Source organism: Polypterus senegalus, chromosome 9 (assembly GCF_016835505.1).
Source record: "Polypterus senegalus isolate Bchr_013 chromosome 9, ASM1683550v1, whole genome shotgun sequence".
Lineage (NCBI taxonomy): Eukaryota > Metazoa > Chordata > Cladistia > Polypteriformes > Polypteridae > Polypterus > Polypterus senegalus.
Genome location: NC_053162.1, coordinates 169,306,297 through 169,378,385, shown reverse-complemented (window position 1 = coordinate 169,378,385; position 72,089 = coordinate 169,306,297). Strand labels below are relative to the sequence as shown.

Genomic DNA, 72,089 nt, shown 5'->3' with positions numbered 1-72,089 from the left:
ATGTTGAGAGTTCTTTTTCTCAAGTCCAAAAAAATACTGGGTTGGTGCATCCATGTCAGTTATCTGTTGGAATCACGCCCTCACTAGAGCCCCCCGAGCCCTTGTTTCCAATAAGTGGGCAAGGCCCTTCTTTTTAACCCCAAGAGTTTCCAACAATTTGACATCTGGACCCTGCTGTAGAAGCTGCTGAATCTGAATGATTTCAGTTTCTAACATTGCCATGTCAGACTGTAGTGACTTAGTGACATTTCTGGTGTATTCCTGACATAATAAACGAATGTGGGTCTTCCCAACCTCCCACCACTGTTGTAAACTGGTGAACTCCTTCTTCATGAGTCTCCAACTTGCCCAAAAAAATTTAAATAAGTCTTTAAAACTTTGGTCTTGAAGGAGGCGTATTAAAATGCCAGTAGGCACTACGGGGCTTATAATCAGTTAGGATCACAGAACAAGACACCAAACTGTGATCTGAGAACCCTGCAGGGGTAATGTGACAGTTTTTAAATAAACCGATATGGTGCTTGAAACAATAAAGACGATCAAGCCTCACCATTGAAATAATCCCCCCATTCATCCTCCCCCATGTATATTGTCTGGTGCCTCCATTTTTATTTCGCCACACATCTTCCAGTCCCATCTCGCTCACAACTCTCTCTAATTCCTGGGCTGAGCGTGTGTGCGGCTCCAGCCCGTTATTTCTGTCTTTTGGAGTATCAAGGGTGCAATTAAAATCCCCACCTAGAACTAGGACTTCATTTGTACAACATTGTGTCAGCACACCCTCCAACTTCTTAAAAAAAGCGATTTTCTCATTCCCATCGTTGGTATACATTAATAAAAGTAAAAGAACTGCCTTGAAGTTTGACGCGCACTTTGAGCAGCCTCCCCTTCACTATTTCTTCAACATCACAAAGAACTACGTGAACATTCTTAGAAAACAAAATGGCTACTCCAGCACTAATATTTGTACCATTACTGTAATAAATGTCCCCTTTCCAATCCCTACTCCACTCCCATTGATTTGCGTGGTCTATATGGGTTTCCTGTACAAAGGTAACTTTTAAGTCTTTTTGCTTTATAAATTCAAAAAAGCTAGCCTCTTATTATTATTTCTTCCACCATTAATATTTAAGCTTCCTACATTAAAGCAAGCCATGTTAAATGAAAATATAAAAATAGTCAAGATAAACCACAGATCCCAGTATATACAGGATCTTGGAAATGGTGCAGTTGCCCTCTCCATTACTGCTTATTTAGTTTGAACTGTTTCTTCAGTCTGCTTGACAGATTCTTTAATCTGAGAAGCTCTTTATCAGTAAACAGGGCAGATGAGGATTTTTCCTTTCTTAGGCTTTGTATTGAAGAGATAAAAAGTTGCACATCAGGAAAGTAATCGGTCACATCTACACCCCTTCTGCCCTCAGTTTCCGTCACAAATGTTCTGATACTTTGTGCACTGTACCCCCCTCTACCTTTACATTCTTGTAGGTCAGACACAGTTGAACTATCCGACATTTCCCCCTCCGCCTCCTCTTCTCCCTCACTCAGCCCAGCCGCGTTTTCACTGTCTGCCTCGGCTAGGGCCGCGTACCTGGTGGGGCTGCAGCGGGACCCTCGCCTTCCTCAGCAGCACAAGCCGTAACATTACTGCGTTTTCGCGCGATTCCTTCCTCCTCCCCGGCTTGTCTTTTTTTAGCAGGTCGTTTAAACCCATCGTGTGGCTCAGGTGCGTTATCGTCGCCTTCCTCCATTTCAATCTCTCCCCACACAGAATCTTCTGCTGCATTTTCATTCCCGATGTCCCCCATCGATGCTGGTCTGTGCATTTCCCCATCGAAGCAACTCATCCCCCTTACTTAAAAGGTTCAGAAACATTTACACTTTCCTCTGGTGTCTTTGTGTTTTCATTACCATCAAGCAGTAAAGGCCGATGTTGTAAATCGTCATTAGTGATATCCAGGTTATCACGAACAACTGCTCTGTTCACTTTCACTGGACAGTTTTTAACCAAATGCTCCTCACTTCCACACCCAAAACATTTCATTTCATCCGAACTCAGAAAAATCACATAATCGAAACCATCAATCTTAAACCTCATAGCAACATTTAAACTTTCATCCATTTTGTTGAGCACCATGTAAACTTGTCTCCTAAAAGACATTACATGTTTTAACTCCGGCGACTTGCACCCCAAAGGAATATTGCGGATTTTTGATACTAAACGACCATGACGAACTAATTCTTTTTCTATCGTCTCATTCCTCAAAAATGGGGGGACAATCGATAACGTTACTTTACGTGCTGGCGCCGCCAACGGAGACACCTGCACGAACGAGCCATCGATCACTACACCCTTCTCTACAATTGTCTGCACCAGATCGACAGAATTCAAAAATATTACGATTGCGCCGTTCATTCGTGAGGCGGACTTAATGTTCTCACAACCGATCATATTTCCTACCGCCAATACCGCACTTTCTAAAGGGAAAAAAACATCACAGAGAAGTTTTATCCCATGGCGGCGGCTCAATCGTTCTAAATTCGCAGCCATTATGGCTGATGTGACCAGATGCCACTTCACTCAAAAGAAACGGAGAAACTTTCAAACAATTCACCAAGAAAGTGAAAATGGGGAAAAAAAGTTAAACAAAAACCACTCACCAGCACTCGCGCCAGAAACAACCACCCGACATGCACTGCGATAATGAAACAGGAAGGAAGCAGATAGATAGACAGATAGATATGAAAGGCACTATATGATAGATAGATAGATAGATAGATAGATAGATAGATAGAAAATTTAAAAAGGAAAATGTCTGTCTTGGCAGAGCCAGTCCAAGTGAGGCTTTAAAGGAGCCCCCATAGTGTTTCTTGACACACTTTTGCTGAATAATTTGTTGCCTGAAAGTCCTTAGTGTGTCACAGAGAGAGGATGTGCAGTATTGTTCACAATGGCACTCAGTATTGTTTTAGTTCTCTCCTTCACTACGACCTCCAGGGAGTCCAGAGTGCATCCCATAACCGAGATTGCCCTTTTAATTATCTTGTTCATTCGGTGGGCCTCTCTTGAAGTGATATTACCAACCCAAAACACCACAGTATAGAAAATTGCATTGACCATCACAGAGTTCTAGAATGTGTGATGGATGTCACTACCCACATTAAAAGAGTGCAGTCTCCTTAGAAAAAAGCACCTACTCTGCCCTTTCTTCTGCAGTTCCTCTGTGTTCCAAAAACCAGTCTAACCTCTCATTGATGTGAACCCCCATGGACTTATAGGAGTGGACCACCTCCATATCCACTCCTTGAATAGAGACCAGACATAAAGGCTCTTTGGTGCGGTGAATGTCATTGACCTGTTCTTTGGTTTTGCTGATGTTGACTTGCAGACAATTCTCTTTGCATCAAGAAACAAAATTGTCCACCTGACTCCTCTCCTTTGTCTCACTCACCTCCCTTATCAATATATTACATAAGTGCTGACTCATCTGGGAAAATAATGAATGATTGAGGAAAAGGAAAACCAGAACAGAAGGAAAAAAGATGAAAAACAGAAAAGATTACTGAGAATAGGAGGGCAACAGAAGATGAAAGGAATACAGGTAAAGGGGAAAACTATAGAATGAAAAGAGGAGTACATGGAAATAAGGGATAAGAAGAACATAAAAGAAAGCCAAAAAATGAGGGAAGGAAGTGACAGTAAAAGCCAAAGAAGGAATACGTACCAAAAAAACAGGGAAGAAAGGAGGGCTGAAGGAGAAATGGAGAGCTGGGGTGGGGGACACGAGGGGGGAGGGTGGGATATTTTTCAACCTTCTCCAGAGAGCCAATAAATGAATAAAAAAAAAACAGCAGAATGCAAGCATTTGGACAGAGCTCTTGGATTGCAAATGAAAGCACGGCAGTAAATTTCACGTTTTGACGTCTGGATTGGCGCAGGTTGAATGAGCTGCAGGGATTTTTGTGCCCCTTCCTCGGTTATCTAGGAGACTGGTGAGAGTTTAATGACGCCGGGCGTACTTTGGCGCTGTCTGTATAGTCCTCAACAGTGGGACTGAAAGCTCTGAAACCCAATGTACTGGTTTGTGAGAGCAGAACTTCTTGTAAATGACAGTTTTGACACCTTTAAAAGCCATGCCTCACTTTATTACTTGGAGGGGTGACAGGACATAAACACAGAAGAGGGAGAAAGAGACAAAATGAGAAACACAAATGCTTCACAGGACTGTACTAACTGGGCATCAATACAAGAGTCTTAGTTCACTGTAAGAATCACAAACACTCAAATGTGATAACACATGAAAGGTGCTATATAAAATAGATATTACTGACATTTCATTTTCCTAGCAGTAAGCTTCTGGCCTGAGCACCCCAGAGCCAAGCTTAATGACAGACAGAAAGTTTTCAAGTCAAACTTTATAGCTTATAAAATTATATGATGAGGCCACTGGTGAAAACAGCCTCATGCCAATACCAGGGACCCCAGTGCTGACTATCTGTGCAGAGTTTGCAAATCCTCTGTGTGTCTGCAGAGGCTCTTACTAAGAACTCATATTTTCTCATCCTTACCAAAGGACATCCATTTTAAGTTAATTAACAATGCTGCATAGACCTGACACGTGTGAACACATTTCAGATTGGCTCCTACTTTGCCCCTGATACTGCCAGAATAGATGCCAGCATTTCAAGACCCTGCAATGGAAAAGTGGGTTATTTAAAAAGAATGGATGAAAGGACCCAGAGCAGGGGCATGGGAAAGCTAAAACCTATCCCAGCAAGCATTGGGCACAAGGCACTTTGGACAGGATGTCAGCCCATCACAGTGTGAACGACACACACGGTCAGTTTAGCCCTGCCAATCCAACTAACCTACATGTCTTTGGACTGTGGGCAGAAACCCCTATGGACACAGGGAGAACATGCAAACTCTACTCAGGGATCACCCTGGGCTTGAACCCCGGCCTTCCGGTGACAAAGCAGCAGCCCTACCACTGTGCCACTTGGATGGAAGGATTTTACATACTCTACCAACATTTACAAAGTTAACAGCAGATGGTTAAAGTGGCACCCATCTTAGCATTTCATTGAAGGGCTCAGTCACCCTGAGGAATTGCCCTAAAATGCAAAACTCATTGATCTGGTGTTATCACCATTACTGCACTTGACTCTCATTTAAAATAAGGCTGTGTATTTATTTTTATTATTATTACTAGCTGTGCTTCCCATCTAAGATGGGCTGAAAGCTAAATAATCAATGTAGACCACAGTGCTAATGTTTGCAGTGCATGTTGTGTAATTTGTAATACATGTAGAAATAAAATGCATTGCATTTGTCATTCCAACAAATGGCGCATGACAGACATTTCTGTAATGAAGTGCATTACAAAACTGTTTATGATCTTTTGGAATGACAAATGCAATGTATATGTTATATGTTACAGTATGCCATTTGGTAAGGGATTTGTTAAAGCAGTATTAATGTTAGAATGGCAAATGCAATGCTTCTTACTACTATAAATGTTTGTGGTGTGCCATCTGCTGCAATGACAAAGACGTAGCAACCTGACAGACACACAGACACTTTTTTCTTTTATCAAAGTGGATTTTTATAGCTTTTTTCTATTCTGGAATCTCATACTCCATGTCCCCAAGGCTTTTGCATTACTATCAGACAACGGATGCCAACACAGCTCTGTTCAACTGAAGCCTTTGCCCATGCTGTGATTTCCCCATTCATGAACTGCTGGACTTGGTCTTGCAGTGGCCATCCTGAAGGTATCACTAACACACCAATATCTGCCCACACCCAAGCATAGAAAACACATATTGTACAACCCAAGGTAAGAAAAAATGCCTTAGTAAACAGACTAAAATGTTCATGCAGAGCTAACACAACTGCAAAGGTTTCTCTAATAACCAATTACCATTTAAACATGAATAATTAAGGATGAGCTATGAGAGTTTGCCATTGGGACACTGAAGGAATGGCTTCTGAAAGTGTGAATAATAAATTATAAAGCAGTCACTTCAAGCAGTAATAGTCATTAGCATCACTAGTCATGTCATGTCTGTATTTTTAAATCAACTTAATGGTACCATGATAAAAAAGCATCACTTTCTATCACAAATAAGAACGTTTTTGGGGATTCCAAACTTTTCAGTGCTAATATACAGTATTTATTGTTATGCCCACACATCAGTGGATTATCCCCCAGGCTCTTCTGAGGGTGCTGGCACTAACCTTATCCACTTTAATTCTTTCCACAGTGCCAAGAAGACGGTCGTTAAGGGCAAAGGACTCCACCCCTTCTGCTACATACCCCTCAGTTCCTGGAAGGAGGAGTCACTGCAGGGCGGAGCTCCTTCCCATAGTGACTATTGCGGGCCTCTTTAGTCAAAGGCTTTTGTTTGTTTTGGCGCATTTTACCTTTTACACCTGCAATTCCTTCCATTGACCACAATATATAAATATATACACTGTGTGCACAATTATTAGGCAAGTGAGTATTTTGACCATATCATCATTTTTATGCATATATTCCAACTCCAAGCTGTATTAACTTGAATGCTTATTGGATTTAAGCACGTCAGGTGATGTGTATTTGTGTAATGAGGGAGGGTGTGGCCTAAGGAGATCAGCACCCTATATCAAGGTGTGCAGAATTATTAGGCAGCTAGTTTTCCTCAGGCAAAATGGGCCAAAAAAGAGATTTAACTGACTCTGAAAAGTCAAAAATTGTAAAAAGTCTTTCAGAGGGATGCAGCACTTTTGGAATTGCTAAGATATTGGTGTGTGATCACAGAACCATCAAACATTTTGTTGCAAATAGTCAACAGGGTCGCAAGAAACGTGTTGAGAACAAAAGACGCAAATTAGCTGCCAAAGATTTGAGAAGAATCAAACGTGAAGCTACCAGGAACCCATTATCCTCCAGTACTTTCATATTCCAGAGCTGCAACCTACCTGGAGTGCCCAGAAGTACAAGGTGTTCAGTGCTCAAAGACATGGCCAAGGTAAGGAGGGCTGAAACCCAACCACCACTGAACAAGAAACATAAGTTGAAACGTCAAAACTGGGCCAAGAAATATCTGAAGACAGATTTTTTTCAAAGGTTTTATGGACCGATGAGAGGAGAGTGACTCTTGATGGACCAGATGGATGGACCTGTGGATCAGTAATGGGCACAGAGCTCCACTCCAACGTGGAGATGGGGTACTGGTATGAGCTGGTATTTTTAAAGATGAGCTAGTTGGACTTTTTTGCATTGAAGATGAACTCAAAATCAACTCCCAAACCTACTGCCAGTTTTTCGAAGACACTTTCTTCAAACAGTGATACAGGACAAAGACCATGATTTTTATGCAGGCCAATGCTCCATCACTTGCATCGAAGTTCTCCACTGCGTGGCCAGCCAGTAAAGGCCTTAAAGATGAAGGAATAATGACATGGCCCCCCTTCCTCATCTGACCTAAACCCTATCGAGGACTTGTGGGCACTTCTTAAACGCTAGATTTACGGGGGAGAAAAACAATACACCTCTCTGAAGAGTGTCTGGGAGGCTGTAGTCACTGCTCGACAAAAAGCTGATCGTCAACAGATCAAGAAACTGACAGACTCCATGAATGGAAAGGCTTATGACTGTTATTGGAAAGAAGGGTGGCTATATTGGTCATTGATTGATTGATTGATTTTTTGAAATGTCAGAGATGTTTATTTGTAAATTTTGAGGTGTTTGTTTATTATTCTCACTATAACAGATGAAAATAAACAAGTGAGATGGGAAAATTTTCATTTTTCCTTTAGTTGCATAATAAATCTGCACACTAATAGTTGCCTAATAATTGTGCGCACATATGTATTCCCCTGATGATGTTCACACTCACATTTCCGTTGTGAAACATTCAGGTTTCAGGTTTATTAACATTTTGGATTGACTGATAGCACTGTCTTTGTTCCATATTAAAATTAATCCTCAAAAATACAACTTGCCTAATAATTCTGCACACAGTGTATTGTCACGCGCATGCACTACCCACCGGACCAGGGGTTGGTACAGTGTACTAATGCCTTCTCTTACCCTCCATTTGCAGAACAGAAGATTGACATAATTTCTGTGTCTGTCTACCTGGATCCTCCCTTTCCAGCTACTTGAACTCTTAACCCAGAAATCGGCTATCTTGTTTTAGTTCCTATTCCGAGCTCCAATCTGAAAAGACGACTCTGCATTTAATGTGCATTTTGTTTGTTTTTCAAATCCAATTATACAGACCCCCACTCGTATCTCTTTGTTTGTGTTCTATTTTACAATACTGTATACTGTTTATATATATTTTTTTACAAAGAAAATCGCGAAATTTGTTTTGCCCTGTGTACGACGCACGTTGTGATTGTATAGGAAGCGTTTAGAGAGAGAGAGCGCAGGCGAGAAAGAGTGCGAGTGCGTGAGCAAACAAGCAAGAGAGAGCGCAAGCGAGAGAGAGTGCGGGTGTGCGAGTGAGAGAGAGTGCGTGAGTGTGCGAGCAAGCGAGCGAGAGAGAGAGAGAGAGCATGAGCAAGAGAGCGAGCGAGAGAGAGAGAGCATGAGCAAGAGAGCGAGCGAGCCCAAGCAGAAGAAGTAAACATTACAGAATTACATTTCCTCGTGTATAAAGCACAACTGATTTTCAAATGCTAATTTTCGGGAAAAAATTTGTGCATGGTACCCGTGTAAATATGGTATATATATATATATATATATATATATATATATATTTGTAACATAAATTGTATTGTGAATTCTATTAACCATGTTGAGCAACATTAATGTATGAAATGAGCTCTATAAATAAATGTTATTAATATTAATACATCTAAATTATAAATATAATAAACTAGGAGGCTTCTCTTGCCAACCCATTTCCCCCGCCCTCTTAAACAGTGATACAATGGGAAACAAATGTATTTTTTTAACTCCTCTTTGCTCGAGCAGCTGCTTGCATGCTGCTGCTGCCCTCACATGTGATCTGCAATTCGCTCGCCAACCCTAACCCCACCTCCACACCCACTGCCAGCGGAAGGCACCATTGTGAAAGGGGGGGCTGAGCGCACCCCAAGGAGACATGGCCGCTCCTCCGAAACCCCTCTTAAACGGTTATACATTGTTAAACAAGTAATAGTTGTTTTTTTCACCTCCTCTTTGCTTGAGAAGCTGCTGGCTTGCTGCTGCTGCGTGCCGCGTGATTTACATTTTGTGCGGAGCTTCGAACGTTTAAAAGCCTGTAAAGCACATGAATATTCAATCTGTTTTCGCTGTTCCTTTATTTCCCCGAGTAATATTTTCAGTTTGTTTGCACTAATGCGATCTTTACTCTCATGTTTTGAGACTTTTGAATTTTCCTACTTCCATTATCTATTACCCTGCTCTGCCTGTGTATCACGGGATTTGCGTCTGAAGGTTGTAAGCATGACGTGACTTGTCCATCTCGCAGGAGGTGAAAGTGTCTCTGTCTCTCTCTTTCTTTTCAATAGATCACATCTCGTCCCCGGGAAAAAGTCTTGTCTCGTCACAAGTTTTTTTTTTAATAATAGAGAGATGATACATTAGTATTATTATTATTGTAAAATAAGAATTGTTTCTATGATCAGACATTCATTTTTATTTATTAGTTTTGCTTTGCGCAACTGACGTCACTCCTTCATGAATCCAGTTTCAGTCCATACTTATTCTACATGCTCTCCCAGTGTCTGCTTGGATTTAAATCCCACATGCCTAAAGACAACAATGTTAAGTTAACTGGAGACTTCTTAATTTTTCCCACCATGAGGGTGGCTGTATATAAGTGGGGTTCCAGTAATGAACTGGTACCCTGGCTCCTGCATTGCTCCTGATGCTAGTCTTGTCCTGTCTTGTTAAGTCTGAATAACATGAAATTGTTTTCAGAGTGTCATGTCACATTTCATGTTCAGAAATGGTCTAACGGTCCAAGCCAAGTGAGAATGGTGTCATTTAGGATGTTTTCAGCTCTGTGTCAGCTCTCGTTCCTTCCTTTTGTCCATATACTTAATTCCTCTCAGCAACTGAAGAGTGCCCCTTAGCTGTATGCAGTGTGAAGCTAGAATAAAAGTCCATGAGAAGTGGTCAGGAGAAATAAAAAAATTTCAGGGAATTATAACCCCTGTTGACTGAGTTCTGTCACCCTGGCATCAGAATGGAAGGCACTAGAGGTTTGATCAGTGAGACAATGAGCATTTTGTTCACGATCTCTGACAGTGACAGCTGCACTTTTCATCTCAACGCGTTCCACCAAAGCCAGTCCTGAGATCCTAGCAGAGTAAATTCAGGCTGAAATTGGACCATGAGGACAGGCAGGAGTGAAGTTAGTACAATGGCCATCAGATGGCATTGAAAGAAGACCCCTTGGGTGTGAAGCAACACAACCCTGAGGGACATGGTGCTCTACTGCAGATCATCAGCATGTGGAGCTCCACCAGGAAGGCAAATCATCTGAGAAATCATAGATGCAGGGGTCTCCACAAAGTTTTTAAACTATCATTTTTAAAAATGATTGTCCGTGTTAGAGATATTTCAAATGTATTCCTTCTCAGCATTGTGTGGCAGAGTCATGCAGGGTTTGGCATTACTGCTTTACAGGTGCAGCACCCTGGGATCAAATCCCATGCAAGTTTTTGTCCATGTTGTGTCTGTTGCTCTGGTTTTCCTTCCAAAATCCTCAAAGCATGTACATTATGTTAACTGATGACTCTAAATTGACCCCAATGTCTGTGAATGTGGTCCTTCCAGGAATGCTTCCTGCCTAGTGCCTCATGGTGCATCAGTACTAATATATGTCTTAAGCAGAACCTTTTATATTGAAGACATCTCAGATAACATCATGGAGATGAGTGTGAGCGCTTACATTGATATAGCACCTTTTAGACTGAAAACGTCTGAGATAACATCATGGAGATAAGCAGCAATATTTATATCTCTGATAGAACCTATTACACTGAAGACATCTCAGATGTCAACCTGGTGATCAGAAGTAATATCTACACTGATATAGCTCCTTTCATCTACTCTCTCTATATATAAAATCCTAAGCCTATTAGTGCAAAAATTTTGTGCAACGATTTTATGTGACGTTTTTATGTCGCTTTAAATCTGACTTATTTTAAAACCTACATATATATGTTTGGAATCATTATTTTCAGAATTTATTAAACTTTAATGTGATGTTGTTAGATTTTCAGATTCTTATTCTGTTTATAAATTATAAATTAAAAAACATCAAGAACTCACATCCCGTGAGATGAGACTTTGTGCCAAGAGATTTAACCACGGCCTGGGCCGGAAATAAAAGACAAAGAGTAGGACAGCTGCTGTACAGGCTTGTAAATGTTTGAAGTGCCGCATGCACTGAACAAATTATAACCTTCATTCAACTTAAAATAATTAAGGTAATGATTCACACTTAATATTTTCAATCTGAGCCAATATAATTCTTTTTATCTTATTGAACCCACAATTTTTATGTTGAGGCAAATCATTTAGAGTGATTGGGTGCAATTCACTTGTTTTCTACTGAAGTAAATCTAATTTTTAAGTTGTTAAAATTTAAAATGACTTATTGGTCGTAACCTGTTTTATGCTATTAGAAATATTATGAACATAACACATTCCAATGCTGTACTTTTTACATTTATTTAAAAATCTACTGCAAATACACAAGCATTTTGCAGTTTAAATCTTAAATATACAATAAAAAATTCATAAACGTTTCTACAACTTTCTTGAAAGTATGTTTTATTACGAGTTCTTGTTACTTAAAATTAACAGTTGAGAAACAGGGTTACTTACCAGAAATCCTCCGTTATAAAAGTCTGCTGCTGAAAATGGCCAAACCTGCATAGCCACGTCCACTCCACTCGGGAAAGTGTTCTTCTTTTTTGGCAGTTGGAAAGCCAGCACGCTGGAAAGTTCAACCGGAAGAATATACAAATGGCCCTTCCACGCAGCACACGAACAACCTAAAATATTAGGTTAATTGAAACAGGATTTTAATGTTTATTCCCTCCACGCCCACATTACAATTTTTTTTACTTTGATTGAGATCTGAAACCAAATATTTCAAGCTGCAATACTAAATGACTAATCTTAAATTGCTTGAAAGAGAAAAGTTAAGTTGAATGAACAATATCAAAGTTATACTTTTTCAGTGTGAGATACAGATCTACAGATCACGCAGCATGGCAGCAAACCAGCAGTTGATCGAGCAAAGAGGAGGTAAAAAAAACTGTATTTGTTTCCCATTGTATCACCATTTAAGAGGGGGTTTCAAAGGAGCAACCACGTCTCCTTGGGGTGCGTTCAGCCCCCCTCTTCACAACGTGAGCATCAGAGATGTGAAGTGGCTGGCATGTAGCGCAGGTAAAGGGGGTTGGTGAGCGAAGCGACCAGGGGGTTAGCCCCCAGTACTGCATATATCTCAAATGACATAATACAGTCTCTATAAAAACCTCCACCACCTTAGAAGATTTCAAATTTTCACTGGTTGTAGTTTGGCTTTTTTCACATTGGTTACTGAAAAAAGACTCTTTTGACAGATCTCTGCAAAGTGGTCTAAATTAAATACAATTTTTAAAACCAAAATCATTGGTCACATATATATTCACACCACTCTAAGTCAATATTCTGTAGATGCACCTTCGACGACCATGACAGCCTTAAGTCTGTGTGCTCAGGTCTCTTTCTGTCAGCTTTCCACCTCTTTATTGCTTTATTGCAGTTGCCTATTTATGTGATTTCCGCTCGTATTGTAAGTATCAATCAATCAATCAATCAATCAATCAATCAACATTTATTTATATAGCACATTTTCATACAAAAAAATGTAGCTCAAAGTGCTTTACAAAATGAATAGAAAAATAGAAGACACAATAAAAAATAAACATAAGTCAACATTAATTAACATAGAATAAGTAAGGTCCAATGGCCAGGGTGGACAGAAAAAACAAAAAAAAAAACTCCAAAGGCTGGAGAAAAAAAATAAAATCTGTAGGGGTTCCAGACCAAGAGATCACCAAATCCCCTCTGGGCAATCTACCTAACATAAATCAAACAGTCAAAAGTACGGAAGTGGAATATCCATGTGATCTCAAATAGTGGCCATGCTAAAAAGTCTTATTACATTAAAAGAATTGGCTGCTCCATAAACATCTGGGTCCAGTGTGGCACATAATCCTCTTGTCGAACAGCAAGATTTTCCATATAAAACTTGGGCTGATGAAATATTTTGAGAAAGTGATGAACAGTCAGTGAAGTGTTTTGATATTTAAGACAGATGTGTCCTTGAATAGCTGAGGCCAAGATTAAAGATTTATGTGGGTTCGTAACTCAGAAACGTCATCAATGGCATGTGGTTTGAAGATTTCCTATTAGACCTTTGGGGAACTCTCATGGAAGTCATTCATGGATGTTGTTGAGAATTAGGCCACTACAGAGCACCAAACTACATCCAGCTGGTTCACAACACGCTTCAAGCATATGAAGCCATGAAGTACGACATGTCGTTTAAAGATTAATTTTCTGCTTTCACGCTTCGACTTCTTCCCTGCTCTTCTTGGTCCAGTCAATGATGAACACGATGAGAGGACTTCACGTCATGGAAAAGCAGTATCAGGACATGTGCAATTCATCATTGCTGGCCAACTATTGTTGGTCATTTAAATGAGAAGTATCTGATGCTGAGTACAAATAAAAAATAAAATGAAAATCAAAAGAAAAACATTTTCATCTCATTTAAATGAATGCAGTTTATCAGAAACATTACACAAATGAACATACTAAGTCCTATAAAAGTTAACTTCATATTTTTCTAAATTCGTACCAGTTACAGTCAATCTGAAATTAGATTGGTGTTCAGCTCTGTTGTGGGATACAAAATCTGTATATTTTGGTTTATATTTCCATTATATCTTGTTCAAAACAAGACACCAGATGAACTACGTTCATGACAAATCAAAGCATGTCTTCTTCCCAGTTATATCTCACGTGCTGGTGGCTCAATTACTTTATAACCTGAGAAAGAATGGACATCTAATTATTTTACAGCCTCAGAAAGGAAGACATAGTGACACCTCAGAGAACATAAAAAAGTTTTATTGTTTTTCGGAAAACGGACAGTGAATTAATTCTTCATAGTGACAGCCAGACAATCAGAATATTTAACAATCACAATCTTGCAAAACCCCCCATAGAATTTTAGAATAAATATGCCTCATCTGAGGAGCAATATAGTGAGTAAGGAAGTAAGGAAGGTGGGAGAAAGAAGAAGGACAAACATGTCAGAAGAGGGCGCCGGCAACGTGAATCTGTTTCCATCTGGTCGTCAGAAAAAGCATAAAGAGCAACTACGAGTGCAAGATCACAAGCAGCCTACAACATTCATCCTTTTCATCTTTACTTTTTCGTAAGCTTTTCTAAAGACTATATATCCAGACTTTTCTATCAGTCCTATTTTCTATTATTCTTTGTTCCAGTGGTATTATTATTATTATTCCTGTAATAAATACCACACTGCTTTTAACTTTCTATGCTTTGTCTTCATGTCTAGAGTGATTGAAGTAATAAGGTAGATTTCTCTGAGCATCTGGTGCAGCTGGAGGTTTGCCATTACATCCGTGCTGTGAGGTTTATGAAGGCTGAGGGTGTGAGCTCCACCCAATAGTAGGGAACAGTACGTACGTTAAGGTATTTTTGGCTGATAAATGGCCTATAGTCAAGGATGCTGAACCTTTGTATGTTTAAATGTATTCTTGTCTTGTCAGATATCATTAAAACATTGTATGTTGTTCATGCTGATAATAAGTAAGTCTCCTGAAGTGCTGAGAGAGTGACAGGCTGTGTTATTTTAAGATACTTGTGTGGTTGAAAGTACTAGAGGTTAACCAGCTGTGTGTGTGTGTGTGTCATTCATAGGGCACTGCTGAGTTTCTGTGTGTATGCGTATAGCTACGTATGTGTGTGTTAATCTTGAAGTGCAACAGTAGACCAACCCGATAACAAACTTGATGAGTACACTTACTCTTGAAGAAAACAGGTAAAGGGTAAGTAGAGGGAGATACTACGATAATACAAGCTCGAAGCTCTCTATCATGATCACCAGACATGTTCCAGAAAGCAAAACTTTTGAAAATATATGTTGTCCACTGTTATGAAAGAACCTTGGGGCAATTGAGAAAATTCAAGGTACTGCATGAAGATAAATATTTACACAAATATATCATCGCTCATGTCTGAAAAGCTTAACTTGCAATGTTAACATCCAAACTCAGCATTATACAGACCAGTGCTTCCCAAACTCGGCCCTTGGGATCCCCTGTTGCTGCAGGTTTTTGTTCCCACCAGCTTCTGTTTTTAATTGGACTCCTGGGCAGCTATATACAGTATATTAAAATGTACCAAGCAGTTATATGGGAATATTTTTTTTTTTCTTTGATTTTCATTTTACTTTTCCAGGTGTTCTAATTGTTTAATAAATCCATTATTTACTAATTAGTGGGTCTGATGCTAAAGTAGTCTCAGCCTTTGATTATTCAGTGTTGTTTGCCAGCATGTCTGCTCTGTTCATTTTTAATTGTCATTAATAAGGTACAACGAAGGGGAAAAAACTGCACTGAGAAAGAGCAAAATATAATGAAATCAAGAAAAGAGAGTTAAGCATTTAAAGCAATAATAAAAGCAGAAATATTTCTAAATGTCTTATAAATGAAAAAATCCTGCTGCTGTGTTTTTCTGAATGTAGAATAAAAGAAAAATAATACCAGCTAATTAAATGAGATCAGTGCTATCAGGTGTTGTCACTGATTAGGAATCTGGTTGGAACAAAAACCTGCAGCCACAGGGGGTCCCCAGGACAAGATTGGGAAGCACTTATAAAGATTATAAAGGTAAGTAAACCACTTTGGATAAAAGCATCTGCTAAGCCAATAAATGTATATGTAAGTTACTGGGTTTATATTAATATAGTACCTTTCAAAACTTTAACATCACTAACACTACCAGGTACAATGCAGCAACTTTCCAGCACCCCATGAAGGTAAGAAACAATGCCTAGTAGTTAAGTGCCTCAGACATCATAGAAATCTCAGCTGTAATGTTGGTATTAACAAAGCCTGCTTAGTCCTGAACAGATTTGTTGGGATTGCTGGAACCTAATCCTAGCTACAAGAGGTCACATGTTTTCTCTAGGTCTGCTGGATTTGTTCCTCTTTGTTATTATTTCATCCATCTACCTAGCCCACTTATTCCAACAAACATTGAGCACAAGGCAGGAACAGCACCTGGACATGGCATCAGTCCATCACAGGGAACACACTCACACACATTAGGCCAATTTAACATCACCATTCCACCTAACATGCATAGCTTTGAACTGTAGGAGAAAACCCAGAGAGACATGGTGAGAACATGCAGGGAGGACCCTGGTCGTGAACCCTGGTTTCCTTACTGCAAAGCAGCAGCGCTACCACTGTGCCACCATGCCACCCACATTAATAAAGCATCTTGCATAAATAAGAAAGTAAAGTTCCAGCATTTGCCCTGATAGACTGCCACTAACTGTGAACATTTCCCAAAGTACAAGTACCCAGCACCTATGATCCTGCCAGGGACAGCTGCCAGCTGAGCTGCTTTAAATCTCCAACTTCAGGCTGTGCAAATGGAAATTGTCCAAGCATCATTTGAAGTGTTCCACAGAGACATTTGATTAAAGCAATAGAGCTCTACATGCTTCGGAGGGTGGCATGAAAACAGTGAACATAGACCTCAGCAAGGCCAGAGTAACAAAAAAAATAAATAAAAAATAGGATTTCTCAGAATTTTCCCATTAGAACACTGATGGTCTAACTTACTCTGATAGTGATAAAACAGGACAAAGAAAAAGAAGAAACCCACCACATCCTGAGATGACGGAAGACACCTGCATGTACTTGTCTTTTGTGAACCACATCTGAGCTGACAATAAAATGTCATTCAAGGCAGCTCAGGATTTGCAAATATCTCTGTGTTTACTGCAGGGCTGTCACTAATGAGTAGCCTTTCAATGAAATCTCAGTCTAATCCAGCCCTGGTGCCCCTCACACCTTACCCAAAGTGAAAGACTAAGGATCAAAAATAACTTTACATTTCATGGAAATCAGCCATCGCAGAATCCAGACGACAAGTGGGAGGAGCTGGCCAGGTAGTGACCTGCCACTTATAACAGGCTTGACGGTGCCAGTGGGAGGCAGATCTCGGGAGCAGGCAGATGGATGGCAGAGGAGCACTGTGGAGATCCAGTATGGCAGCTCAGCACCAGGCAGCGTCCACTCTGCAGGTCTTTGGGCTTTTGAATTCAGTTCTTAGAAAATGGAAGTGCTGGGCAGTTAATGATGAAGGAAATGAAATGGAGGAAAACACTTTAACTTTTGTGGTTCTTATATGTGGCTATCTATCAACTGGAAAAAGAGAATAAAAAGACTATATGTCTGTAAATATATATATATATATATATATATACACACAGTAGTAAATGTATTTTTATGCATAATCATAAAATCATCAATAACATGAAAGAAGGAGGAGCAAAGGGATACAGAAAGAAAGAAAGAAAGAAAGAAAGAAAGAAAGAGTAGGAAAATGCACTACAGGACATCAAAAAAGCAGTTTAAAAGGCAGACCAGGAAAGGTGCTTGATTGTCTTCTTCAGATGTGACAAACTTGTTTCTTTCTTCTCTTTAGGAAAAGGCAATTTTCATTTTCCTCTGCACATCCTTTGGTAAGAAATGTAATCATATACTTGATTGATTATTTGGATCCCCCCCTGCCCTGAACCGCACACCCCATGCCTATTACACCAAAGGAGAAGTGAAAGGTGCTCTTGATTCATTGCTACTTGTTCCCACTGCTTTTTCACACATTATATAGAATTAAGATCAGAAATGTCAAAATGGCTCCAAGCAAGCAAAGAGAGGCCTACTTTCAGAATTTTAATTGTGAGGAATAAAAATGATTATTCTAGTAATCTACACGCACGGTCTCACAGGTCACTGTCTTCTTTTGCAGCTCTCTCGCTTGGCCTTCAGACGATGCCACAAGCACAGCTGAACAACGGTAAGAAGACATTTTTTAAATTTCAATAAAATTCAACAGTTGCCCATCCTGGTCAATTATGTCTTTGCCTGCCTGGAGCGGCGCTTCTCAAAGTGAGTTCCTCAAGAGGGTTGTCTTCAGTCTGAGCAGAGTGGTGCTTAAATCATTCTTGACCCACACTAGTGCAGGAAGTGATTTTGCAATTTAAACATGCCTACTGGTCATTCACATAAAACCGTGCCTATCAACATATGCCATTGTATTCAGTTTGTCACGCCATCATAAACAGAGCCATTGCTGCTTGTTGTTTTCATGTATGATGCGATGCTTACACTGCTGTAAGAAACATCAACATCATTTTAGAAGATGGTCTATTAATGGCTTACTGTAATCCATCTTTTAGTCACTGCTTACTGTGAAGGTCTCATCACAGAGCGACTAATAACGTCATCACCGTGATGTCCCTACATTGATGGATTAAAGGCCAGAAGTCCACATGACCGTCATCATCAAGTTCTTCCATGTGAACCCTGAATACAATGAGGACTGATTGAGGTCATTGATGTTGATGTTGGATGTCGTGGCCTGGAACCCCTGCAGATTTTATTTTTTCTCCAGCCGTCTTGATTTTTTTTTTTTTCTGTCCTCCCTGGCCATCGGACCTTACTTTTATTCTATGTTAATTAGTGTTCCTTAATTCTATTTTCTTATTTATTTTGTCTTTTTTCACTTTCTTCATCATGTAAAGCACTTTGAGCTCCATCATCTGTATGAAAATGTGCTATAGAAAGAAATGTTGTTCTTGTTGTTGTTGTAATTAATGCACCAGAGGAGGTCCTATTCTAAAGTAATCTAGTGCTGGTGCCGAGGGCCAAAATGGATCCTTTGCTCTTTACATGACTCTTGTAGGTGGCTCACCATGTGCCATTGCAACAGTGGAAGGAATTCTGCTTGTGACTTTGCCAGGCTTGCCATTTTTATAGGTGCCCCTGATGCTGGATAGCAGCTCATACATCTGGTGACTTTACCCTGGCTGATGACACATTGGTCCTTAAGTGCAGGGGTTGCCAACTCCGGTCCTGGAAGACCACCATGACTTCAGGTTTTCATTCTAACCCTTTTCTTAATAAGTGTCCTGTTTTTGCTGCTAATTAACTTCTTTTGAAGTAATTTGAACTGACTTGCTCTTGAAGACTCAGACCCCTTAATTGTTTCTTTTTCCTTAATTACCAGCCAAATGAGATATAAAATGAGCCAAAACAATTGGTGTCCCTCATACAGTATCTGAAAATAAAGAAAGATGAAGGTCTCAGGATTGTCAATTTTAACAGAGCTCTTAGAAAGAGAAAATCAACAGTTTCAGACCTCATTAAGCAACTGGTTAGAGTGAAATTGGTTGGAGTTTGAGGCCCTGACTAAGTTGGTCTTCTCTTGGCTCACTCACCTCACATTTCATTTTTGTTTGGGTGCCATTTAAGGAAAGAAATGAAGCAACTCAGAGGAACGATGAACAAATTCAGGGGAACAAATCTAAAAAAAGCAGTTCAATTAAAATTAATTCACAAGAAGTTAATTAGCAGCACAAACAGGTCACTCATTAAAGAAAGGGTTAGAATGAAAATCTGCAGCTACGGTGGACCTCCAGGACCGGAGTTGGCGACCCCTGCTTTAGAGGTCTTATTAAACCCAAATGAAAGCTTATTAAGAACTTGTCACACAGCAGTAAGTGACTAATAAATGTACCATAGGGAGCCACTGGTGCTTTGTAAGTCTTTTCTTCAGATCCTACTACACAATAGTAGCTGCCTAATAGATGTACTAGGGCTAGCCCCCCGGCCTAAAGTGTTATATTTATTTGTTAATGTAATTCTTAAGGTCACACAAATCCATCAAGGTCTTGTTGCAGAGCAGTAACAGACTAATGGATGCCGTGTGGGTGCCAACTTTTTTAAAGTGACGTTGGTTCTTCATATGTGGTTCAGGTCTTGTTATACGGTAAGGTGCCACATAAAAAAAGTGTCACCATGCATGTTAAGGAGCCCCATTCTTGGTTTTAGCAGAAGACACTGTAGTCAGGTGAAGCCAGAGGGAAGTCCGTGAGCATGTTGCGTTTCATCTTCTTCATTCTGTTATTATTGTATGTGCTGGCGAGAGGACAGCACATTCTGTTCACACCGGTTCCTTCAGCATGACAGATGAGGGAACATGGAGAGATGTCCTGTGGTGAGTACTCCAGCAAAATGCACAGTTTATCAACAGGCAAAAAAGGTGGAACACTGGTGCTGTGAGCAATCCATCAAAAAAAAAAAAGAAACCCTTCTGTCCACACCCAACAACTTAACACCGGCACTGTGGATTGTTCATTAAAGGGAGGGCCCCGTGACTACTGAAAATCCTGGCCAATATTATTTAAGTTTTATTGCTGTACTAATGCCAGCTTATATTACAGGAAGCAGCTCAATGGCCCTGGAAAAGAATGCCGAAGACAGCAGTCTAAACTCAAATATGAGTGCAGCCACCAACATGTCCGCAGCTGTGAATGTAAACCAAGAAGACAATGCGACCACTGCACGACCTAAAGGTACCGGGGCAGCCAAACAACTCTAAGCTGATTTATTTTTAAGCAGTGATCTTCATTTCTAGCTGACATGGAATGTTGCTTATGTATGCCATAAAATAAGAGCTAAATGAGTACATCCAATACAACACACCATCCGGCCACACAGCTGTTCAGAGACAGGCCTGCAAACTTCAGGGGGCATTCCTTTAACCTTCTTTAAATGTTGTGTGCTTATGCCTAACGTTTAGGACGGATCTGGGAGGAGAATTTCTTAAATTGGTAGGCCTTCCCAAATAGGTACTCGATTTGGGGGTACACCTTGACTGCCAGGCCTTTTTGGTAGCCCACCTTTTCCCTCTGCCTTCTGCTCATATGAGACCATTTATAGGTCATCCTTCACACATTTCCAAAATTACAACTGGTCCTTTTTTTATTATTGATTTTATTAAAAGCAAGTAACACTCCATACAATCAAGTCAAACGTCCATCCATCCATCCATCCATTATCCAACCCACTATATCCTAACACAGGGTCTGCTGAAGCCAATCTCAGCCAACACAAGGCGCAAGGCAGAAACAAATCCCGGGCAGGGCGCCGGCCCACCGCATCACGTCAAACTTATTAAGACTAAATTCAATTCAACTCCCACCCAAGAGAAAGAGGGGAAAGCCAACAGCCAGAGTAAAACATTAAGAGTAGAAATGAGGAATTCTTTTCCCAGTATAAATGCTTATTCTAAAATGGTATTGATTAGATCCTGCCAGGATGTTAAACACATTTTGTACAGATCATCTAAATGAGAATTCGTTTTTTTCCAGTTTCAAATATACAGGGTGGTTCAGATCTGGGCAGCACGGTGGCGCAGTGGTAGCGCTGCTGCCTCGCAGTTAGGAGACCCGGGTTCGCTTCCCGGGTCCTCCCTGCGTGGAGTTTGCATGTTCTCACCATGTCTGCGTGGGTTTCCTCCCACAATCCAAAGACATGCAGGTTAGGTGGATTGGCGATTCTAAATTGGCCCTGGTGTGTGGGTGTGTTTGTATGTGTCCTGTGATGGGTTGGCACCCTGCCCTGGATTGGTTCCTGCCCTGTGTTGGCTGGGATTGGCTCCAGCAGACCCCCGTGACCCTGTGTTCGGATTCAGTGGGTTAGAAAATGGATGGATGGTTGGATGGTTCAGATCTAATTATGCAGATCCAGATCATCTGGATGACTTTGACTGATGCGGGGACAATTCAAGTTCGGCTCCAAGATGATTCTTCATGTCGTCAGTTCGCACACTTCTCGACGGTCCGGGATTTTTCGGGTGATTTTCTATTTAATAAACTTAATAAGTTATAGCGTAATGAAAATTGCATAATTAGATCTGGACCACCCTATGTATATAGTACCACATCATCTGTATATAGTGATATTTTCTGTTCTAGTCCTTCTCTGATGGTCCCCTTTATCTCAGATGCATTTCAGAAGTGAACAGCCAGTGGTTCAATGGTGATTGTAAATAGCAGTGGTGACAGGCGACATCTTTGTCTAGTACAATGCACTAATTTGAAGCAGTCTGAAATAATGTTGTTAATAGAAACCAAAACTTTGATATGGATGAAAGGGACTACCTATTCACGACATTGCACAAATTTGGGTTTGGCCCGAACCTATGTGTGCATGGATCAAACTACTATATACCAGTCTAGAAAATTAGGAGTGGTTGTAAAAGGCCCAGAGCCACCTAGAAGTCATTACCCGAGTTGACCAAGAGGTCCTACACGTCAGGAGTAAGACTTTTGTCATATAGTTATGTAGAGTGACTTGGAAATGATCACATTCTATTGTTATTAAAAATTTGGCTTTTTGATATTAATCAACAGATAAAGACTCTTTAAAGTCTTTTGGTCTTCTTAAGTATTTCTCAATGACTGGGTGGGTCACTGCCACTGGTACGTTTATAATGGTAGCATGTCATGGCATGTTGATGATCAATACAATGATTGATACAACCCCACTCTGAAAATCACGCTCAACTCACCAAAGAGACTCCCCACCCTCTGAACAATCACATTCAATTAACAGGGTTTTGCTCTAACCCAGTAGTTCTCAATCTGTGGGGTGGGCACCCCTAGGGGGGCACAAAGTAACAAACAAGGGGGTGCGAAGATGTGAAAAAAAAGAAAACAAAAATCGAAAATATGAAAAATGAATCTATTGAAACCAAAACAAATTAACTTAAACTACGTTCTGATACTAGAAAAATAAATATAGAGTTAGATAAATGTCGATAAAAGTTAAGTAGGTATAATAAAATATGCATCTACATTTCAAAAAAATGTTAGGGGGGGGGCGCGATTAAAACTGTTATGAAAACACAGGTCGCAAATACTTAAAGGCTGAGAAATGCTGAACTAACCCTTGGTGGGTTATGATGACACATACATGGGAAAACATGTAGGTAGGTTTAGAGAGATTGGTCTACATTAATTACAAATATAAAACAAAAAAATGACTGATCCCATAAGTATCCCTATCATCAAATCAAAATTTAGAAGATGTACCTTTGTCAGCCATGACAGCTGTGAATTTGTGGGCACAGGTCTCTCTCTCTCTCTCTCAATCAGTTCTGCCATCTTTCCCCATTTTTCTTTTTCTTCTTTGTAAAACTGCTCAACTCTGTTAGGTCGCACGTTGCTTGTGAGTGATCAGCCTTCTCAAGTCCAGCCATAAACTCTCAGTTGGACTGAGATCTGGACTCTGACTTGGCCTCTCCAGGACATTCGTTTTGTTGTTTTGAAGCTGGCCCGCACCCCTTGGGGGGGTTGTCAACCATGACACTTGTCAGGGGCCCGAGCTAGATAGGGGCCTGCCCTTTTTCGAGTTTTTTTTTTATACGCACATATTTGAAACATGAAAGAGGCCCAAACTCTGTCAGCTGCCTGGGGCCCAGAATTTCCTAGGTGCAGGCCTGTTTGAAGCCATTCCCATTCCTGTGTCACTTATGCTTTATCGTTGTACTTGTTGTCTTGCTGGAAAAACGTTTTCAACCAAGGTGCAGGTTTCTTGTAGACTCCATCAGGCTTTCCTTCAGGGTTTCTTTGCATTTTGCCGCATTCATTTTACCATTACAAGCCCTTCTGGGCCTGCTACAGAGAAGCATCTCCGAAGCCTAATGCTGCCACCAGCATGTTTAATGGTGAGGACTGTGCGCTTTTTATAATGTATAGTGTTCAAACCTGGTGTTTGGTCTAATGACTAAAAAGCCTGGCTTTGGTCTCATCAGACCACAGAACCTTCTTCCAGTAGAGTCTTCCAAGTGTCTTCTGGTAAACTCTAGCTGGGACCTCTTGTGCATTTTTTGTCTTTGACCCTCATTAATTGAACTATGACTGGTGAAGCACCTGGGCACAGTTGTTGTCTGCACTGCCTCTCCAGCCTTTAGAGTTCTTGCAGGTTTCTTGATGCTCTCCCTCACTCATCATCTTCTTCTTGCACAATCAGTTCAGTTTTTGTGGATGGCCTGCTTTTGACATTGTCAGGCACTCAAGTCCTTGACAGTGGGACCGAGGTCAGTGGAAGAGTAACAGATGCCAACACAGAAATGTAATTTGAAATTTGTAAATTTGAAATTTATTGTGCAGTTAATGACGCAAACAGTCACAAAAGTGGCGCATTGCAAAAAGGCAAAGGAATAAAAAAAATATCCTGTAAAGATTGCACCCGTCCAATTGTTCCCTCAGGGTCCTTCTGTCATTTTATTAACCTACTCCTGTTCTGAAGCAACAGCATACGTCCTCCTGCTCACCCACCTTCTCCCCTCTTTCCACTTCCTCGATTGGCTTTTATAAGTTCACCCAGCAATCAGCTGACAAGGGACCTGAACACCCCTCCTCCTGTCATGCGTCTCGTGCACCTTTAAACGTGGGAGCTATCCACGCACGGTCGCTCACCTGATCACCAGATGGCACTAGTTCGCGCCCACGCACACCTCCCGACAACCACTCTGGTCCTCCTCAATCGCGCCTCCTCAGCCAACAACAAAAGCAACAAAACAAAAACCATCCAAAAAACAAATACAGCCTTCAAAGACACATTGCTGTGCCCTATCTTGCTGCCCTAAAGCCCTAGACCACAAACAAGCATCTCCTGAGGACAGGGACAAGCGGCCGCCGACTCAACTCCCAGAAAGCCTGCTGAGGAGAGACGCCACCAACACCATCCAAAATCCCCCCAAGATGCGCCATCCATCGACCGCTGACACCGCCCCACACCCCTCACGAGCACTGGAAAGGGCGCAGGTATGTGCAATTCCTCCAAGTTTAATTTATAATAACCGCGCATAAACCAGAAACTGTCCTGCCTGAAGCTGATAAGGCCTTCTGTATACCTGCACTCTATTGAAGGGAGTTGCATCTTCACAGACATATTTGTAGTTGTGCCATACTCATTGCATTTCTTATTGGTTGACATAACTGGATAGTTAAATTAAGGACACTTAGATATTTTCTTGTCTCCATCACCTGACTTGTGCTTTTCATGGAGTTGCTTGGAGTTTTCTTTGATGTAGATTAGCCCACCACACTGACTCTCTACAAGCTGGCCTTCCCGCACTTAGACTACAATCAAAACAGACCCCCTAACAAGTGACCTCCAGTGAACTAATTCTGGGACTTCTAAAGCCAGTTGGCTACTCCACCAAGGATTTAGGGGCATCGTAATAAAGGAGGCGAATAAATACAATTTTTAAATGTTTTATATTAGTAATTCGTTTTTGGACAATTTTAAGAGATCTGTGTTCCCTTTGACATGAAAGAGTCTTGCCAGTTTTTCAAAAAGCCAAATGAATTCCACTGTGACTCAATGCATGAAAATTTCCAAGAGGGTGACTACTGTTAACTGACATTGCCGAATACTCCAATGCACCCTAAACACACAGGTGAAACTCTCCTTTAGCCCAGCTAACTGGTTGGCTTTCTTTGAACCAGTAAGATGTCTCCTCAGATACATCATCCAGTTTCACAAGTTGTTAAGGATACACGACATATGACTGACAACAGACATTCACTCCTTTGTAAATGAAATGAGCTGAAGGGATGAGTTACTCCAAGAAGCATTCAGTGAGTTAAAGTTGAAGGAAGTGAATTAGGAGCATGAGGCGCAGCCTGAGGTTGGGAGCATGTGCTGATAGTGCATGACAAACCACCTGGATTGGGATCCGAGTGCAGCAGGCAACACTGGAACACAGTGAGGTTTTTTACAGTGGCTGGAGTGCCAATCCTGCCACTAACTCCCATATTTTCCCTAAAAGTTGGAGAACCTGCACCACCATACCCAGAACAAAGACATTGCAGGTTAAGGACCTTGCTCAAGGGCCCAACGGAGTAGACTCACTTCTGGTGATTACGGGATCCGAACTGGCAACCTTCTGATTGCCACCGCAGATCTGTAGCCATCACTGAGTCACAACAATTAAAGTGAAGTGAGAACAACAATTGAAGCATTTGCACTGTGGTAGCCTCCTTTTATGTGACAGACACTGATTTTTTTGGGGAAGATTACCACCCACATGAAAATTGTGAACAAGTTCATGTGGCCAAAGATAGACATTTTTAAACTCAATAACTGGGATAGGAAAAAAAATAAATGTTTACTCTGACTTTGAGGAGTGATAACTTCTCAGGCGCTCTTTGCAGATATCAGCACAACGCCAAATGCAAGTGGGAATGGAGTTCCTGGAGCCGTCACCTTTGAGAAAAATTCAACTGAGGTCGTCAACTCAGAAGACTCTTCCAGTCTGTATGCAAAAGGAAGCAATCACGTCACCAACAACATGGCTGGAAGGAAAACATCACCCATATATGGATACACAGGTGGGAATGACATGTGACCAGGCCAGGGGACTTAAGGGGGTTTCCTTATTACGCAAACCTTGTCTTGTCTCTCTTGACTGGAAAATACAGCAAATTGATATTCAAAACTATTCTAACTGTTAATTCTGAACCATCTTTAAAGTGTGTGTGAACATGAGAATTCGGTGCTGTTCCAGCAGATGTCTCACTTGCTTATTCTGCCTTCTTGTTGTAATAATTGCTTATCTTTGTAGTGAGTACCACACAGGTGAACAGCACCACAAATGGAAGCACAACCTCTGGAAACAACATAGGAAAGGATCAGAGTCTAAACACCGTCAATGCAAAAAACAGCCCTGACACCACCACAGGCAGCCCCCTAGCACTGCAGACCACCATCAGGCAGAGCACTGGCAGGAGCACAAGCAGCAGCCCTGGGAATCAAGCTGTGATGATGAATGCGTACACAGGTAAGAATTCAGTTTAATTCAATTTAGTTCTGTTAACTTTTGTATAGTACTCCAGAGTTAAAGGTGTTAAGATTTGCATTGGGTGTGATGAGGATGGATAGGATTAGAAATGAGGACATTAGAGGGTCAGCTCAGGTTGGACGGTTGGGAGACAAAGTCAGAGGGGCGAGATTGTGTTGGTTTGGACATGTGCAGAGGAGAGATGCTGGGTATATTGGGAGAAGGATGCTAAGGATAGAGCTGCCAGGCAAGAGGAAAAGATGAAGGTCTAAGAGAAGGTTTATGGATGTGGTGAGAGAGGACATGCAGGTGATGGGTGTAACAGAACAAGATGCAGAGGACAGAAAGATATGGAAGAAGATGATCTGCTGTGGCAACCCCTAACGAGAGCAGGTGAAAGAAGAAGACGACGACTTTTGCATAGTACTCTTCATTGAGTGCAGGCACACAATGCAGCGACAAGTTCTCAGATAAAATACAAATACAAATATTACAAGTTACTAATTCCAAAATGAATATGAAATGAAAGAGAGATGAAAAAGAGTGTACAGGCAGGGTTAAACGAGTGGAAAAGAGTGTCAGGAGTAATTTGTGACAGTCGGGTATTAGCAAGAATGAAAGAGAAGGTCTACAGGACGGTAGTGAGACCAGCTATGTTATATGGGTCGGAGATGGTGGCATTGACCAGAAAGCAGGAAACCGAGCTGGAGGAGGCAGAGTTAAAGATGCTAAGATTTGCACTGGGTGTTACGAGGATGGATAGGATTAGAAATGAGGACATTAGAAGGTCAGCTCAGGCTGGACAGTTGGGAGACAAAGTCAGAGAGGTGAGATTGCGTTGGTGAGGACATGTGCAGAGGAGAGATGCTGGGTATATTGGGAGAAGGATGATGAGGCTGGAGCTGTCAGGCAAGAGAAAAAGAGGAAGGCCTAAGTGGAGATTTATGGATGTGGTGAGAGGGGACATGCAGGTGACGGGTGCAACGGAGCAAGAGACAAAGGACAGGAAGAGGTAGAAAAAAATGATCCGCTGTGGCAACCTCTAAAAGGGTGCAGCCAAAAGAAGAAGAAGAAGACTAATTACGAAATGAATACATATTGTAAAGAAAACACAAGATATCACGTTTAAGGGTTGGGGATTCCATCCCCGTATACTGTAGAGCACAGTTAAACACACGTTTCACGGTCAGATTATGCTTTACACACGTGACAACCAAATGGGAAAGCACGGACATTTTATGAGGTGGGAACGGAAGTAGGAATGCTGGGTAACAGATGACACAAAGGATCTTGGGAAGATAGTGACATCATCAGCAAGGGACCGGAGGTGACTAAGGAACTCGGAAGAGGCCCGGACGTCTGTATAGGGCTATGGAGACGAATTCAAGTTGAGGTCTGTTGTTGCTCGTCGTTCCTCTTGAAATAAACAGACAGCGGTTAACACACCGTCCTAGTCCCTTGTCTTACGGTTTCACGCGGCTCGTCGGATCCTTTAGCTGCTCCCTAAACGCTCGTGTGTGACAATAGAAAGATACATATGTGTTTAAACATTCAGGTAGACAAAGCTGTGACAAACAAATTAACATAAACAGATTCTAACAATGTCTATCTATTAATTATTTGTTGAGCCACCCCCAGTTGACAACAGACAGGAGGTAAACAAAAACCCCAAAATGCTGTATTCTCTGGGGGATCACAATCAGTTAGAACAGACAAAGTCGGAGCATCAGAGTCCTGGAGACCTCGACCAACTGGCCAGTTATCCATCTATAACAGTGTCTAATCTTAGACAGAATGACACCTTATCTTATAAAAGTCATTTTCAGAGGTTTACCTGACAGGCTCCAGCTCAGCTGTCACCCAACACCAGGTTTAGGACATTACATCCATGTATCTCACTGTTGAAAAGGGCACAGTTGCTTTGATCAATGATATCATCCCTGCAGGAAAAAGCAGGGAAGAAGGATAAATGGAAAATGCCCGCCAGCAAGTGGCAGAGTAAGTGCATCCTGGGTGCACACGGTGATGGCAGGATAGGCTCCAGCACCCCGCAATAAAATGGTGGGCTGCATGAGTCCATGGACAAGCGGTGCTCCGAGTTCCTGTTCTAGCTCTGTCTGGGCTGAGGCACACATTATAAAGACAACAAGACCTACAAAAGATTTGACCAAATAAGAGATGTCATAAAGGTGGCCAACTTTCTGAGGCATGTGATTGCTAAGAAGACTCCAGAAAGCTCTCATCTCTTGCCCTTCACACCCATTCATCCATCCATCCATTATCCAACCCGCTATATCCTAACTACAGGGTCACGGGGGTCTGCTGGAGCCAGTCTCAGCCAACACAAGGCACAAGGCAGGAAACAAACCCCGGGCAGGGCACTAGCCCATTGCAGGGCGTACACTACACACACACCCACACACCAAGCACACACTGGGGACAAATTAGAATCGCCAATGCACCTAACATGCCTGTCTTTGAACTGTGGGAAGAGTACCCGGAGGAAACCCACACACGGGGAGAACATGCAAACTCCACGCAGGGAGGACCAGGGAAGCGAACACGAGTATCCTAACTGCGAGGCAGCAGCACTACCCACTGCGCCACCGTGCCGCCCCTTCACACCCAACAACTGAATAATAGGGTGGACCCTAGGTCTTCACAAGCTTGACGAAGGGCTATGTGTCCAAACTTGAAGGCTGATTCTAGCGGACATACTGTAGATATGAAAAAGAGGGCGAGGACCATAATAAAATCAAGTGACGAATTAAATGGAGGCGTACTTTTAAAAAAACAAATCAAAACAATGACCCTATCTTATTCCTCTAACAGGCAGACCTCCCACCATGTCTGGACTCAGACCTTCATCTTCTTACTATGCCACTTCAGCAGTGACCACATCAAAGGTCAGCAGTCCACAGAATATCCAGTCAACAACAAGCAGCCCAGCTACTCACAGGACGACTTACTCAGGTAAGTCACCCACAGCCACTTGCTTTGTCACATTCACTGATTCAGTGTAATAGTGCATGAGTCCACAAATGCTAATGCCACTGTCAGTGTTAGCGAGTTCACAGACAGCTTAGTGACACCCTTCAGTGGTCAAGGGGTAGCGCTGTTATCACACATCGCTCGGTGATATTCACACATTCTCCTTGTGTCCATGTGGCCGTGAAGTTTGTCCACACACACCCCCAAGATATGTGTATCTTGTTAATCAAGAGCTCTAAAGTGGCCGGGTGCATGTGAGCAGTGACGGACCTACATTTACAAACTGTTATGGCAGCACCTTGTCAACCAGCAATGAGGTCTGGGTAACCATTCTTATCTTCTTCAATGCATGACAGATCACCACAACTTTTTTAAAAATGTAACCACTACATCTCAGATTTTGATTAAAATTGTTGTACTGGGTCAAAATTACTGGTGGGAATAAAAATGTCTTGTAAAAAAAAGTCCTATAGTTTGAGCTATGGGGGGATAAAAATTAAATTGACTTCTGGAGCCCCTCTGGCATCAGAGGTCCTGAATCTTGAGCTTCATTAGTTTCATTGTAGATCTGCCCTGCGTGTGAGTGTGCCCTGAAATGGACTGGCACTTCTTCCAGGGTTGCTTCCTCTTGTGCAGATGATGCTTCCAGAATATGCTACACCCCCCAACTTTGTATTGGATAAACTAGATTCTGAAAAATGATGAAGGACAGATTACTGAAGAATAGGGATCTTTGGTTCCTGGTCTCCATTATTATGTGGTGAGCTTTTCAGGAATGCAATGATACTAATCCACCTGCAATGAAACAAATGGTGAATGTGTTATGGTACATACATTGTTTGTTCCTTAGCTTATGCTTATTTTTAATATTTTGTGCTTTCTTTTTTGTTTAAATGCATTATTTTTCAAGTGTCTAATGTAATTTTGCATTTTTGTTCTGCTTATTTATTGTCCATGTATTGCCCTTCTGTGTTCTCATATATGGTTTGGGGGTTGTATTATTGTAGTATCTCCCTCTACTTACCCTTTACCTGTTTTCTTCAAGGGTAAGCATACTAGTCAAGTTCGTTATCGGGTTGGTCCAGTGGTTCTCAACCTGTGGGGTGGGACCCCAAGGGGGCACGTAGTAACAAAAAGGGGGGCGCAAAGATGTGAAAACAGAAAACAAGAATCAATAATATGAAAAAAACATCTGTTGAAACCAAAACAAATTAACTTAAACTACATTCTGATACTAGAACAATAAATATAGAGTTAGATAAATGTTGATAAAAGTTAAGTAGGTATAATAAAATATGCATCTACATTTCAAAAAAATGGGGGGGGGGCGCAATTAAAACTGTTATGAAAATTTGGGTCGCAAATACTTAAAGATTGAGAAACGCTGGGTTGGTCTACTGTTGCACTTTAAGGTTAACACACACATACGCATACTGTACATACAGAACCTCAAAAGTGCCCTATGAATGACACACACACAGCTGGTTAACCTCTAGCACTTTAAATCACTCAAGTGCCTTAGGAATAACACGGCCTGTCACTCTCTCAGCACTTCAAGAGACTCTCTTATTACCAGCATGAACAGCATACAATGTTTTAATGATATCCCAGACCTAAATATTACTTTTGGTCTACAAGAATACATTTAAACATACAAAGGCTCTGTATCCTTGACTATAGGTCATTTATCAGCCAAGAATACCTTACTTTATGTACCATTCCCTACTATTGAGTGGAGCTCTCACCCTCACCCTTAATAAACCTTGCAGCACAGAGGTAATGGCAAACCTCCGGCCGCACCAGGTGCTCAAAGAAGTCTACCTTATTACTTCAATCACTCTATAGACATGAAGACAAAGTATAGAAAGTTAAAAGCAGCGTGGTATTTATTACAGGAATAATAATACTACCACCATTGGAACAAAGAATAATAGAAAATAGGACTGATAGAAAAGTCTGGATATATAGTCATTTGAAAAAGTTTACGAAAAAGTACTGATGACAAGGATGAATGTTGCAGGCTGCTTGTGATCTTGCACTCAAAGTTTTTCATGATGCTTTTCTGACGACCAGTTGGAAACGGCTGCACGTTGCTGGCACCCTCTTCTGATGTCTTTGTCCTTCTTCTTCCTTCCTTACTCACTATATCGCTCCTCAGATGACACATATTTATTCTAAAATTCTACTGGGGGGTTTTACAAGATGTGATTGTTAGATATTCTGATTGGCTGGCTGCATGGGCGCCGGCAGGGGGGTGCAAGTAGGTGCACGTGCACCCCCCTAGCTTTTGAAAAAAAAGGAAATGGAGAAAAAAAATAAATCTTTTAATAATAAGAAAAAACGCGAAAAAATAGTTTTTATTTTAAATTTTTAAATTACAATTAGACGTTTACATTTTACAACTATACATAAACAATCATTCACTTTGTTTCTAAAAGAGCATCTCAAGCCTTCTTTTTTGTTGTCCAAACTTGTCTACAACTTTGTCGATAAATTTTGGACAATTATTTATTCTTTTTTTGTGTACACTAAGCATACATAATCCACTTAATCTATCGTCACTCATTGTAGATCGGTTCCAAGTTTTGACGCGCCGTAATGTGCTAAAAGATCTTTCAATACTGCAGGTTGTTGCAGGAAGTGTCATGCCAATCTTGAGTGCCTCGGAAACAGCCGGATAAAACTTTGTAGCCTCTTCAATTAAACTCATGCAATCGGTAATTTCGTTTGCAATGTTTTTATTTTTCCACATCTCATACCATGTGGTAGCATCAGATATAAAGTTTGGAAGAATATCACCATACAGACTGTTAATGTCTTCCAGAACTATTAAAACAATGATTTATCCAATTTACTCATTTCTTTTGGGTGAAGTTGTAAAAGTGAAAATGCTTTCTCTTGTGTAAAAGAATACCGAATTTGTAGAGAAGATATTATAGAATCCAAATAAGGGATGAAAATGGACCTCCTAAAATATTCTTCTGCGTTTTCAGAAAGTAAATTCGATCTGTGAACTTGCCTTTTATTTAACCGTGGCTGTTTTAATTCAGTGTCTAATTCTTCACAAATCGATTGTGCTTTTTTGAAAATCAATGAAAACTCTTCAGAAACATTGTCTCGATGGGATTGCAGCACATCTATTAATTGAATTATATGAGCAGTTGCATCTTTAATGTTCATATTTACTTGCTGCAACTGATTGCACACAGGTTCGAGTTTAGCGAATAAGTAGCAATTACTAAAAGCGTCAAAATGTAAGTTGGAGTTGTAATAGCAGTGAACAGCAAATGAGCCTTAACCTTTGTGTTTTTGTTCGCACTGTCCTCTGTAAGCTTTTCTAGCGCTTGAACAATTACCAAAAAGTTCTCAGAAAATATTCTGATACTTTTATACTTTGCCGACCAACGTGTTTCACAAAACAGAGGAATATTAGGAATCAAAGATCGTCGTAAAGTGCTCTCTCTAAAAAGTTGATTACTTCTTTAGTTGTGCCACTGGCATTTTGAACTTCTTTGACATTGTTCAAGTCATTAATGACGAGATTCAATATATGACTGGCACAATGAAAATACAAAGCCTTAGGGTGCTTGTCTCTGATAAGCTTCTGAACACCACCTTCTTTACCTGCCATCGTAGAACAACCGTCATAACCTTGACCGACAAGTCGCGACAAATCTAAATTACAATCATTCAGAAACTGAAGGATTGCTTCTGAGATTGATACTGCATCCAATTTGGTCAACAGAGTATAACCCAGAAATTCTTCGCACACTGTCAACTGCCCCGTGCCTTCATCGCAACGCAAAAATCGCACACCAATGGATAGTTGTTTTGTTCCACTAATATCTGCAGTCTCATCAGCCAACACAGAAAAACGGATGCTTTTTTAACCTCGCAGATTATCTGTTCTTTGAGAATATCTGCACAGGTTTGGATCAGCTCATTTTGAATCTGATGGGATATGTATAACGCATTTTTTGGTCCAGATTCCAAATGATTTTTTAAAACTTGATCACCTGATTGAATTCGGAAATGCAACATATCTGTAAAGACAGAACCTTGATCACTTTTTCCCCGAAGAGGAAGCTCATGCTGAGCAATAAATAAAACTGTTGAAGTAATTGACCGAAGCTTGTCTCTATTTTCTTCAATTTTTCTGTGGTTGAATCCAGAATTTCACGAATACTGAGTTGTTGTTTTTTCATTATTTTCTGAAATTGGATGGAAGAAGCTATTGCATTGATGTGCCATTGGGAATTGGCGTGAGATTGTGCAACTTCATGAAATTTGTGAAATTTAAGACACGGGGAAAGGATAAATTGTTGCAGACCACGTTGAACTGGAGGTCGAAATAAGACGCAAACTCGACAAAAAGGTCCTCTTGCACTGGCTGAATATGCTAACCACGGTTATGTCTTGAGCCATTCCAATCTGAAGAGACGTTTAGCTTCAGGGTTTGCATCTTTCTTGAAATAATACGTTTGACTAGGAGTCCAACATTCCTGCAGCAGCTTCAGACGAAGTTCGTCATCAATATGACAGTTGGTGTTTGTGTACAACCCGATATCGACGCGATTGGGATTGACATCCAACGAAGTTTCATCAGTGGTACTTTCTGATCCAATGCTAGTTTGATCGTGGCTTGTGCTGGTACTCGGGATAGGATCTGCAGTTGTACGTAAACCATCATCTAAATCATCGATCTTGCGCTTCTTGGTTGAAATTAAAAAACGTCTTATGTCACTCATAATAATATAGAACGCGTACTTTTTCTCTTAAAATAAATTTTCTTAAACTTTCTGAAAAATAGAAGTTTGTTCACAGTAACGTCATATAATATTTTAGTTCCCTTATGAACATACCTTTATATTTATACCATGAGAAAACCATACGGTTTAGAATATACTTTCGTTCGTTTGTTTATTTTGACACTCTTGTTTAACACTCACATTAACCACTTAAGGCATGCATGCCGTCGTGTGTGAGACGACGGCGGCTTATACTGTCCGATTTTCACGTGGTCGTGTATGACACGGTGGTTGCTCTTATAATATAAGAGCATACATATTATGTAACCAATCAACTGCATTTGCTTAAGACAACTGGGCGTGTCTTAAGCAAAAGGTAGTATCTAATTATAATTTGAAGCTTCGATAGTGGTATATTTTTGTCATTTGCATTCATTATTTTGTAATTATTACGTAAATAATAATATTTTGCATTCAGAGCGTGCTATTATTTGTGTATTGTTATTATATGTATAGGTGTATAGCTACAAAATGTATTTTCAAAATAATTATGCAAATGCGAAAAAAAATGTAAACTTTTTTTAAAATTTATAATTCCCCCAACCCCTTCTTTCTACGCCACTAATACTTTAAAACCCCGAAAAGTAATTATATCTATTTTACCAACATACAAGTATATAGTGTACAGCTAGATCTCTTTTACGCGCGGTATAGTTCGATTTATGGGAGAACAGTACGCTTTAGAGAAAAATATTTATCATAAAAGTTGTAGAACTTATCAATGTCTACAATTTTTATTTGAAATATTTTTATCTAAAGTGTACTGTTCTCCCAGAAATCGGAACTATTAACCGGCGTAAAAAGAGGTCTAGCTGTATGTAAGTGCTTACAAAATTACATTAAAAACTTAAGGAAAAAAGCACTACCTATGCCACTGAATACATCAATAACATTTTTAACTATATTCCAGTGATCATATGATAACAAAAAAAAGTCGATGATTTTTTGTCAGAAAATTAAAAATTAGGTCATGCCTTAAGTGGTTAATCTATCTATGCAAAAACTGACTGCTCTGTACTGTTCAGAGATAGCGACTGTATTGGCAGGTATTTAATGGGCACATACATATACAAAAAAAGTTTTTGTTGCGGGGGGGAGCGTAGAAAGAAAAAAATCTCTTTATGCACCCCCCTGAATTAAATCCTGGCGGCGGTAATGGCTGGCTGTCACTATGAAGGATTAATTCACTGTCCGTTTTCCCAAACAATAAAACTTTTTTATGTTCTCTGAGCTGTCACTATGTCTTTCTTTCTGAGGCTGTAAAATAATTAGATATCCATCCTTTCTCAGGTTATAAAGTAATTGAGCCACCAGCATGTCTTTCTTTCTTTGTTGGAACAGCTGTTTTAAAAGTGAGATATACAGTAACTGGGAAGAAGACATGCTTTGATTTGTCCTGAATGTAGTTCATCTGTTGTCTTGTCTTGAACAAAATATAATGGAAATATAAACCAAAATGTATAGGCTTTGTACCCCATAACAGAGGCGGAGCCACTGTGACGTCACCGTTGAAGGCCCGCCCTCCGACTTTATATTCTGATGCTGTGGGCTGATCCAGCTAATTTAGTGTTGCTTGGAGAGTTTAGTTCAATTCAAGTGCATTGTTTTTTTTGTTTTTTTGCTTCTGTCTTGTGGTTTAATGTTAGGATTTTGTATTGGGAGTTGTTTTCCTTGGATTGTCTTTGAGGCAATTACTTTAGCGTTATTGTGTTCTTTTGGACTTGCTTCTCCAGCTAATTTTTTATGTTTTTCCTTTCCCTTAAGGGCATTTCGACAAATTTTGGGACATTTACAGTGACTCAAATTTCAAATGCCTGATCTTCATTTTTGGAGCCTAGTCAGGACCAAAGCTTGTTTGTGGAGTGTAGAAGTCAGGCTGCCCAGGGTGAGACCTATTTTAGGCAGGCTGGGGAGGGCTGTGGCCTGGTTTGGAGGTTTCACATCAGTTGTCTATTTTGCATGCTGTGTCATCAACAAAAAGGAGATTTGAAATCTATTAAGGTGGTACTGCTTAAAGAGACTGGGTTCAGATTCTGGCCTGGCCACTGCTGTCATTGATTTTGCACATTCTCCCACTCTATATGTGGGTGAATCTCTGGCAGCTTAGATTTTCTCACACAAAAGAAGTGCAGATCACCTTAAGTGGTTAATGCAAATTAGGATATTATGTACAGGTGAGTGTGCCATGTAATGGATCAGCACTCTGTACTCAGTCTGGGTTTCTTCCGTGGCTGAGGTTCAAATGAATGTTTTATCTCTCTTTTATTTATTTCCAATTATTTTAATGTTGATTATGTGCCTATGTGTATGAGATACCTTTGTTATGTTTCATGTGTCTTGTGGGTGATGCCCTAAGAGGCAGGACCACCTGCCGGTCACCACCAGAATCTGCCCTCTGCCCTATAAATCTGTAGGGCCTTCCACAGTTCCTAGTGGTTTATTGTGAACTAGCCGACGACCGCCATAGCATATGGCAGTTTAAGAATAGAAATGTAAAATGGTGAGAAAGGAATTCAGAAATCAAGAAGAAAGAAATACTTCTTGAAAGACGCAGTTGTGAATAGGTGTTTTGCTAGAGACGACAGATAATGAGTCGAAAGATCTAACCCTAGAAAAAGACACGTACAACTGACTATGGCTGAAGACTGGTTGTTGTAGATTAACGCAAATCTTTGCAAACATAATGCAAGGTGGAATGTTGGGGTCGTGTTTGAAGTAAATGACAATGGTAGCATGGAGAATCTCGGAAAGAGCTTGAATTTTAGCTTCACCACCATAAACTCCAGATGTTGCCATGTATTCTTAGTACTCATAACTTGTTGTGATAACTTGACTTGCATTGGAAAGAACAACGGGAAGAATGTCTCCAAATCTGTCCCAATGTGATGCAACAAAATCTACTGCCCTATGTCGTAGTGAGAGTGCATTGCCTTCATAAACCGTTTGTGTCAAGAAATAACCCACTGATAGGAACAGGCAGTTGCCAGATCCCGGAATAGAGATGACGTTGTACAAAAACCCATCGACAGAGAAGATACTGTTATTCATTTTATAACAAAGGCTTAGGAAACAACTCTCACAGTATAACGAAAATAGCAAGGTGTATGGGAGGCCGCAGGCATAGTGGGGAAGGGTTTGGAAGAGGAGGAATAGGAATCGAGAAATGCCGTGTGGGCTGCGTGTTGGGGGGACCGGTTTTGAAGAGGAAGCAGGATGAACCAGAAGAGAAATATATTTAAGAGATGTGCTTTGGACCTGATGAGTTTACATGTTTATTATCTTTGTGGGTTTATTGTATCTCTGGATTTTCAGTTTTCTGCTCTGTGTTTAGACCTCGCTATTGGAATCTATATTGGGACCTGATTGATTTGGATTACCTTCAAGTTACAGGCAATTCCATTTTTGCTTTTGTGCTCCATGAAGCTTTACTGTGTTTGGAAAATATTCTTTTTGTGAAGAATAAATCTCCTGTTTAATGATTCTTCCAGGCCCTTTTGTGTCTAGTTGGGTTTTTTGACAAGATTTCCCCCTCTAGTGGGCATTTTTGTATGTGGTTTTGGGATTTACATACTATGAAACTCCTAGTTCTGGACACACTCCATCTATTGTGGATTCCTGCATTGAGTTTGATGCTTCCCAGACAGGCTGAAAACTCATAATCCTGCAATTGAATGGACTGCTCAGTTCATGGATGATGGATATGCAGTATCTGTAATCTTTAATTCATAGAAATAGAATAAAATCAGCTAAAGTCATGACTTCACCTGACAGCCGGACTTTTCACATTACACAACCCTCTTCAGTTTGCCTATCTACTCGGATCCTTTCACTGAGGTTGCCATGTCATCTACTCTTCATCTGACCTATCTGAGCAAAAGAATGCTGTTTATACACTTCAGCTCAGCATTCAACACCATCACCCCTCAGAGGCTCATAGTGAAGCTGAGTCTGCTAGGCTACAACACTTTCTTATGTAACTGGATCCTGGACTTTCTGACAAAAAGACCCCATACAGTCCACATCTCCAGCACCATCAAGCAGCTAAGTACTGGCATCCCCCAGGGCTGTGTATTTCTGTACGTCTGCTAACACCATCACTAAGGATGCTGATGACACAATGGTGGTTGGTCAAATCAGCACTCAGGATGTGTCTGCTTACAGAATGAAGATGTGGCAATTGGCAGACTGGTGTGACAAACATGAAAGAGATGATTGTTGACTTCAGAAAGGCATATCTTGTCTACACCCGACTGCACATCGAAGGCTCTGCATTGGAATTTCTTGGTGTACACCTGACAGATCAATTTACACTACCTCCATAGCCAAAAAAGATACAGAAGCATCTACATTTCTTGCAGTGACTACCTTCCTCCATTCTTACCCCATTCTACAGAGGCACCGTCCAGAGCGTTCTAACCACCTGCATTATCGTCTGCTTACGAAACGGCAGCGTTTCTGACTACAAGGTACTACAGTGGATGGAACATAGAGCAGAACAGATCACCTGGACCTCTCTGCCCTCCTTTAAAGACATCTTTATCAAGTGTTGCATCTGCAAAGCCTACAGCATTGTGGAGGACCACTTCCACCCTTCCCATGGTCTCTTTGTCCCACATCCATCTGGATGAAACATACTGTGGCATCTAAACCAGTTCTGCCATGTTATGCAACAGCTTCTACCCCTTGGCTCTGTGCAGCCACTCTGTGCTCAGATCTGATTCTAATAGTTTATTTATGTACAGTCATTTGGTACTACTATTGATTTTATTATTAGTTCTTATTATTTATTTATTAATATAAATTTCATTATTACCTATTATTTATTTCTTTATTTATTATCTTTTTATATTTTATTATAGCTCTTTATCTGTCTTACACTTATGTATATACTGTATGTTGTGTCCTGGAGAATGTTATTTCACACCACTGTATGCTGCAATATGGTGTATGGATGGTATGACAATAAGGCCACTTGACTTGACTAGACTCACGGCCACTGTGTGACCAGAGGCCTCATGTATAAACTGTGAATATGCTCACTTCAAGATGTATAAAAGCTAACACTGGCATAAGGCCACGTACATTTTCACGGCAGCCTCACACCAGGCGTACGCACTTTTCTGCTCAGTTTTGCAAAGGAGTGTCACCCAGCATCAAAACAGTGCTACTGTTTTTGTGTCGTTTCTCTTTCTTTTTTCAGAATCACATCCATTATGCAGATTTTATCAAATACACCAAAATTAATTGCATATCATTTACAAATTTATGGCACTTGATTATAATCATTCTGTAGCAATATAATGGTGCATGGAATCGCCAAACTATTCTAAATACCATAGCTGCTTTCGCAATGTTACTCTCAGTACACCATTGAGAGTTTTTTAACCCATTGTATGTGTGTGTGGTATCTCAGCTGATTGGACTGCAGAGCATTGTTGGGGTGCAGCTTCAGGCCCTGGAGGACATTTATAGCACGCTGCCTCAGGAAAGCCACCGGCATCTGCATGGATTCCACTCACCCATGCCTCAGTCCATTTGAACTTCTTACATCTGGCCATTGCTTCAGAGCCATTCCTGCAAGGATCTCAAGATTCAGAAACAGTTTCATCAAAGGAGCTATAAACGCACTCAATCAGTCCATCAAGTACTCCCTGTAGAACTGTATGTACTTATAATTGCAATTACCTCATTGTAAACTTGCACTACGACTCTAATATTGCACAACCTGAGCCATTTTATGAACCTTTTGCACTGTATGTACATGTATATTGTACTTATGCTTTCATATTGTATATTTTTAAATTTTTTTTCATATTATTATTATTATTATTATTATTATTAATCATTTTATAGGAACATTAGTTTATGAAGTACTGTAGTTGCATATTGAGTCCGATGTATATAGGTTGAACAGGACCGGCCTATATATATCAGACTTCCAATACAACTCGGAGTCCTGCCACGTGCAAAAGTTCACTGACGACACTGCTATCATGGGCTGCATCAGGAGTGGGCAGGAGGAGGAGTATAAGAACCTAATCAAGGACTTTGTTAAATTGTGGGACTCAAACCACTTACTCCTGAACACCAGCAAAACCAAGGAGCTGGTGGTGGATTTTAGGAGGCCCAGGCCCCTCATGGACCCCGTGATCAACAGAGGTAACTGTGCGCAGAAAGTGCAGACCTATAAATACCTGGGAGTGCAGCTGGATGACAAATTGGACTGGACTGCCAATACTGATGCTCTGTGCAAGAGAGGACAGAGCCGACTATACTTCCTTAGAAGGCTGGCGTCCTTCAACATCTGCAATAAGATGCTGCAGATGTTCTATCAGACGGTTGTGGTGAGCGCCCTCTTCTACGCGGTGGTGTGCTGGGGAGGCAGCATAAAGAAGAGGGACGCCTCACGCCTGGACAAACTGGTGAGGAAGGCAGGCTCTATTGTAGGCTGTGTAGCTGGACAGTTTGACATCTGTGGCAGAGCGACAGGCGCTGAGCAGACTCCTGTCAATCATGAAGAATCCACTGCATCCACTGAACAGGATCATCTCCAGACAGAGGAGCAGCTTCAGAGACAGACTGCTGTCACCGTCCTGCTCCACTGACAGACTGAGGAGACCCCACACTATGCGACTCTTCAATTCCACCTGAGGGGGTAAACGTTAACGTTATACAAAGTTATTGTCTGTTTGTTATACCTTCATTGTTATCACTCTTTAATTTAGTATTGTTTTTTATCAGTTTGCTGCTGCTGGAGTATGTGAATATCCCCTTGGGATTAATAAAGTATCTATCTATCTATCTATCTATTATATAGTACCTTTCACATCTATCTATCTATCTATCTATTATATAGTACCTTTCACATCTATCTATCTATCTATCTATCTATCATATAGTACCTTTCACATCTATCTATCTATCTATGTTATATAGTGACTTTCATATCTATCTATCTATCTATTGAATCTCATTGTACCATATAATTACAATAAAGGAATTCAATTCAATAGATGAGAGGACGTATTTACAGATGATGATAACTGGCTTCTAAGTCGATTTAAATTTCCAAGAGCTATACTCGTGGAGCTGTGTGCTGTTAGAAAAGTAGGATGTATACTTGATATTTTTTTATGATGGAATGCATTAAAGTATGTCTATTAGATTTTGCAGATAAATTGTTAACTTTAAATTTAAATATTGTATACTGCTAATAATTAAATGAGCTGACACCCTGTCCAGGGATTGTTTCTGCCTCGTGCTTTATGCTGCCTGGGACTGGAATGACCCTGGATAGATGGAATAATTATATATGTACAGCAAATATTTTTTAATGTCGCTTAAAAGTTTTGTAAATTCTGTGTTCTAAGTTTACAGCTGGTTTTACATTTATTCCAGATGCTTATTGTGTGGTGATTGGTTACATAGAGAAAGAAAATGGAAAGACAGGAATTGGGGGTTGGCACATTTGACAGACACAGTACTGTTGCAATAAATTATTCCTTTCTGGGTCGTGCGCATCCCAGCAAGCATCTTTGTGGAGGCAGGAACACTCCTTGGACAAGGCTCTAGCTCATCTCTACATCTGTACCAATGAAATGAAAATGATATTAAGTATACATCTTAGTATTCTAAAATGTTCCGAGTGTTGTGATATCATGAATGTAATGTATTGTGTGTGGCGTTTCACTGCCTGCATGCTCCTGTAAGAGAAAGCCATCTTAAGTAACACGTAGTGATTAACGACTGGGTCAGGGAACACATAGAATACAAACTATTTAACGTGATACTGTAGTTATGATGGGATTTGAGAAACTCTAGTAAATTTAACATTGATTTTAAGATGAAGTTTACAATGTTCCACTTTAATGATAAACTAAAAAAAAAAACAAATTATAAATAACGTATTACACTTTGCTAAACTTATGCACAGATTTATGCATCTGAATTTTTTTGTGCATATGAACATTTCTGTTTATGTCCGTACACCATGTTTTAGTGTGAATTCTATGCACATTATGCATGAACCCCCAGGTAGTTACTGGTTAGTGTGAGGTCAGCAAATGGTTATAATGGTTCTGAGTCATTGGTTGAATTGGATTCTCTTTAGTTTTAGGACTTACATAAAAATCTGGTTCTGTTTTAGATCATACTCATGTAGAAGTAGATAATTCTAAAGGGCTCACAAACCTTCTAGCACCACTGCATGCATTTGACACAAAAACATTAGTAATGTGTTTTTTAATATTTATTATTACGCCTATCGTTCTACCAGTTACATATGTGGCCCTCTGTTGTGCAATAAGTGAGCCTTCAGGTTTGACCATAATCCCTTTCTTCTTGTCACTCTAACCTAACTTCAGGTACCATAAGTCTCTCCTTCACTGTTCTGCACTTTGCTTCTCACTGCTGACTTTGCTATCCCAGTTCTCATGAGCTTCCATTGTTGTTTCAGATAATCCGTCCACGAGCCCGGATGTCAACACGGAGACACAAACCCAACCGTACAACACTTCAGAAGGTAATGACCAAAGTTCTACACTACTTTTTAAATATTAATAAAGATAGAGAAGTAGGCATGCTGCCATCCACAAAAATACCAGAGTTACAAATTCTGTTTATAATTTCTGTCCTCCCTGGCTATCGAACCTTACTTTAATTTTTTATATTTTGTGTTTTTTTCTCTTTCTTCATCCTGTAAAGCACTTTGAGCTACATCATTTGTATGAAGATGTGCTATAGAAATAAATATCGTTGTTGTTTATTTTCCATTGGCAGGAGTTTGACTTATTATCTCAGTATCAAGTCAAAAAGGGGAACTACAAGCAAGCAAATACACAAACCCTAAATATAACGTACAGAAAAACAATACCACCTGCAGAACTGTGTAATAAGTCACGCCATCGTGCGACATTCCACATTCCATTAACATCTGTGTTAATGGCCAGCAGATAGTTCTCATGACTCTTACTGCTTAGGGCTAAAGCCAGTGTTTGGGTAGAAATTTGCAGCTTTGTACTTTAGGAGTGTCTTCTAGACCACAGAAGAGTTTTGTGGTTGAAATCCATTGTTTTGGCCAAGGTCTTATTACAGAAGTATGTGCGCAAAAGTTTGGGATATGCCAGGCTCAATGACATTTGGGGGCAGACGTCATGGTCTTTCCGTCTTGTGTGTTTGATGTTATCACGCCAGCCAGGACACTTTCTTTGGTGTAATGCAGGGGAACTCAAAGTTTTTGAATGGCGGTCCACATTCAGTTCACCACCAACCATTGGGGTCCGCTATAGCCAGGTTTACCGTGTAGGTCTGTAGGAGGCTAGTAATAGATTCAAAGCAAATGATAAAATTTTTACAGAAGACCAAGACATGCACAAAACATGGAAAACAATTCCAAAAATTCACATGACTACTTGCACACACCACACACCAGTTACAACAGTTGGTACGTAAATGATTGTCCCTCAGTGTGAAGTGTGAAACTGTTGTTTCGATTTCATAATGGCAGCATAGTTTGGTGAGTAACCAGTCAATTCTCATTGCATTCCTGAGGTTCTGGTCGGTAATTATACTTTGATGTTTCGTCTTGATAGTGGTCATAGTGGAGAACGCACACTCAGAAGAATATGTTGAACCAAACATAGTTAGCAAGGAAATCGCCATTTTCTTTGCAGCAGGATACTGAGAATCTGGAACAAACTTTGACCAAAAAATTGTTATGTCGACTTCGTTCAATTTTGTTTTCAAAACGTGAGAAGCTTGCAAATCAGCTGCTTCCATTTGCAACAGTGACGGGTTTGAGTTTGGAAAAATTGAGGCAGCCACAGATGTCCATTCACCATCAGGCTGGACAATGAAAGGATCAGCAACAAACAAAAACACAGGCTTCAGTTTTCTGAAATCCTTAAAACGTTCATCAAACTCGACCTTCAAGTGATGTAGAAATGTGGAAATCAACTGAAAACACGCCTGTGGATCAGCTGTCATGCAGCTCTTCAGGTTTGGGAAAGGCAGCTTCCAAGTGATGAAAATGCTCAGTTTTGTTTCAAAGGCACAACATTTTTCTTGCAATTCGACAACGGTTTTGTCTGCACCCTGAATTGACAAATTCAGTGTATTTATATGTCCCATAATGTCAACAAGAAATGCCAGCAGTGCGACCTTGTCAATGTCTTGAATAAATGTTAAACATTCTGCAGCTTTCTTTGTATTCAAGGACTGCAGGAAGTCAGCTACATCTTCACGGAGATTCCAGAACCTTTCCAACACACAGCCCTTGCTTAACCATCTGACGTCATTGTGAAGCAGCAAATCTCCAAATTCTGCAGACATCTCTTCAAGAAAAGAACGAAATCACCAGGCCCAGATAATATTTATCCTCGTGTTCTTAAGGAGGCTAGTGAGTACATATATAAACCCTTGACACATATTTTTAGGAAGTCACTGTGCACTGGAGAGATTCCAAAGGACTAGAAAATGGCAAATATCATCCCATTATATAAAGAGGGTGACAGGGGAGATCCAAGCAACTATAGGCCAGTAAGCTTAACGTGTATCACAGGAAAATTAATGGAAGAAATTATTAAGGATAAGATTGAGCAACACATGGCAGGGACAGGAGTTATTAGGAACAGTCAGCATGGACTCTGAAGAGGGAGGTCGTGTTTTACTAACATGTTGGAATTCTATGAGGAGGCAACAAAAGGATACGATCAAAGTGGAGCAGATGATGTTATTTATCTGGACTTTCAGAAAGCATTTGATAAGGTGCCACATGAGAGGTTGGGCATCAAGTTAAAAGAAGTGGGAGTTCAGGGTGATGTTTTTAGATGGGTGCAGAATTGGCTCAGACACAGGAAGAAGAGGGTGATGGTGTGAGGAACCTCATCAGAACTGGCCGATGTTAAGAGTGGTGACCAGCAGGGGGCAGTGCTGGGGCTGCTGCTATTTTTAATATATAGAAATGATTTATATAGGAATATAAGTAACAAGCTGGTTAAGTTTGCAGATGATACCAAGACAAGTAGATTAGCAGATAATTTGGAATCCGTTATATCATCACAGAAGGACTTGGACAGCAGACAGACTTGGGCAGATTTGTGGCAGATGAATTTTAATGTCAGTAAATGTAAAGAATTACACACAGGAAGTAAAAATATTAGGTTTAAATACACAATGGGCGGTCGGAAAATCGAGAGTACACCTTATGAGAAGGATTTAGGAGTCATAGTGGACTCCAAGCTATCAACTTCCTGACAGTGTTCAGAAGCCATTAAGAAGGCTAACAGAATGTCAGGTTATATAGCGCCTTGATATGTGGAGTACAAGTCACAGGAGGTTCTGCTCAACCTTTATAACACACTGGTGAGGCCTCATCTTGAGTACTGTGTGCAGTTTTGGTCTCCAGGTTACAAAAAGGACAAAGCAGTGCTAGAAAAGGTCCAGAGAAGAGCGACTGGGCTGATTCCAGGGCTACAGGGGTTGAATTATGAGGAAAGATTAAAAGAGCTGAGCCTTTACAGTTTAAGAAAAAGAAGATTAAGAGGTGACATGATTGAAGTGTTTAAAATTATGAAGGGAATGAGTGCAGTGGATCGAGACTGTTATTTTAAAATGAGTTCATCAAGAACACGGGGACACAGTTGGAAACTTGTGAAGGGTAAATTTCGCACAAACATTAGGAAGTTTTTCTTTACACAAAGAACGATAGACACTTGGAATAAGCGACCAAGTAGTGTGGTAGACAGTAAGACGTTAGGGACTTTCAAAACTCGACTTGATGTTTTCTTGGAGGAAATGAGTGGATAGGACTGGCGAGCTTTGTTGGGCTGAATGGCCTGTTCTCATCTAGAATGTTCTAATGTTCTAATGAAACAGACGATGCTGCAGAGACGAATTACGTCGTAAAAAATGAAAATCAACGAAGCAGACGACACGACACTGCGTATACTAGAGCAACTGGAAATAATTCAGATAAACAGAAAACAGGTCCGCCTAATCACCGAAGAATACCAAAAACGCACCAAGGCCGAATCTACTGATACATGTTACATTAGCTTTCCAGTAGCAGCTCAGACAAAAAGTGAACAGACCAACTGAAAAATTTATAGACCAAACGGCTTGTAAAAAAGACCAAAAAAAAATGGCAGTAGACCAAATGCAAATGTTATATGCCAAACAGCTTTCAAAAATGCCAGATTTCAGTTATTTGGCATAAAAAATACCAGTTGGCAACCCTGCTACAGAGTAAATAATAAAACAACAATAATTTTGGTGCTTTTATATTCGGACATTTGACTTACGCAGAAGACAGTCGCGGTCTGCCAAAAACGTCTTGGCGGTCCGGATTGTGGACCGCGGTCCGCCGTTTGAGTACCCCTAGTGTAATGATACATATTAAAATGTGATTATGAAGGTCAAAACCTTGGTGAAAACTTAGGCACCTCAGAAAGTGCCCTTTTACAGTATGACCTCCTTGTTGAGGTCTCCGAGTCACATTCTTTTGTCATGAAGTCACTGCTATATGTAGAATGATGGCGGAGTTGTCACTGTATTAGTCTATGAGGTTGTGGCTGGAGAGTGACTGGATTTTGGCCAGGCTGTGCCCAGGCTGAGAAGGATTTATAGACCCACATCTGTTAGATGAAAAAACAGCTAGAGAGGACAATGAGGCAAGGCAGGAGCTCTAGAGGCTGACTGCTAATACTACTTCAAACTTAGGGAGTGATTAAACAAGTATATTGAGTGCCCCAAAAAATGTCATTGATGGCTTTATCGCTTCATGGGATGAACACGTGGAGCACACAATGTATCTAAAAACTCCCAACGGTCCAAACATGGTAACCTTCTCGCTCCATCTGTCATAAAATTACACCAGGCCTCTCACCTGTCAGCACTCTCTGTGTATACGCCACACTAAAAACAATCAAAAAGGCCCCCAAATAATAAATGATTCAACATAAAATATTTGAAACATTACCAGAAGTAAGAACTCCAAATGCTCCCCAGCAGACAGGGTTTCCAGATTTATTGCCCAAGTTCTTCTCAAGAAGCACAAGCAAACAGGCAAGGATGAAGGCCGAAAACAACCACAGAAATTGAGTGAAGCAAATAATAAAAATATTAAGCTTACTTTTCCTCGAAATTAGAAGATGTCTACTGTCATGTATTAATAATACAGTTCACCTTCATTTGATAAGAACGGAGGAGCAGACAGCGCGTGCCTTTTTCTTTCTTGTCTTTATTTGAACAACTAACAAATGTGCAAGGCATTACCAATCAAATCACCAGGTGTCAACCCACAATCAGACATCAATAGCTGAACTGAAATGTACACTTATACTGATATATAACAATTCCTCCCATCAAAAAATTAGAAGTAATTAACTTATTCCCTTTTTTTTTTTTTTTCCTGAAGAAATCAAAACATTGAATTCTATCTTTACATTTAATTTTCAATTAGTCTCTGTGGAGGCTTGCGTATGCGAATTGGGTAACGTCTCTCTTCACAGGGTAATTTTTCTTGAATTGTTACAGCAGTGTTAGCCTCTGCAGAAGGTGATGGAGATAATGCACATGGGCTCTGTACTTGTGCTGCTTGAGGAGATGGTAAGTGCTCTGGACAGTTTGTAGGAGCAACAGCAGGGGAGTCAACAGGCAGTGTGGGTATCTCTTTAGCTCTAACCAACCCTGATTTTCTCAACTGGTCGACATGACGTCGCCATATGACACCTTGAGTAGCCTCTACCTTGTATGACAAGGGACCAGTTTGCTCTTTCACTAGTGCAGGAACCCATTTCTGATCTCCTCTGTAGCTCCTGGCAAGAACTGATTGTCCAATGGCAAAGCTACGTGTAACCTTGTCCGTTGCTTTATGACCTTGTTTGATTTGTCTGTCTTGCACAGTCTGCTTAATATTTGGTTGCAGCAGGTCTAATCTAGAGCGAAGAGGACGCCCAAAGAACAACATAGCTGGAGTCTGGTTAGTTGTAGCATGGATGGAATTCGATATGCAAATAAGAAGTTGGCCAATTTTTGCTGAAGGGTCAGCTTCTCATTTGTCATTGCTCGAAGGGCTCGTTTCAAACTTTGCACAAACCTCTCTGCCTGGCCATTTGTGGCTGGATGCCATGGGGCAGATGTAATGTGCCATATGCCATTTTTGTGGAGGAAAATCTGAAAATCTGTTGCTGTGAACTGGGGTCCGTTGTCACTCACCAGTTGTTGTGGAACTCCAGTTCTAGCAAATAAATTCCTTAGTACTTCAATAGTGTGAGAAGTAGTGGTGGAGCTCATAATGAAAACCTCTGGCCATTTAGAGCATGCGTCGACTACCACCAGGAAAGTTGTCCCCATGAATGGTCCTGCAAAGTCGATATGAAGCCGCTGCCATGGTAATGTAGGCCATTCCCATGGATGAAGTGGTGCACGTTCTGGATCATTCTGAACCATCTGGCAGCCACTACATTGCTGCGCTATTTTCTCGATGTCTTCATCAATGCCTGGCCACCACACAAAACTTCTGGCAAGTGCCTTCATTTTCACCACACCTAGATGTCCCTTGTGAAGCTCTTTTAATACTCTGTGTCTTAGTTTAGTGGGTACAATAGTTCTTAACCCCCACATCACACATCCAGCATTTAAGGCAATTTCATCACGTCTCGAGTAATATGCAGCCAGCAGGGATTTGTGCTGGGCTGTCCAGCCATTCAGTGTGGCAGCATACACCTGAGACAGGACCTTGTCATGTTTTGTTTCTGTTTTCACCATGTCTGCCGTGGCGGGCAGACTTTCAATCTGGCTGATGGAGATCATATCTATTGTTTCCTCATCTCCAAACTCATCTTTTTCAGCCTCCAGTGGCAGTCGCGACAACCCATCTGCATTTGCATGGCAGGCTGTACGTTTGTACTCAATCTTGTACCTGTGTCCACCTAAAAACAATGCCCAGCGCTGCATTCGGGCAGCAGCTGTGGCAGGAACTCCTTTCTGCGGGCTGAAAATTGAGGTTAGCGGTTGGTGGTCTGTGACAAGGATGAATTCCCTACCAAAAAGATACTGGTTGAACCTTTTTACACCCCACACTAGACTCAATGCCTCCCTATCGATTTGGGCATAATTCTTCTCAGCTGCAGACAATGAGCGTGATGCAAAAGCTATAGGCCTCTCACTGCCATCTTCCATAACATGAGACATCACTGCTCCAATGCCGTATGGAGAAGCATCACAAGCCAGCTTGATTGGAAGGGACGAATTAAAGTGGGTTAGGACTGTGTCAGATGTCACCAGTCTCTTTGCATCTTGGAATGAATTTTCACATTCTTTGGACCATTTCCACTGTTTTCCAGCTTGTAATAGCTCATTGAGTGGATATAGCACAGTTGCCAGGTTTGGAAGAAACTTATTATAATAATTCACAAACCCCAGGAAGGATCTAAGCTGTGAAACATTTTGTGGTTGTGGTGCCATCAATACAGCCTGAATCTTGTCCTGACATTTGTGCAAACCTTGGGCATCTATGGTGTGCCCAATACCTGACACTGGGCTTCAGGAACTCACATTTTCCTCGCCTGGCTCTTAGTCCATACTCTTCTAACCTTTTCAGAACCTTTTTGAGGTTTTCTAAATGCTCTTCATCTGTCGCTCCAGTGACAATAATGTCGTCTAAATAGCACTGGACGCCTGGCAGTGACTGAAGGATCTGATCCATTGCTCTTTGCCAAATAGCTGGGGCAGAGGCTACCCCAAACACCAGCCTGTTGTAACGATAAAGACCCTTTATTGTATTAATGGTCAGGAACACTTTAGAGTCTTCCTCTACTTCCATCTGGAGGTATGCATCTGCTAAATCTAACTTTGAAAACGCTGACCACCCGACAAACTGGCAAAATGTCCTCAATTCTCGGCAGAGGATACTGTTCAGCTTGTAGCACAGGATTAATGGAGACCTTAAAGTCCCAGAGCCTGACTGTACCATTTCTCTTTATTATTGGGACAACTGGGGTTGCCCAAGGACTCCAGTCTACTTTAGAAAGTATGCCGTTTGACTCCAACCTATCCAATTCCTTTTCAACCAGGGGTCGGATGGCATAGGGTACTGGACGTGCCTTGTGGAACCGTGAGGTCGCACCACTCTTAAGTACAATTTTAGCTCTAATGTGCTGAAGAGTCCCAATGCCACTCTTAAATACCGGGGCGGCTTTTCTTAATATCAGCTCTAGGTTCTTTTCTGTAGTCTGTTGCACAACAGGCAAAACACGGAGGCTTTTAATCTCTCTCAGTCAACTCCCAACTTTCTTAACCACTCACGGCCCCATAATGGTGCACCTCCATTTTGTATTATGTGTAAATCAAGTACCTCTTTTCTTCCATTATACTCTACTGTCACATGCAGCACTCCAATAGGCATAACCTTTTCACCTGTGTATGTTCTGAGAAGAACAGAAGAGGGGTTCAGCTTCTCCTTCTTGAAATACACCTTGTAATCTTTCAGTGACATAACTGAAACAGCTGAGCCAGTGTCCAATTCCATTTTTACCACCTGGCCATCTATCTTGGGGGTGAGCCAGATTGCCTGCTTGTCTTTTCCACTAAGGCTAAATAATTCCAGACTTGCTAATGCATCTTCACTATCAATGTCAGAGACTTCTGCAACATTATGCACATTTTTCTTGTCGCTGAGATGCATTTTGTGTTCCGCACTAAACTTTGCCTTTCCACTACGACAAACTCTTTGAATATGGCCCGTTTTGTGGCACTGTCTGCACTCTTCATTTTTAAATCGGCACTGTGAGGGAAGATGGGAGTCGCGTCCACAGCGATAGCAGGGCCGTTTATGTACTTTGCTTATCTTGGCTGCCGCCATTTTATTTACGCTGCTCGTATTCACTCCTCTTTGTAGTTCAAGTGCATCTTTAGCTGCAGTTTCCATTGAAATAGCAATTTCTACTGCTCGTTTAAATGTCAAATCTGCCTCAGTTAACAGCCTCTTCTGGATTCCCTCTTGAAGGATTCCACAAACCAAACGATCACGCAATGCATCGTTTAGCCCGTCACCAAACTGACAATATTCTGATAACTTTTTCAGTTCTGCCACATAAGCCGCAATTGTCTCTCCCTCGTTCTGATTACGCTTATGGAATCTGAAACGTTCCGCGATCAGTAATGGCTTTGGTGACAAATGATCCCGCATTACACGGACTAAGTCGTTAAAACTTTTCTCAGCGGGTTTGTCTGGGGCAGTTAAACTACGGAGGAGGCCGTAAGCTTTCCCTCCCATGGCACTCAGTAGCACAGGAACGTGTTTTTCAGCTGGAATATCATTTGCAGCGAAATACTGTTGCAGCCTTTCAACATACATATTCCAATCTTCCGTGGAACTATCAAAAATATCTATCTTTCCGATGTACGACATGTTTGCAATTTATCGTACTCACGTTGCACTATCGCGTCGGGTCCTTGCTTTTCCGCTTACTCGGTGCGGTTCTCGCTGCTGTTATTCAGTGTCACAGTGCTCAAAATTAACTGCTTGATCTCGTCGCCACTGTCATGTATTAATAATACAGTTCACCTTCATTTGATAAGAACGGAGGAGCAGACAGCGCGTGCCTTTTTCTTTCTTGTCTTTATTTGAACAACTAACAAATGTGCAAGGCATTACCAATCAAATCACCAGGTGTCAACCCACAATCAGACATCAATAGCTGAACTGAAATGTACACTTATACTGATATATAACATCTACCACCACTGTCTCCTTAGAACTGGCACAAATCACTGGGACCCTGGTACACCCACCTACATACCTTCATGGAAGAGTTGCAACCAAAAAGCAATTCCTGTGAGGTGGAAATAAAGCCAAGCAACTCATCTATGCGCAAAAGGCTAAGGGGCACAAAAATGGCAGCAGGAGCGCTGGTCTGATGGTGCTCTAACAGAAGGCAGTTTGTCTGCCAAAGGGCTGGACAACAATATATGGATGAATGAAGAGTTAAGGACTGCATTTCCACAAATGGAGTTGGTGATTTGCTCAAAATTGATCGTCCCCTCATTGCTATCCATCATGAAATATCCACCTTCAATATGAAACAAGACAATGACCAGAATCCTAAAAGGAGGAAGATGGAATCCTGTGACAGATAGTGATGTCCCTAGAGGACATTGAGCCAGACTGGACTTACAAGTAAGATGGACAACATCTGCAGTAGTGCAGTGGTAAGAGATCAACTGGAAACACAAAGACCTTCAGAAACATCCATCCATCCATTATCCAACCCACTATATCCCAACTACAGGGTCACGGGGGACTGCTGGAGCCAATCCCAGCCAACACAGGGCGCAAGGCAGGAAACAAACCCCAGGCAGGGCACGCGCACACACACACTAGGGACAATTCAGGATCTTTGGGAGGAAACCCACGCAGACACGGGGAGAACATGCAAGCTCCACACAGGGAGGACACGGGAAGCGAACCTGGGTCTCCTAACTGCGAGGCAGCAGCTCTACCCACTGAGCCACCATGCTGCCCTCTTTCAGAAACAATGGATCTAAAAGAAGGAAAATGGCAGCCACACCATTTCAATATTTTCTTTCTGTTTACTGCACTTTTAAGGAGGTTTATTAAGTAAGAAACTGCATTACTTTTGAAAGCTTTCCCACTTTCTAGCATTTTTCACAAGTGACTACAACTTCTGCACAGTACTGCATATCTCAGATGTTCACCTTTCCCTGCCATCTGTTGGTCAAAAGGAACCTCAGAGTCGTTCTGTTCTTCAGGCTTTTTCGCCATTACCAGAGTGCGCGTGCACAGAGTGGAGCTTACTGTCCTAGGGATGTCTTCATGTGCTCCACTTGCATGTCTAGATATGCTTTAAGTTTACCAGCAATGCTTCCTTACCCTCTCTGTATGTCACCATGCCCCTGTCTTGTACCTGCTTGATGCTTTTTCTGCCCAGGTACTCCCTAACAGTTTCACATATTATGTTTTTAATCTTTAAATATATAATGATGTTTAATCGATCTCATTCTGCTCTACAGGAGATGTCAACAGCTGCAAACCTCTGGAACCTCTCATGATACTCTCCACAGGTTCAGGTGAGTCTAGGGTCCCTCTTTAAGTGATCTTGATGGCCTCCTTTATATGTAGGTCTAATAACATGTAAAGTCTGTTCATTGCATGACAGCAGTGTGACATTTCACAATTAAGCTACTGAAGAAACTCTGCAGCCATTACACTGGCAGCAATGAACACCCCTCAAAGTCCTGAGGTCAGCTCCGACACCCAAGATCTTTAAAAATATCCACAGCTTTTCTGTCTCATTTTTGACACTATATTCCTTACTCCAAGTTCTCTACACACTGAGTGCCTCCTTTAGGATGTAGGCCTACAGTAACAGTGAGCAGCTCTCCCTCAAAATATCTTGAATTCATCAGGAGGTAGAGTCAACGAGAATGCAAACCCAAGCTGAATTCCTCGTGCCTCCAAAGTTGTTGAAAAGTAAGGGGTAGAACAGCTCTATTCTGAGTCCACTTGCTCCATCTCATTCTACAGATCGAATGTCTGGCAAGGTCCCCCGAATTCTCTGTTTTTGCTTCTGAACCGTTCCAGGACTTTCGTAATATTGTGGTGTGGAGCATTCATTACCTGTCAGGATTAGGCAGGTTGACCCTGGCTGGCCCCTCCCATCAGCATCTGTTGCTCCACAGTCATAGGATGAGATTGGCAAAAAAAAAAATGGACACTCCTCTCTCAAGCAGCAGGACACCTGTCGTTTGATAAGCTCCTTTGGGATTTTTAGATTTCTTATTTGCTTTTGCCAGTTTCTGTCTCTGAATTTGTGCATGATCTTTTAAATGTAACACTCCAGCCTGCGTATGTGCTGCCAGTTCCCCTTTCCACTATGGTGTGCCACACAGCAGTCCGGCGACTCCGCATTTCTCTGGAGGGTGTGTCCGATCAACACGTGGCTTACAGTCCATCCATCCATCCATCCATCCATCCATCCATCCTCTTCCGCTTATCCGAGGTCGGGTCGTGGGGGCAGCAGCTTAAGCAGAGATGCCCAGACTTCCCTCTCCCCAGCCACTTCTTCCAGCTCTTCTGGGGGAATCCCAAGGCGTTCCCAGACCAGCCAGGAGACATAGTCCCTCCAGCGTGTCCTGGGTCTTCCTCCTCCCAGTTGGACATACCAAAAAAAAAAATTCTTCTGAATACAATCATTTTGTCACAAAGAGGTGCACCTTCTTAATAATACTGTTCAACTCGTCATGTGCAAATCATTAACAGAAAAACACACCCCACATTGTAACAGCCAGAGGTGGGTAGAGTAGCCAAAAAGTGTACACAAGTAAGAGTAGTGTTACTTCAAAATAATATAACTCAAGTAGAAGTAAAAAGTAGTCATCCAGAAAATTACTCAAGTAAGAGTAAAAAAGTATTTGGTGAAAAGACAGCTCAAGAACTGAGTAACTGTTTGATCATAATAAATGACTTATTTTTTAGAAATGTAATAAGACAGACAAAAATATAAAATAATGTGCAAATTCTGCTATTTCCAAATGAAATAAAAAATGAGTAAAAATAAATAACATCTTTACAAAATAAATCTTTTGAAGCCGATACCTACAGTAGGTAACATGTATGTCTGAACAGTGCAAACTACTGACAGTGACACGATATCCTGACTGTACACTGACAGTATGATATCGCATATTCACTTGCCCTCCAAATAGCACAGCACATAGAAAGTGACATTAGAACAAGGCAGCTTGTGCGCGTCCAACAAGTCTCGCTTTACCTCGACAGTCTGTGTCTGTGCATGTTTGGTTAAACGAGGTCGTTCTTCACTCAGTGAAGTGATGGTTAAGCTTCAGCAGGAGTTGGCTATCAAGGTTCCTGCAGTGAAGCTGTGACCGTTTGACAGTGAGCAGGAGCCCCGCATGACTAAAAACTCTCTCACAGGCTGCAGACACAGGATGTTTGTGTGTGGTCATGTGACTGCATGGCTACATCTGAATAGTGAAACGGAGTCATGTGATTATTGGTGCTACGTCAGATTGGTGAAACGGAGTCATGTGATTATTGGTGCTACATCAGATTGGTGAAACGGAGACATGTGATTATTGGTGCTACGTCTGCTTGGTGGAACGGAGTCATGTGATTATTGGTGCTACATCAGATTGGTGAAACGGAGTCATGTGATTATTGGTGCTACGTCAGATTGGTGAAACGGAGTCATGTGATTATTGGTGCTACATCAGATTGGTGAAACGGAGTCATGTGATTATTGGTGCTACGTCTGCTTGGTGAAACGGAGACATGTGATTATTGGTGCTACGTCAGCTTGGTGAAACGGAGTCATGTGATTATTGGTGCTACATCAGATTGGTGAAACGGAGTCATGTGATTATTGGTGCTACGTCTGCTTGGTGGAACGGAGTCATGTGATTATTGGTGCTACGTCTGCTTGGTGGAACGGAGTCATGTGATTATTGGTGCTACGTCAGATTGGTGAAACGGAGTCATGTGATTATTGGTGCTACATCAGATTGGTGGAACGGAGTCATGTGATTATTGGTGCTACGTCTGCTTGGTGAAACAGAGTCATGTGATTATTGGTGCTACGTCTGCTTGGTGAAACGGAGTCATGTGATTATTGGTGCTACATCAGATTGGTGAAACGGAGTCATGTGATTATTGGTGCTAAGTCAGATTGGTGAAACGGAGTCATGTGATTATTGGTGCTACGTCAGATTGGTGAAACGGAATCATGTGATTATTGGTGCTACGTCTGCTTGGTGAAACAGTCATGCAGTAGATCCACTGGCGACTTACCGCTGACTAAAATATAACGTATCTAATGGGAAAAAGTAACAAGTCGAGTGTTGCCCAATGTAGCGGAGTAAGAGTAGCGTTTCTTCTTCACAAATGTACTCAAATAAAAGTAAAAAGTATGGTGCAGTAAAACTACTCTTAGAAGTACATTGTTTTATAAAAGTTACTCAAATAAATGTAACGGAGTAAGTGTAACTTGTTACTACCCATCTCTGGTAACATCAGCACCCCAATATTGCATCATAGATATCTGGCTGGAGAGCTCCATGAAAGAAAAGGGGTCCTTTGCTATATCCTGATCCCCAATGTAAAACAGCAGAGACTGGGATTTGTCTGACCCAGTGATGTTTTAGTGTCCAGCTTTAGCTAAACGCACTGCCATCTGTCAGCTTGCACCACCATCTAAGCACATTTTCTTGCCACTTTTAAACAGCTTGATTGGATGAAGTAAGTATGAGAATGTTATGTTCATCTTTTTTTCTCAGTGCTTTTGCCCACATTGTTATTTTTTGGCATTGGACCACATTGCATTTTGTGCATTTCTTTACTATCAGCACTGTAATAGTTTTAAAAGCAGAAAGTGTAGGAGTAGGTTTAATTAGGCAGGTGTTTGAAGCAACCCCTTGTGGGCTCATCTTAGGCCTACCATCTGCATTTTGCCTTCAGGCTAGTGGAAGGGCTGATTACTTTTTCTACCATGTATTGCATTATTTATATAACAAAAATATATTTTTTAGCTCTTTTTATGTGCTAGCTGGTGCTGATACCAACAAATGTAATTATTTTTTACTCAAAGCACAACAATTCAGTTGGCCAGTCAGTTGCCATACTCCATACTTCATAAAGGTACATTAAATTGTACATCATGGTTGCCCTCAGCTGACTGTAGCTTGTCAGTTAGTCCAGGGGTCGCCAAGTCCGGTCCTGGAGGACCACCGTGGCTGCCAGTTTTCATTCTAACCCTTTTCTTAATTGGTGACCAGTTTTTGTTCTAAATGAACTCCTTTTCCTTTCATTTTAATTGACTTGTTTGTTAAGATTTGTTCCCCTGAATTTCTTCATTTCTTTCCTTAAATGGCACCCAAACAGAAATGAAATGTGAAGTGAGGGAGCCAACAGAAGACCAGCTAAGTCAGGGCCTCAAACTCCAGCCAATTTCACTCCAACCAGTTGCTTAATGAGGCACAAAGTCTTGTCGTTAATTAAACTCGTTCTTTAATTTCATGGCTTGTTGCTGCTCTTGTGGTGCATTAGCAGACATTTCTGAAATTGTTGATGTTCACTTTCTAAGGGAGCTGGTCAAGTGTTTTGGTGACCAGAGACCTTCATCTTTCTTTATTTTCAGATATTGTGTGATGGACACCAGTAGTTTTGGCTCATTTTGTATCTCATTACTGCTGGGCTGCTAATTAAGGAAAAAGAAACAATTAAGGGGTCTGAGTCTTCAAGAGCAGGTCAATTAAAATGAATTCAAAAGAAGTTAATTAGCAGCAAAAACAGGTCACTCATTAAGAAAAGAGTTAGAATGAAAACCTGCAGCCACGGTGGTCCTCCAGGACTGGAGTTGGTGACCCCTGAGTTAGTCCACACATGTTGTTTTCAACCAATGGACTGCATCTGACCACAGGACCAATGTTGGTTGCAAGCTGGTTTTGTTTCCTGTGATATATTTCTGTGTGTAGGCAGTTTCTTCCCCCAATCTCTCTGTCAGGCCTGCATATATAGGCCCACACACACACACACACACACACACACACACACACACACCGTGCTGGTCCCTGCCAATCTGTTTTAAACAACATGGCATGTCACGCACTCACCAGACATTAACATTTAGGGGGGCAATGCTCTCACTAACTCTTTTCTCTCTCTCACTCTCTCCATTTAGACATTTACTCAACATTATTTCACACATTGCGTGCTCACTATTTGTCACATTACATTTTTTGTACTGTTTTGGTGGATTAAACTTCTAAATAACAAAACAGACTCCAAAGACTTTCAAAGACCACAAATAAAATGCAAATCACGCATCATCACAGTTCTAAGTGCTATCAGTCAGGATTGGCCAGAGATGCCACACCAGCCTGACTCCTCCTACCTATCCCTGTTGCTAAGCTACTCCAATCATGACACAGTCACATGATGAAAGGGACCATGGAACTTAAAATGATGGAGATGCCCTAGCATTGAGTATCACTACGTTTTAAATTCCTCTTTTTTCATCTGCTGCTCCTCTTAAATGTGGTGTTCATCAGGTATCCATTTTGGATCCTATTTTATTCTCTATATACCTTCAGATAGATAGATAGATAGATAGATAGATAGATAGATAGATAGATAGATAGATAGATAGATAGATAGATAGATAGATAGATACTTTATTAATCCCAAGGGGAAATTCACATAATCCAGCAGCAGTATACTGATACAAAGAAACAATATTAAATTAAATAGTAATAAAAATGAAAAAAAATGAAAATTAATGTTAGCATTTACTCCCGGGTGGAATTGAAGAGTCGCATAGTGTGGGGGAGGAACGATCTCCTCAGTCTGTCAGTGGAGCAGGACGGTGACAAAAGTCTGTCACTGAAGCTACTCCTCTGTCTGGAGATGACACTGTTCAGTGGATGCAGTGGATTCTTCATGATTGACAGGAGTTTGCTTAGTGCCCGTCGCTCTGCCACAGATGTTAAACTGTCCAACTTTACTCCTACAATAGAGCCTGCCTTCTTAACAAGTTTGCCCAGGCGTGAGGCGTCTTTCTTCTTTATGCTGCCACCCCAGCACACCACCGCATAGAAGAGGGCACTCGCCACAACCGTCTGGTAGAACATCTGCAGCATCTTACTGCAGATGTTGAAGGATGCCAACCTATTGGAGCGATTTTTAGGAAATGTAACATTTCTTTTCACTGCTATGCTGATGATACTCAGGTTTATATTCCTGTCTGCAACTCTCCAGTAAATCAACTGCACAACAGTCTTTCTGAACTAAGATCCTGGATGGCTAATCATTTTCTTGATCTGAATCAAAATAAAATGGAGGTGCTTACAGTGGGTCCATCAGCTAAAGCCCAAATTGGTCTTGGACTTCTCGGCTCTTTCTCTGTCGTTTGAAAACCTCAAGTCCGCAGTGTTGGTGTTGTCTTTGACAGTAACCTCTCTTTTGAGAAACAAGTAAATTCTGTAATCAAGAGTTGCTTTTTCCAGCTTCGTCTATTAGGTAAGATCAAGCCTCTTTTATCTTCTAGGGATCTTGAGGAAGCTACTCATGCTTTTATTTTTTCTCACCTTGATTACTGCAACTCGCTGTAGATGGTAGGCCTAAGATGAGCCCAGGTTACAGTTGGTCCAGAATGCTGCCGCTCGCTTTCTTGTTGGGGCAAGAAAGTCTGACTCTGTTTGTCCAATATTAGCTTCTGTACACAGGCTGCCTGTCAGTTTTCAAATTGATTTTAACATCTTGTTGCTTGTTTTTACATCTTTACTTGGGCTTTCTCCTGTCTATTTATCTGAATTGTGTGCTTTACACCAGCCATAGAGTAGCATTTCACAACCTTTACATATTTGCGACCCGGGTTTTCATAACAGTTTTAATCGCGTCCCCCTAACGTTTTTTGAAAGGAGCCCACTAATACCAATTTGTTCTTTTTAAATTAATGATATATCATTGATGCATATTTTATTATACCTACTTAACGTTTATCGACATTTATCTAACTCTATATTTATTTTTCTGGTATCAGAATGTAGTTTGAGTTAATTTGTTTTGGTTTCAATAGATCATATTTTTGATTCTTGTTTTCTTTGTTCAGATCTTCGCGCCCCCCTTTTTGTTACCCTGGGGGCCCACCCCACAGTTTGAGAACCACTGATCCAGAGTGCTTAGATCTTCTGGTCAGTTGTCTCTTGCTGTCCCTCGTACCGAGTGTAAAACTAACGGGGACAGACAGGGCTTTTACAGCTGCTGCCCCTCGCCTGTGGAACTCTTTACCTCGTCACATAAAGGAGTCGTCTACAGTTGAACTGTTCAAAACGAGATTAAAGACTCGTTTCTACTCACTTGCATTCTGTGACCTTCAGTAATACTGATGATTAGATAACATTACTTCTATTTATTATGTATTTTATTAGTGTTCATATATTTTATTTCTATTTATGTTATTTGTTTGTTTTCTTTTATTCTATTATTGTAAAGCACTTTGGCCGCAGAATTCCTATGTTGTTTTAAATGTGCTATATAAATAAATTCACATTGACATTACGTCTTTGTGAAAGCCACCATTGAGGCACTTCTAGCATTTAGCAATTTCAGTTTTCAAACCACATGGCTTGTGTTTCGAATTGACTTTCTTATCTAATATTGTTTTGCATTGGCACTAAAATTTTGACTTTGATATTGATGCCAGGGGGGCACACTGGTGCAGTGATAGCGCTGCTGCCTCGCAGTAAGGAGACCCGGGTTTGCTTCCCGGGTCCTCCCTGCGTGGAGTTTGCATGTTCTCCCCGTGCCTGCGTGCGTTTCCTCCCACAGTCCAAAGACATGCAGGTTAGGTGCATTGGTGATTCTAAATTGTCCCTAGTGTGTGCCCTGCGGTGGGCTGGCGCCCTGTGCTGGCTGGGGTTGGCTCCAGCGGACCTCTGTGACCCTGTGTTAGGATATAGAGGGTTGGATGATAACTGACTGATTATTGGTGCCAGCTTTCAGACCTGTTCAGAAACAGTGGAGGATACCAAGGAAAGGCACTGAAGGTACACGTAGAACAAGAGATAGCAAATGTTTTTAAATGATTCAGTTACTGGTCTTTGACACACAGCATGGCAAGCTGTTAAGTAAGTCACTTCTCGTGAACTAAAAATGGAACGACTTCAAACATGAATGAGCATTGCCTCCCCAACATTGAGCTGATAATCTCAATGCTCTGATAATAGTTGGGTTACGCAGGTTCTGTAAATGGATGGATATCACCCAACGTTACAGATGTAGGCGTCTAACTGTGTTGCTTGTTTCCCAGGTCTGAGCTGGTTTATGGTTTGGACGATATGCTTACTGGGAGTCAACAGCATAGCACAACCGTGAAGAAAAGCAACAAGCAGAAGTTCAAACCCATGCAGTAAGTGGAAGCCTTTGGACGGGGCATTGGCATGCACAATGACAGCCGTTAAGACTGGCAACACTTTCATCCTGTTTTTTGGTTTTACAGATACATAGAGAAGAAACCTGACAAGATCAACTCTTCCGTTCTTAATCAATGACCAGACTTCACAAGAAAGAGCAATCAGATGAACGGTTTTTGAACATAGAAACAAATATGGATTATGTAACCCTGCCACTTACAGCTCCACATCTTACCGTAATGATTCACCACAAAAGGCATAAGCACGTTTGGATACGGAAGAGAGTCCTGTAGGGTCATTACTTCATACTTCTATACCTAGAAATGAACAAACACAATTATGGCCCATGTCTTTAATATTGTAGCGTCCCAGCCAGGTTGAAGCCCTTTTTTTGGAGTGACTGTTGGATCTGATTGAGGGAGGGCGGAGGACTGACAGCGGGGGTATGATTGGTGCGGTACCCGGGACGAGGGGAGGGTCGAGACGATTGGTTAGAGAAGCGGCTAGAAGGTTGTGTGGTGGGGTTACGAAGTCGGTGTTCTTTTCTTGATTGTTCAAGTAAAACTTCTGTGAGACTTTACTACGTCTGACTGTTTTTTTTTTTTTTTACTTCTTGTTTTCTGAACCTGATGTGGAGGTTGCTACAATATGCATGATTAACATCACCATATAACCATAAAATCAATGAATTAAATGTACATGAAAAGGAAGATAATTGTGAAGCCTGGGTTGCCCGCAGCTGGCATACTCACTTGAACCCAAGACATTGACACGGACTGGACAATGAGGACACAATCACAGACACACAGAGCAAGGGATGGTGCAAATGTGCTTAGTGCTTTTGTTTTCAGTTTAAACAGTGCAGTGCTTCTCTTCTGTTCATAAATAAATAATCCATAATGAAAACAGCGTTCTCTGAGGAAGTCAAATAAATAACAATAAATCCTTCTATATCAAAGCGATCGGGTGTCCTTCCGTCCCGTTAGTGCTACGCAGGCGCGTAGTTTCACACACGCCCCGTCCATTTTGCAATGCACGATGGGATTTGTAGTTTCGTTTTTCCAGGTAAAAGATGATTTTCTACTCCAGACTGTGCGAGTAACACGGAGTTTCACAAACGCCCTGTCCATTTTGCAATGCACGATGGGATTTGTAGTTTCGTTTTTCCAGGTAAAAGATGAGTTTCTACTCCAGACTGTGCGATATCTTCTTCTTCTTTCTTACTATACAAAAAGCGGCAGGGATTGTCCTTCCGTCCCGTGAGTGGAAAGCGTAGCGGTATTCCGCTTATCACAGACTTACTACTTGCAGCTTGCGGTACGAAGCGACATGATGTGAGCAGAGTTCTGGTGCTCCCATCGTTCCCTTGCTTTTGTGCGCGATGCGCTGGAAAAATAGCCAAAATTATGTCTCTGGAAATAATTAATGTTGATGGAGTACAAATGCCTCACCGCGCAGTAAATATCAGGGGGGTTCAAAATGGCGACCTCAATATAGAAAAAAAGTTTAAATTTCATCACAAAAATAACAGAAACTACGAGTATTAAAGTAATACCGCTCAAATGCAATATTACCAAATTAATGAGTTTGTATAAAATATCAAATTGATCTACATATTGAATTGCCTTAAGAAGTGGTCAACTTAAAAGTCGGTCGCCTTAAAAGGCGGTTCAGCCTAGTACTCCATTAAAACCCAAGGATAAAATCAAAAGTCAGAGTCACCTTTAAAATCGCCCGTCCGGTGTGCCCTCACTCTCACACTCTACTCTCGCACCGCTCACCCTGCTTTGGATATGCTCAGTGGGGCAGACACCCTGGGGAAAGCGACCCTTTGTTAACCACCCTGGCCACCATCCCTCAGCATTAACAGGGACGTGCCAAGCCTGGCTCAGTCTTCCCTACTCCTCCATCATCCGTCTACAGGATCTCAGGGACCCCAGGTTGCTCCTGCTGCATTGTTCACCCCTGGAGCTCCACTGCTGCATTTCCTCCGACCACTTCGCCATGCACTTTCTCTTTGAATTGGCCTCAGCTCGATTCTGCGCCAACAACAATAACATTTATTTACTAGGGGGCTCTGCCCAGTGCTCGTTTCGCTCGCAAAGCCCCAGAGTCGGTCCTGTGGACATGGGGATTGTTACATATGCATTATGTTCACTTTTCATAATGCAATGTACAGTATAACTGGCCGTGAGTAAATATCAATACATTTCAATAAAAACAAGACTTCTGATAAAAGAATCTACTTATTAAAGTATCCAGAGCCGATATAGCAGGTGGCATTGTTCTCAAGAAGCTGCAGATTTCTGGCCATTGTAAGAAATAAATCTGGCTGACCAATAGATCTGGATGCTGCCATTGCTTCGTGATATAACTGCTGCAATGCTCTTGGACTACCTTGATATGATGATGGTAATATTACTGCTGTACCTATGTTGAATTTGAAATAGTGATATTTGAATTTTGAACGTGATCAATGAGCCCTTGCTCCATTCTAAGTTTAGCGTGATTCAATTTAATAAAGAAGAGACGCGTAGCTGAGACCTTTACATACGCATTAAATGACAGAAGTGGGTTAAGTACATGGGATCGCATCGCCAATTCTGACCCGAACTGCTGCGTGGGTGTTATTCGCTTTGCTGAATGCGTTTGTTTCATATTGTACGACCATCCTGTTTCGCCATCTGGGAAAAGCAAAGGTAAAGGGTCGGCATGTGGTGATGTATTTGACGTAAAAGACGAAGCATGCGTTGCCTTTGGATATACAGAAATGTCTACTCTATCTGTGATATCTCCGTCTTTCTAAAGTATTATCTCTGACAATTTGTCACATGTTGCGATCTTTCAAATTCATATAGACATCCAAGAAAATGTCTTTGTCCGCGTGTTGCTTGTAAATCTCGTGTAAAGTGCGATACGTTTGGAAGATATGGATTTGTATCCATTATTGGCTGTATACTATCTATTACGTCAGATTGTTTAACTCTTTCGATTCCAGGTTGCATTGCTTCTACGTGATCATAAAGATCGCCTTTGGGTGGGTGGGTCAAGGAGGGACATCTGTCCCCGTGCGCAGCATCCAGGGGGCGCCAAATTGATGTTACGAAATTTTAGAATGAAATGTTTTCCATTCTTAAATGCTCAAAAAAGTAAATAAAAAACATTCGCATATTCGGTTCACCGACAAAAGCGCGATATGCGCCCCGACAAAAACCGCGACGGACAAATGAGCGCCGCCGACAAACCCGCTAACTGGTTTTCGGACAAATGCGGCCGACAAAATCGCGACAGAGGCCAAGAGAGTGGGACGCATACGTGCGCATTATGTACACATTATGTGCTAGGTTATAACTGTTATAACTGCTGATGGCATGCCGCGAACAAATAACTCAGTCGAGGGTTGGCATAACGCGTCGTATACAAACCGGAATTACCAGCAGTCAGGCAGCCAGCAAGTCTAGATACGCTCAACTATCAAGACGTCTTGCTGCAATTCTTCCTACATATGCAGGGCGTGATCTTAAGGACTATCTGCGTGCCGTGCTGATGGCATGCCGCGTCTCATAATATTGACTTCTAAAATAAACATTATTATATATGCTTTCAACTAGTAATTCATATTTAATTAAACTTTCGCGATTTTGTCGGCGCGATTTTGACGCCGCGTTTTAATCGGCGCTATTTTGTCGGCGTTCATATGTCAAATGTCGGGTCACAGCAGACTCAGTCCATCACTCCATCAGTATGAGGATATCTTTTTCCTCACACCAGCCGCGATTCTTTTCAAAGGTAAAGTGCAGGTTAAATTGTTTTATGTATTTTTACGTTATATTTTGTATTAATCACTTTTATATTAATATTTTTGGGTTGTGGAACGAATCATCAGAGTTTTCATTATTTCTTATGGGGAAATTCACATTGATATACAAGTGCTTTGGATTTACAAGCTCGTTTCCGTCAAACGCAAACCGAGGCACCACTCGTATTTTGACTTTTTACGCTGCGTTGGATAAAGGTGCCAGCCAAAATAATACTGACAAGCGAGGAAGACACGGCGGGTGTTATGCTGCCTTGCAGTATGGAGACTGGAGTTCTTATTCCGGGGGCTCCCTGTGTGGGGTTTGCAGGTTCTCATCGAGTCTTTGTGGGTTACCTCCTGTAGCCCAGAGACATGCAGGTTAGGTGGACTCTCGTTGCTAAATTGGCTCTTGAGTGTGTGTGTTTGTGTGTGTACCCAGTGATGGACTGGCATCCTGTGCAGGTGTTGTTCTTGTCTTGTGCCTGATATTTCCTGGCATAGGCTCCAGTTGCCCTACGATGCTGCACTTGAAAAGCGGGTTTGGTAGACGGATGGATGGCATAATAAAGAGAAAGAAATCCATCAAATCTGAGAAGACATGCAAACCCCACACAGGTGGTGTCTGGGCAATGAGATTTCAACTCAGCAGTGCCATCCACTGTGCCACCTCGCCTCCCTGGGTTTAAGTGCCATCCATGGTTAAAACATTAATATAAGCATCTCCATCCACACATGCAAACTGCACAAGAACATAATTGCATCTGTCTTTCCCCTTCCATATTACTGAATTTGATTGTCTTTTTATACCTTGGTGAATTAAATTATTTCAAATTATTCTAAGTAACTTTTCTATTTGCATTGTATAACTAAGACGTGTAATAAAACCAAAGAGCTGGCAACTCCTTTTTGAGATTATGCATCTTTTATTTGTTCCCTGTGATGAAAAGTTCATCTGGCATGGATCGCTTCCTTCCTTGTGCCCGCAGCTGCTGGAATAGGTGGGCACTGAAGAAAAAACAAAACCAAAAATCAACAAGACAGAAAAGAGAATCTGAAAACAAGCAGCACCTGTTGAGCGTCCTCCATCCGTTTCTTCAGGCCGACACTTCGTCTGTCCTTAAATGGCCTTCACGTGGAGCTCATTAGCGCGGTCAGAGAATTGGAGTTTCCACCCACATGAATCCCAACGCTTGTCAGATTCCATTAGTCAGCTTTTGTCTGCAACTCCCTGAGAAAGAGCAGACAAAATGTCATCACCCTCAAATGCTTCTCGGCTCAACGGGGGAGCCGTGTTTTACAGAAATCACTTCAAAGACGTATGTGGGCTAAGGAACAGTCTGAAGGTGGCATGGAGGCCAGCCGCTGTCCGTGTGGAGACTGCATGCTCTTCCTGTGTCCAAACGGGCTTTTCCTCCCACCTCCTAAAGATATGAGTGTCAGGTTGATTAGTGATTTTCAACACACCCCAGCTCAGTAGGTTTGCATAAAAGGATACGTTAATGTACTGGTTAATGTACTGGTGCCCTGTGCCACTGGTGGTCCTGAACTAGATCAGGCAGGTTTGTGCCCTTCCAAAAACATGAAAGATATCATGGGAGCTGAACGTGCATCTTCGTGGAAAACACCACCAAAACATGCTATGGACCTACACTCTTTACTGGGCTTTGTAGTCCCTCATCGAATCATCGCATGACAAAGAACTGTTTCTTTGCATATGAAACTGGTCCTGCGAGATCTGACAAGGTTCTTAATATGTGAAAGATTATGACATTTTTAATGTATAGTAGTAGGCTCCATCTATATATATACTGCTCAAAAGAATTAAAGGACCACTTTTTAATCAGAGTATAGCATAAAGTCAATAAAACTTATGGGATATTAAACCGGTCAGTTAAGTAGCAGAGGGGGTTGTTAATCAGTTTCAGCTGCTGTGGTGTTAATGAAATTAACAACAGATGCACTAGAGGGGCAACAATGAGATGACCCCCAAAACAGGAATGGTTTAACAGGTGGAGGCCACTGACATTTTTCCCTCCTCATCTTTTCTGACTGTTTCTTCACTAGTTTTGCATTTGGCTACAGTCAGTGTCACTACTGGTAGCATGAGGCGATACCTGGACCCTACAGAGGTTGCACAGGTAGTCCAACTTCTCCAGGATGGCACATCAATACGTATCATTGCCAGAAGGTTTGCTGTGTCTCCCTGCACAGTCTCAAGGGCATAGAGGAGATTCTAGGAGAGCTGGAGAGGGCCATAGAAGGTCCATAACCCATCGGCAGGACCAGTATCTGCTCCTTTGGCCAAGGAGGAACAGGATGAGCACTGCCAGAGCCCTACAAAATGACCTCCAGCAGGCCACTGTTGTGAATGTCTCTGACCAAACAACCAGAAAGACTTCATGAGGGTGACCCAAGGGCCCCATGTCCTCTAATGGGCTCTGAGCTCACTGCCCAGCAGCATGCAGCTCGGTTGGCATTCGCCATAGAATACCAGAATTGGCAGATGCACCACTGGTGCCCTGTGCTTTTTACAGATGAGAGCAGGTTCACCCTGAGCACGTGACAGAAGTGAAAGGGTCTGGAGAAGCCATGGAGAACATTATGCTGCCTGTAACATCATTCAGCATGAGCAGTTTGGTGGTGGGTTAATGATTGTCTGGGGAGGCATATCCATGGAGGGTCACACAGACCGCTACAGGCTTGACAAAGGCACCTTGGCTGCCATTAGGTATCAGGATGAAATCCTTGGACCCATTGTCAGACCCTATGCTGGTACAGTGGCTCCTGGTGCACGACAATTCCTGGCCTCATGTGGTGAGAGTATGCAGGCAGTTCCTGGAGGATGAAGGAATTGATACCATTGACTGGCCACCACACTTTCCTGACCTAAATCCAATAGAACACCTCTGGGACATTATGTTTTGGTCCATCCAATGCCACCAGGTTGCACTTCAGACTGTCCAGGAGCTCAGTGATGCCCTGGTCCAGATCTGGGAGGAGATCCCCACAACACCATCTGTCATCTCATTAGAAGCATGCACCGATGTTGTCAGGCATGTATACAAGAACACAGGGGCCATACAAAGTGCTGCGTACAATTTTGAGTTGCTGCAATTAAATTTTGGCAAAATGGACTAGCCTGCCACATCATTTTTTCACTCTGATTTTTGGGGTGTCTTTGAATTCAGGGCTCTGTAGGTTGATCATTTTCATTTCCATCAAACGATGTGGCATCCTTTCGTTCCTAACACATTACCCAGTCTATATCAGTATAGATATCCGGAGGATTTCTTTTCCCCTTTGAGATCTGATGTGTTTTCAAAGTGTTCCTTTAATTTTTTGAGCAGTTTATATATATATATATATTATTTTATTATTATGCTTATAATATTATTTATCTGGACTTTCAGAAAGCATTTGATAAGGTGCCACATGAGAGGTTGGGCATCAAACTAAAAGAAGTGGCAGATCAGGGTGATATTTTTAGATGTGTGCAGAATTGGCTCAGACACGGGAAGCAGAGGGTGATGGTGTGAGGAACCTCATCAGAACTGGCCGATGTTAAGAGTGGTGACCAGCAAGGGGCAGTGCTGGGGCTGCTGCTATTTTTAATATATAGAAATGATTTAGATAGGAATATAAGTAACAAGCTGGTTAAGTTTGCAGATGATACCAAGACAAGTAGATTAGCAGATAATTTGGAATCCGTTATATCATCACAGAAGGACTTGGACAGCAGACAGGCTTGGGCAGATTTGTGGCAGATGAAATTTAATGTCAGTAAATGTAAAGAATTACACATAGGAAGTAAAAATGTTAGGTTTGAATACACAATGGGCGGTCAGAAAATCGAGAGTACACCTTATGAGAAGGATTTAGGAGTCATAGTGGACTCTAAGCTATCGACTGCCAGACAGTGTTCAGAAGCCATTAAGAAGGCTAACAGAATGTCAGGTTATATAGCGCCTTGATGTGTAGAGTACAAGTCACAGGAGGTGACGCTCAAGTTTTATAACATACTGGTGAGGCCTCATCTGGAGTCCTGGGTTCAATTTTGGTCTCCAGACTACAAAAAGGACATAACAGCACAAGAAAAGGTCCTGAGAAGAGCGACTGGGCTGATTGAGGGGCTACAGGGGATGAGTTATAAGGAAAGATTAAAAGAGCTGAGCCTTCACAGTTCAAACAAAAGAAGATTAACAGGAGACATGAGTGAAGTGTTTAAAATTATGAAGGGAATGATTCCAGTGGATCAAGACTGTTATTTTAAAATGAGCTCATCAAGAACACAAGGACACAGTTGGAAACTTGTTAAGCGTAAATTTCGCACAAACATTACGAAGTTTTTCTTTACACAAAGAACGATGGACTCTTATAATAAGAGACCAAGTAGTGTGGTAGACAGTAAGACGTTAGGGATTTTCAAAACTCGACTTGATGTTTTCTTGGAAGAAATAAGTGGATAGGACTGGCGAGATTTGTTGGGATGAACGGCCTGTTCTCATCTAGAGTGTTCTAATGTTCTAATAAAAAAAAAAAAATCTTGGAAGGAGACGAGACGTGATTTTCTTGGAGACACTTTAATGTCCCGCGAGACAAGGAAGTGAGACAAAAGGACATCTGCTGTACAGGCTTTTGAATGTTTGAAGCACAGCGCAACAAGCAGAACACGCAGCAGGTGGTAAAAAAAAACCGTATTTGTTTCCCATTGTATCACCGTTTAAGAGGGGGTTTCGGAGGAGCGACCGCATCTCCTTGGGGTGTGTTCAGCCCCCCTTTTCACAACGCAAACGGCAGAGATACATAGCGTGCCCCAGGGGTTTGTGGGGGTGGGCGAGCAAAGCGAGCAGGGTGTAAAGCCCCCTGCTGTATAAAAGTCAAAGTGTGTGTGTGTGTTTCAGCTTCACGTTCGAACGGCTGGAGTGATTTTCATGACACTTGGTACACGTTTGTCATTGGTCGACTAAAAATACTGCAGGGTGAAATCAGCACTAACCCACCCCCTTCTGGGTAGGGGGTGATCTTGCAGTCTTGTATGCATGGTATCATCCAGTTGACACGCGGAACGACCACCAGAGGGCGAGCTGGAGGTGACTGCCAGCATTCTTTGTGTTTGAGCGCCACCACCGCACGCCTGTTGCTTTTCATATTAAAGAGAGTTCTATGCGTGGAAGTGTGTGTGTCTGTCCGGCCAGAACGTGAGACGTAGAGTCGGGGTGAGGGCTCCAGTTTCGAGGATACGCAAGCGAGGCCAGCACACCGGCAAAGAATCCTTCCAAAAATAAAACTTTTTTTTTCCCAAACAATGGCTCATCGAGGAACCACCGTTCATTTTGAACGAATCTTTAATGTGACTCGGGAAGAACGAGTCGTCTCGTGGGAGTGATTCGTTCAGTCGCGCATACGCATTTGCGCAACTTCCTATAGTTTCTGTATTGGAATTGATTCACCTGTTTCGAGTCTTCGGGTTTTTCGAGTCGTTCGTTCATCACGTGACAGCCCCATAAGCTTAACCTAGTATGCAGTCTGAGCCGGAAACAGAATTGAACGAAATGACTCGAAAAATGATTCGTTCATTTTGCTGAACGAGACTCAAAGATCCGAGTCAGTAAAATGATCCGAACTTCCCATCACTACAACCCAGTAAAGTGCCATTGTACAACCATTATTTTTAAGAGCGTGGATGGTTTCTTACACTGCGGTGGGCTGGCGATCTGCCCGGGGTTTGTTTCCTGTCTTGCGCCCAGTGTTGGCTGGGATTGGCTCCAGCAGACCCCCCGTGACCCTATAGTTAGGATATAGCGGGTTGGATAATGGATGGGTGGCTTCTTATGCTAAATCTTTTACTAAATTTCCTGAAAACGTTCAAAGCCGATGCCGGTGTTGTGACGAAACTTCCTACCCATCGAAATGATCTACGCACTGATACTACGCATGCGCATACCAAAAGTGTTACAGTTTTCTGCATAAGTATTTACTGTCAACATTTTATAAGTTGTATACTTTGCATGTGTGACTTTTAATCTTGTACAGACCATTGTATCCATGCACGGCTGTGTCTCTTTTGGGCATTAAATGATGCATATAGAACAAATTGAGAAATGTTAGCATTTCCATAAATTTGATAGACGACTTCTAAATATAACATGTTAAATGATGATATGGTATAACGTTATAAGTTTAATGTTACGACTTACAATAAACGGGTGGGTGTAACATATACGGTGTATATACCGTATCTGCCATTTAAATAAACTACGGTAGGATACTTCGAAAAAGTAGGACAAATCGTCAGAACACCGGCACACCGCTACGTGGAATTTGATAAGCAGGTTGGAAAAAGTGTGAGATTCACATAACCTGCACAGTTAAGGGATGTGGGAAAAAAGTGGATATCCTCGAAAAAGCAACGCGAGCATATGTAGAAAGTGCAGACTCCATACAACAGACAGGGGGCCAGCCAGGGTTTAGATCAGGATGTTCTTGTAGTATTTAGTATTTTTATTCTGCTTCATTATCTCTTATTCTAATCGTGAATGTTTGTGCTTCCTGTATTTATCATTATTTAGC

The 72,089-nt window shown here is 41.4% G+C and overlaps 1 protein-coding gene across 1 annotated transcript; it reads left to right on the top strand.

The window, feature by feature from the left end:
* Nucleotides 1-17,277: 17,277 nt before the first annotated feature.
* Nucleotides 17,278-62,287, top strand: LOC120535968 (putative protein TPRXL). Its single transcript, XM_039764215.1, has 11 exons — nucleotides 17,278-17,355; nucleotides 17,760-17,796; nucleotides 18,084-18,131; nucleotides 20,560-20,691; nucleotides 26,347-26,523; nucleotides 26,757-26,972; nucleotides 29,805-29,945; nucleotides 43,227-43,292; nucleotides 53,804-53,860; nucleotides 61,618-61,716; nucleotides 61,807-62,287. Exons 1-10 carry the CDS (start codon nucleotides 17,287-17,289, stop codon nucleotides 61,680-61,682), a joined length of 1,008 nt encoding a protein of 335 aa, XP_039620149.1. The 5' UTR covers nucleotides 17,278-17,286; the 3' UTR covers nucleotides 61,683-61,716; nucleotides 61,807-62,287.
* The last annotated feature ends 9,802 nt before the right edge of the window (nucleotides 62,288-72,089 follow it).

Bases quoted from the DNA above. Each gene is read 5' to 3' on its own strand.
- LOC120535968 (XM_039764215.1), top strand. From the start codon at position 17,287: ATGGATGGCAGAGGAGCACTGTGGAGATCCAGTATGGCAGCTCAGCAC. The intron at 17,356-17,759 runs GTCTTTGGGCTT...TCTTCTCTTTAG, and splicing joins AGGCAGCGTCCACTCTGCAG to GAAAAGGCAATTTTCATTTT. The intron at 53,861-61,617 runs GTGAGTCTAGGG...CTTGTTTCCCAG, and splicing joins GATACTCTCCACAGGTTCAG to GTCTGAGCTGGTTTATGGTT.